Genomic DNA, 72,089 nt, shown 5'->3' with positions numbered 1-72,089 from the left:
TACTCGTATGCACCCGTATTCGTACTCGTACAATACACAGCTTTTAGATGTATGTACTATTGGTATATACACTCCAATGATCAGCTCTTGGAAGCCCATGTGAGTCACCTAACACATGTGGGAACCATCATTTGGCAACTAACATGAAATATCTCATAAAATTACAAAAACATTAGTAATCATTCATGACTTATTTACATGAAAACAAAATTACACATCCTTTATATCTAATCCATATACCAATGACTAAAAACACCTACAAACACTTTAATTCTTCAATTTTCTTTATCTAATTGATCTCTCTCAAGTTCTATCTTCAGGTTCTAAGTGTTCTTCATAAATTCTATAAGTTCTAGTTTCATAAAATCAAGAATACTTCCAAGTTTGCTAGCTTACTTCCAATCTTGTAAAGTGATCATCCAACCTCAAGAAATCTTTCTTATTTACAGTAATATATCTTTCTAATACAAGGTAATACTCATATTTAAACTTTGATTCAATTTCTATAACTATAACAATCTTATTTCGAGTGAAAATCTTACTTGAACTTGTTTTCGTGTCATGATTCTGCTTCAAGAACTTTCAAGCCATCCAAGGATCCTTTGAAGCTCAAGTTATTTTTTCATAATTTCCAGTAGGTTTACCTACTAAACTTTAGGTATTAATGATGTTCATAACATCATTCGATTCATATATATAAAGCTACCTTATTCGAAGGTTTAAACTTGAAATCACTAGAACATAGTTTAGTTAATTCTAAACTTGTTCGCAAACAAAAGTTAATCCTTCTAACTTGACTTTTAAAATCAACTAGACACATGTTCTATATCTATATGATATGCTAACTTAATGATTTAAAACCTGAAAACACGAAAAACACCGTAAAACTGGATATACGCCGTCGTAGTAATACCGCGGGCTGTTTTGGGTTAGTTAATTAAAAACTATGATAAACTTTGATTTAAAAGTTGTTCTTCTGGGAAAATGATTTTTCTTATGAACATGAAACTATATCCAAAAATCATGATTAAACTCAAAGTGAAAGTATGTTTTCCAAAATGGTCATCTAGACGTCGTTCTTTCGACTGAAATAACTACCTTTACAAAAACAACTTGTAACCTGTATTTCTGACTATAAACTTATACTTTTTATGTATAGATTCATAAACTTAAGTTCAATATGAAACCATAGCAATTGGATTCACTCAAAATGGATTTAAAACGAAGTAGTTATGGGTAAAACAAGATTGGATATTTTTACTTGTTGTAGCTACGTGAATATTGGTAACAAATCTATATTAATCATATCCTAGCTAACTTATATTGTATAATACATATATTCTAATATATTATGTAATCTTGGGATACCATAGACACGTATGTAAATGTTTTGACATATCATATCGACCCATCTATATATATTATTTGGAACAACCATAGACACTCTATATTCAGTAATGTTGGAGTTAGCTATATAGGGTTGAGGTTGATTCCAAAAATATATATACTTTGAGTTGTGATCTAGCTTGAGACGTGTATACACCGGGTCGTGGATTGGGTCAAGATAATATATATCAATTTATTTCTGTACATCTAACTATGGACAACTAGTTGTAGGTTACTAACGAGGACAGCTGACTTAATAAACTTAAAACATAAACGTATTAAAAATGTTGTAAATATATTTTGAACATACTTTGATATATATGTACATATTTGTTATAGGTTCGTGAATCGACCAGTGGCCAAGTCTTACTTCCCGACGAAGTAAAAATATGTGAAAGTGAGTTATAGTTCCACTTTTAAAATCTAATATTTTGGGATGAGAATATATGCAGTTTTATAAATGTTTTACGAAATAGACACAAGTAAATGAAACTACATTATATGGGTGAATGATCGAAGCCGAATATGCCCCTTTTTGCTTGGTAACCTAAGAATTAGTAAACCGATCTACTAATTGACGCGAATCCTAAAGATAGATCTATTGGGCCTAACGAACCCCATCCATGGTTGCGGATGCTTTAGTACTTCGATGTTGTTTTATCATGTCCGATGGATTTCCCGGAATGATAGGGGATATTCTTATATGCATCTTGTTAATGTCGGTTACCAGGTGTTCACCATATGAATGAATTTTATCTCTATGTATGGGATGTATATTGAAATATGAAATCTTGTGGTCTATTATTACAATTTGATAAATATATAGGTTAAACCTATAACTCACCAACATTTTTGTTGACGTTTAAAGCATGTTTATTCTCAGGTGATTATTAAGAGCTTTCGCTGTTGCATGCTAATATGTGGACAAGATTTGGTGTCAGCATGCTTGTATAATATTGTTTAAAATTGCATTCGAGATTTATTTTGTTGCATATTAATATTGTAAACCAATATGTATTGGTAGTGTGTAAGTGTGATATTTTTATATTATCATTTCTGGATAATCTAGGTGGTGTCCTTTTAACCTTGTCGATAAAATAAAGGTTATGGTTTGTTTTAAAAACGAATGCAGTCTTTGAAAAACGTCTCATATAGAGGTCAAAACCTCGCAACGAAATCAATTAATATGGAACGTTTATAATCGATATGAACGGAACACTTCAGTCACGGCCAATCTCCTATTCGTTTACTACCTTTGTGTCACTGCATTTGGCATATTTGTATACGTTTATCTGGTAAGAGTTTGCGAAAAGGCAAAAATTACATGATCACATGTTTAGAATACATTTGTTTGTATCAACGTAAATATTCAATACTAGTCTAGAAATCCATGTTGTCTAATTTTTGTGGTACCAAAATTGATATATTAACTAAAGGTGATAGGCATTCTAATTATGGTTTTCTTTGCTATTATACGGCAACGTATAATCCAAGTTGAACAAGAAAAACTTATAATTTAATGTCAATCCGACCACCTACAAGTGAAAGATGTTTTACGTATTTATTAGTAAATGAGTCAACTTTCAATATACTCTTATAGAAATAATACTATTTTGGTATTGGTACTCATAACTTTTGATACAAAGCGTGCCGGGTCAATCTAATATGAACCTTGCAACATTACTCGCTCGGACCTTTCACGCAACAATCCCATTTTACCATCTTTACTTTGTACATCCACATCAATCACCTTATTTTCCTCTTGTTCATTGCTATTGAATTTGATTTCCTTCGCAATCACTTTATTCATCGTTGTACCTTTTTGTTTTCTTTGACTTCCACTTCATCCTCGGGATCATCAAACAACCCTAGTTACTGATTATCAGATAATGCTTCCTCCCACTCACGTTAAAACCTTAAAAGATTTTCCTATGTTATTTCATCATCATGTCATCATCGTTATCAAATTATAAACCGTCGTTTTCTGGATCATCTTCTAACTGCTTAAATAGTAATTCAGATGCATTATTTTCAACATCTTCTTCCTTACTAACACTATTTTAAGGCAAGCCTTGGTGCAGAAACACAAGACAATTGATTTAAACAATCTATGAATGGGTCAATTTAGTTTATGATTTACCGGAAGCATGTCTAATTTTTAAAATGCTATGATCCTTTTACTATTAATACATGTGTATCACGTTACTGTTAGTTATGGGATTAGTTAGTCAATATAGGTTGTTAGGATAGGAGTCAATCAATTTCAGATCAGCTTGGTCATTTTTTTCTTTTCTTTGTAACACTTTTGTAGCTATATATGATTCGTATTCGATTTCAACTTCATTTCTCATTCTTTTCATTGAAAATACCATAAATTTAAAATTATTATGGAGATTCGATTATCAAATGTAATAATAATAATGGTTAGGGCACACATTAAATAATTCTAATAATTATTATTAATTTAATAAATTATTATGTCATATTTTGTTTAGATTTATTACGGGGTATATTATATTACTCAGTATATTATTTTTAAAAATTATTATTAAGATCAGGAGAATGCATTACAAGTGTCCAACGCACGCGTGTGAGAAAGGTTGTTGATTCAGATAAAACCTTTGTATCTACACGAATTAGTGCGCGCATTACGCACTTTTCTTTATTTGTGGATTAAGGATTAAACCAATTCTCATTTTACAATTGTACCCTCCATCTGAATATATATTTCACAAAATATTACTACTAATTTTTATTTATTTTTATTTTTTGTAAAAACAATAATAAGATTAACAACCCTAGAACACACAAAACACAAATCGGTAATCCGATAATCAAACAAACTTCAATTCACCCCCATTACAGTTTGTCGAATCCCACTGCTACACGTTTTTGAAAAAAGGTAACTAATTTCATTAATTTTGTTGTTTCAATTTTTCCCCAATTTGTTCAAGTAATGATCAATTTATTTATTTGTAATGATCTTTATTTATTGCGTGTTATTACGCACTGCATTTATTAATTTTTATCTAATTTCATTTTGGTAAATGAGCTAAAAAATTTGCAGAATTTTGTATGTTAATTTCATTTAAAGAAAATAATGTTGTTAGGATTAATTTTTTTTAACCTAATTTTCATTTTATTTTGTTAATATTATTGCTAATTGTTTTTAAAACTTTTAGATTACTATTCATGTAGTAGGGAATGAATTTTGAATTGATGCTAATCTGTCCGGAAAGAATTATAGTTTATGGTGATCCTTTAAAAAATAAAAGAATTATGGTTAGTTTTAAATTAATGCTCATTTTACATATTGTTTTTTTTTTTTTAACGGCGATTTTTTGGCATCAGTAGATCATTTATTTCAACGATCCTTATCATTTGCACGTAACACACACGTTCGGGCGGAAACCCGAACCCGATCGACGGTACCCGGGAACACATCCATTCGGGCAGTGTTATTACATTTTGTGTGTTGTCTATGCTAATTTATGTTAATGTTCATTATTTAGCATCCTGATTATGTTTGTAATCACTTGTTAATGATCTGTTATTACATTCAGATATATTATCTTTTATTATTTGGATTGTGCATTTAATGGGGAATATCTAAATATTGTAGGTGTGGCAGGTTTCGGGTAATTTGTTCATAACTTCTAACCTAGCATAATGTTCCAAAAGGGGAGCAAAGTGGAGGTTATGAACAAGACGGAGCTGCCTACATCATGGTGTGTAGCTGAAGTTGTTTCTGGGAATAGACATACGTATAATTTAAGGTACGATTGTTACCCAGGTGTTGAAAAGGTGTCTAGGGAGTTTATTAGGCCTTGTCCTCCTCGATCAAAAAATTTACGCAGTTGGGTCGCTGGTGATATTGTGGAAGTGTTTGATCATAATTCATGGAAAACTGCAACAGTTTGCAGTGTTTCTGATGGAGGTCACTTTTTAACCAGGCTTCATGGGTTCACACATGTGATAAATGTCTACGAATCAAATATCAGGACAAGACAGTCCTGGAATGATGGGCGATGGGTCCCAATTAAGGTATTTCCTTTTTTTTTTTTCTTTTGTCTTATTTTATTTACATTCATCTTTCTTTGTTGGTAATAAGAATAAGAATTTTGAGGATTTGGGCGTTGCTGGTTTCGGAAATGGATTTACCATTGTTGATGGGTTTGCTAAAACTAAAAAACTGCAAATTGCAATTATCACAATATATGTTTCATTTAGTTTTAAATCTGTTTATAAGATACTAGGACTTTCAGAATTCGTTACTGAAATCAGATATAGGCTGATGTCATTGAATGGTTTTTAAACTGCTTTTGCCAGTTAATTTCTTTCTATCATGGGTGTTCTTTTATTTGTTTTGTTTTTTAAAAGTTGGGTGCTTTTATAACGGTTTTGGAAAGATGGATGGTTTTCATCGCGGTTGGGCTTTGCCAAATTATCAAGAGTGCAACTTGTGTTGCTCTTTTTTGCAAGTTATCCCATATAAAATACCTTTTTGGTAAGATTATGGTTCTTATTCTTGTAGTTTAAGTTGTGTTTCTTCTAAGCATCTCACACCTCACCTAAATGCCAGCTACATATTTCATGGTGCTTTTCTTTATATTTTTGTTAATCTTATCTTATTATGTTTACTCTGAACTCTGAATTAATGTAAACCTATTTTAATGTGAAATGTGGGATTATACAACTATTTTTCTTTGATCCCGTTGCTATATGTTTACAAACGTCGGTCTTTTTCTATTTGATTTCATGATATATGTTTAAATGCATAATTGGTAAGTATTATGTTATACCATTGTATTTTATTTTATATATGTCTGACTGGCCCCACTGATTTTACTAAATTACTGTTATTTAAATGAAAAGATTTCAGGTAGCTATGAAAATGTGAACGTCAGCCAGATGGCGAAACCGAATGGTCGCGGAAAGTTAGGGTTGCGGATACCAATGCCTGATGCAGAATCCTTTCAAGAAAACGATGACGATGTAGTCATCTACATTGATACCGGAGTACAAGAGTCTCGTGTTCTATCTTCTAAAACACTAAAAAGAGCTTCCCCCTTTAGCTCATCTTATCTAGAAGCTTCTCCCGAAAGTGCTAAAATATCAAAACCGACCAAGAAAGAAAAGGTAGACGCTTTTGCTTCCTCGGAAGATAAAAACGTGAAAGCCTCGTTTTATAATAAAACAGTTAAAGTTAATGGTTTATACGAGAAAGAAAGAATATCAGAATTTAATGATTCTGATGATGACAATTGCTCTGTTGGTAGTTGTAGCATTTCAAGTGATGCAGAGTCTATACATACTTCCAGGGATGAGGGATATTACTCTTCTACCCCTGAAGAAGGGGTAGCAGAAAGCATTCACAGGTTAGAGTTGCATGCTTATCGATCCACTTTAGATGCATTATATGCTTCTGGACCGTTAAGTTGGGAAAAAGAAGCATTGTTGACTAATCTTCGCATAACACTTCATATATCAAATGATGAACATTTGACAGAGTTAAGGAACCTAATTTCTGTGGGAGCTGGTATACTCAATTAGCTGTGAATAAACTCATTTATTTTTTTTCTTTCTCCTTCAAAAATGATCACATTGTAAGAATTTATATACATTTGGTAGCTTCTTCTGTCTAGTCCCCACAATTGTGTAGACAGTTGGATTTTGTAATTAGTGACCTGATGTAACAAACTTCTACAAAGAAATTAATGTATGTATCCAGCTGCATCTTACTATTTACTGATATATAATTAATATATACTGTACTAGTTTGTTATTGAACAAATTGTTTTCATGCTTATGTAACTGATTGTGTATTTGCAGTTGTTATATTCGTATTTAAACGCATCCCATGCAGATCTTGGGACTTAATCATGTCTTGTTAAGTGGATGAACAAAAGGATATATGCAATGCAGGTACAATGTTTGTTGTTTCAATTATATATTGATTAATTGATGGCTCCTGTATGTTGTTAGGGCCACAATTGGTGCCATGGATATATCTCTTGCTTCCAAAGGCCAAAACAAGATCACAGGTTCAGCTGCAATTTTCTTGGATATCTCGATACAGATACAGCTGTATCTTGTAGTTTTGCACTTTGTTGGATATATGTTTATTGCGAAGCACTACAATATATGTAGCGTAATCTTTAGCCTGTTAACCGTCTCAAGTTAGTATATTTCATATACAGAGGATATGTTATAGTATTAACCTGTGCCTATAGAAGTATTATGAGCATACTGAAAGAGGTAAATTTGACAAATGATCAAAATTACTGTGTATAATGACAAATGATCAAAACTACTTGTCTCTAGTAATCATTAGACACTATAAAACAAAACGTTGTATAGAAGTTTATAACTTCATGATTCCTGAGGTCGACTAATAAGCATATTTCAGCGTGAGAGCAAAAATGATAGATCGGTTGGTTGGATTGATTGTTTACTCTTCGACAATTCTACTGAAGGGTACCTGAATTTGAATACTAGACAATTCTACTCAAGTGTACCTGAATTTGAATACTAGAAAGAGAAAATAGTAAAGAGATGTAAACAATCAATTACCATGTTAACTTAATACAAACAAAGTGGAAGTTTGAATTGTAATTTTAATTTTATTAGGCAAGCATAACTTTGTATTTTAATTTTAATTAATGATCACATTGACGACAGGCTAGTTGTTATGGTGTAGAACAGTAGAAGTCTTATATAATTGAATAACTGTCACCTTGAATTAAAGAACAGTAATTTAATATCTTCTAATGATATATTATTAATAATTAATATATATATACTCCGTATATGTGTTAAGTGCACTTCCGTTATGCACTATTAAGACATCCTAGGGTTGTTTTTTTAAAGCATTAAACAATAATTCATTAATATTCCATTATACAAAATATTCTTATAACAGTATAATTAATTGATTATGAAAAATATGTTTAAATAATTTCATACAAATAAATAATGTTATAAATTTGTCACACACTTAAATATTAATGATATATTAATTTTGAATAGAATTTATTATTATTACAACAACAACAACAACAACAACAAAACCCAATACCATAATGAGTGGTGTATGGGGGAGGTGAGATGTAGACAATCCTTCCCCTATCCGAGAATAAAAACAAGTCATTTCTCCACCCAGAGTGAAACACTCTCAAGAGTAGAGAAAGTCATCCCCCTCTTTATTCGACGGATAAAGAGATTGCTTCCGAGAGGACCTCCGGCCTTTAAGTAGGAAAATTTTTTTTTTTTTTTAAAGAAAAATTGCTAAAATAAAAATAATAATAAACGCCATGAAAATGGTAGAATCAAATTTTTATGGGTTTTCAATCCTGCGTGTAATTTAATTTAGGCACTAAGAGTCAGTAAAGTCGCCAATAAATCGACGATTGCTGTCGACTCAATAGAGCCGTGAATTTATTATTATTATTATTATTACTAATTTCTAAAAATTGTTAGATTTGTTTCAATTTATTTTTTAAATATAGTTCATAAATTATGCTTAATAAATTTAAGACCAACTGGTGACTATTCTATGTTATTTCTAAATAGATTATGTGGTAATCAGTAACCTTTTCATTGAATTGAATCGTTTTTCAGTAAAGAATGGAATCACAGTCATTAGGGGAATAGTTAATATTTTCAAATTTAAATTATAACCTCTGTTAGATTAATTATTAGTATGGTATATTATCGATACAAAACAAGCAAGATGTCACGGACTTATCTCGATAAGCTCACGTGCGGCACTTAATCTCTACTAAGTCAGCCTTACTCGGACCTTAAATGATTCAAGTAACCAAAAGAGAAAATATTATAGAACAAGTGGAATTGAAGAAAATACTTATATTGCTTGAGAATGCTTTACAAGAGAGAATGTTTAAGATTTGAGGTGTGGTGTGCCAAATGAGGCCACCCCTATTTATACTATTCTTACATCAAAATGGATGGTTATGATTAAACTAAATCAATGGCTATGATCTAAGTACTAGAAACTTCATGACCTAGAAATATCTATGGAGTTTCCATACCATTCCATGGAAAAATCAAGGAGAGAATTCTAGATATCTTCCATATGCTTCTTGGGCCTTCCATGATTTGGGTTATAATCTTAGTGGGTTGGGCCACAAAGTTGTTGGGTTGTGACATTTTCTTCCCCACCTAAGCTCGCGACGTCCTCGTCGTGTGATCCTCGTGATACTTCTTGATTTTGTCTGTGAACTGTCATAATAAGTCTTCGGCTTCCCAGCTTGCTTCACTATCGGGCAAGTTACGCCACTTAACTAGGTATTCTCTATAGCTCGGCACACCTCGTCTCCGTACAGTTCGATGCAACAAGATATCTTCCACCTCACGATCAAACGAAGTCGCAACTGCCATTGGTGCACGTTTGGAAACTTCTCGTTCTGGGTTTTCCTCGTCTCCATGATAAGGTTTTAGAAAACTTACGTGGAGGACTGGATGAATCTTTAATTTGGGCGGTAGTTGAACTCGATAAGATACATTCCCAACACGTCCAATTACCGGGAATGGGCCTTCATATCTCCGGATCAATCCTTTGTGCACCTTCCTAAATGTTTTGAATTGTTGAGGTAAAAGCTTCACCATCACTTGGTCCCCAACTTTGAACTCAACATGTCGTCTTTTCTCATCCGCCCATTTCTTCATTTTCTTGGCCGCCTTATCTAGTGATGCTCGCGCCAAGTCGGCTTGTTCGTGCCACTCCTTCATCGTTCTATAAGCGGCTGGGCTGCTTCCATCATATGAAGCGGCCAAAGCATTCGGGGTCAAAGGTTGGCGTCCTGTCACCAACTCAAAAGGACTCTTCCCCGTGGACCCACTCCTTTGCATGTTATAAGAGAACTGAGCAATATCAAGAAGCTTAGCCCAATCATGTTGATTTGCACTTACATAGTGTCGAAGATAGAGCTCCAATAGTGCATTCACCCTTTCCGTCTGTCCATCCGTTTGGGGATGAAAACTCGTGGAGAAATTCAAGTCTGTCCCCATGATCTTGAACAACTCCGTCCAAAAACGCCCCGTGAACCTCGGATCTCGATCACTTACTATCACATGCGGTATCCCCCAATACTTCACCACATTCTTGAAAAATAGTTTTGCGGTTTCATCCGCGGTAACTTCGGATGATGCGGCTATGAAGGTACCATACTTAGAAAACCGGTCTACCACGACTATAATACTCCCACACCCTTCCGACTTGGGTAAGCAAGTAATGAAGTCCATGGAAACACTCTCCCATGGTCCTTTCGGTGTAGGTAGCAGCTGTAATAGTCCTCCTGGTTTGCGTTGCTCTATCTTGTCTTGTTGGCATATTAGGCATGTCCGCACGTACGTCTCTACGTCGTCTTCCATCCTTGGCCAATAATAAGTGCCTTCTACTAATGCCAGGGTCCTCTTGATACCTGGATGACCAGCCCACTTTGAATCATGACACTCCTTCAAGATTGTCCGTCTAAGATCACCCCACTTAGGCACATATAACCGGTCTCCTTTGGTGAATAATAGATCACCTTTGAGCCAAAACCTTCGTGTTTTCCCATCTCGAGCCAATCCAACAGGTTTTTGGCTATAGGATCATGCTCTAATCCCTCCTTTATACGATCTTGAAGGAAGAATTGTGGTTTTGTGATCGCTGCAAACTCCGCCTTACGACTTAGGGCATCAGCTACCACATTGGCTTTCCCAGGCTTATACTCCAACACATAGTCAAATTCGGCTAAGAAGTCTTGCCAACGAGCTTGTTTGGGACTCAACTTCTTTTGGGTTTGAAAATAACTCGTTGCCACATTATCCGTCTTGATCACGAACCTTGATCCCAAAAGATAATGCCTCCATGTCCTCAAACAATGAATAATCGCTGTCATCTCTTTCTCTTGCACAGTGTACTTCCTTTCCGCCTCGTTAAGTTTTCGACTTTCGAACGCGATTGGGTGACCTTCTTGCATTAGAACTCCTCCAATAGCAAAGTCTGATGCGTCTGTGTGTAACTCGAATGGAATGGTCACATCCGGAAGTCTCAACACCGGTTCTTCCATGACAGCTCATTTCAACTCCTCGAATGTTGTTTGACATTTCTCATCCCACAACCAAGCTTTATTCTTCTTTAACAATTCTGTCAATGGAGCCGCTTTCGCCGAGTATCCCTTGATAAAACGACGATAGTAGTTTACTAAACCAAGGAAAGATCGTAAATCAGTCACCTTCGTTGGTGCCTCCCACTCTTGAATTGCCTTGACCTTAGCCCCATCCATGAGTAACTTCCCATTTTTAATTCTATGTCCAAGAAAATCCACCTCCTCTAATCCGAATGAACATTTCTCTAGCTTCACATAGAACTCGTTGTCCCTTAGTACTTGGAATACTTGCTTCAAGTGCCTCACATGATCTTCCATGGTGTCGCTATACACGACTATGTCATCCAAGTACACCACGACAAACTTGTCGAGGAACGGGTGGAATAATTTGTTCATCAAAGTACAAAATGTGGCAGGGGCATTGGTTAAACCAAAGGGCATGACTAGGAATTCATAAGCGCCATACCTCGTCACGCATGTGGTCTTAGCCTCATCTCCTTCGGCAATTCGGACTTGATAATATCCCGATCTCAAGTCTAACTTGGAGAAGTATCTCACATTCCCAAGTTGATCGAACAAATCAGCAATAAGTGGGATTGGGTATTTGTTCTTGATAGTTACCTTGTTGAGTGCCCGGTAATCTATACACATCCGCAAGGACCCATCCTTCTTTCTTTGAAATAGCACCGGAGCACCATATGGGGATTTTGACGGTCGGATGTATCCTGCATCCAGCAACTCCTTAAGTTGTCTTCGCAACTCCTCCAACTCGGGTGGTGGCATTCGGTATGGGGCTTTGGAAGGTGGTTTTGATCCCGGCTCCAACTCGATCACATGGTCAACCTCCCTCCTAGGTGGTAACTTCTTTGGTAACTCCTTGGGCATGACATCCTTGAACTCATCAAGGACCTTCTCAATTTCCTTGGGTACCTCTAGTTTTCCCTTATCTTCGACCATCTCTTGCTTTGCTATCGCTAAATAGCATGTCTCATTCTTGTTGTACCCCTTCTTAAATTGCATGGCCGAAAGTGACTTGGATGCACTCTTGCTTCCACGTTCGGTTGACACCATACAAGTCTTCTCACCATCCAAGATACACAGTGAGTTAGCGAATGGTATAGGGAAACCACGTACCTTATCTAGGAACTCCATCCCAAGTACTAACTTGAAGTCGTCTATAGGCACGGCCGATAGATCAATCGTTCCTTCCTATTCTCCAATCTTCACTTGCACATCTTTAGCCACTCCACTAATCGGTTTAGCATTCGCGTTCACCGTCTTCATCATTCCGCCCTCCTTTATCTCTTTAATCCCCAATCTCTTAGCTTCCTCGGTGGAGACAAAGTTATGAGTAGCTCCCGTATCTACCAAAGCTCGTACCCGGTTTCCTCGAACATAAACTTCCACGAATTGGAGTCCTTTAGCCATTACTTTGGGTACCTCCACCTTGGCCTTGATAGTGTTGAGTATTTGCATCGATCCCATGCACACATCCTCATCCTGACAACCCACCTTTTGAGCTTCCATAGCATGAAGGCTAGCTTTCTTCGGACAATCTCGGGCTCTATGCGGTCCATCACATATGAAACATCCATCATTCTTGTAAGAAGTTTTTATGCTCTTGTTATTCCCGGTTGGTGGCTTACGTGTATTATCATTCCTTGATTGGGCGGGCTTATCTCCCTCACCTTTCTCATGGCTCACCTTCTTACCTTTTGACTTGAACAAATCTTTCCTATTAGCATGGTCGACTAGTGCCTCCGCTTGAGCAATTGCGGTGGCAAGGTCTTGGACTCCTCGTCTCTCCAACTCCATTTTAGCCCAAGGTTGCAAACCAACGAGAAAATAGAAGAGAAGAATATCATCGGGAATATCTGGGACCTCCAGGCTAAGGTTCGTGAATTCTTTAATATACTCCCGAATCGTCCCGGAATGATGTAATTTACGTAGACGACTCATCGCATCCTTTTGAGCATTCTTGGGGTAGAATTGATTCTTAAGTTCGGTAAGGAAATCATCCCAAGTATCAATAGTAACCGTACCTTTCTCGATATCTCCATATCGACGACGCCACCATAACGCTGCGGTATCCTTCAGGTAACGGGTTGCCGTCTTGATCTTCATTGCATCATCCACTATGTTGACTCCCTCCAAGTATTGTTCCATCTCCCATATAAAATCATCAACCGCTCGGGCTTCCCGCTTCCCCACGAACGGTGACGGCTTGGGAACGTCCACCTTCAGAGCATTGCATCCAGTGTTGCCACCCACACTAGCCATGAATCTCAAACAAGAGTTCATGTTGGTTTGTAAATCCACGAGGCGTTGGTGAATAGTGGAGACCTCCCCCTCCATTTCGCCTCGCAACTTCGTAATCTCACCCATGAGCATACCCCTTAAGTCATGGATCTCACGTCGCATGTCAATGTCTAGCACGTTGATTGCACTCTTGCAATCATCTTTCAATTCGTCGAAGTCCCCATCCAAACCATCCAAACGTTGGTGGACGTCTTCGACCTTTGCTTTCACGTCGTCCATAGATGTCTCTACATCCATGATCCTCTTGTCCAAGTTTGCGACAAAGTCTTTGGACGTACCTCGGTTCTTCTTGGCTCCTTGGCGAGTCTCTACCCGACCACGAGTCTCATCACCCATCACACCACTTGTTGCGCTCACATTCTTCTCGGTCTCGGTTGCCATCTCCTTGAATCGACCTTGCTCTTGATACCAAATGTCACGGACTTATCTCGATAAGCTCACGTGCGGCACTTAGTCTCTACTAAGTCAGCCTTACTCGGACCTTAAATGATTCAAGTAACCAAAAGAGAAAATATTATAGAACAAGTGGAATTGAAGAAAATACTTATATTGCTTGAGAATGCTTTACAAGAGAGAATGTTTGAGATTTGAGGTGTGGTGTGCCAAATGAGGCCACCCCTATTTATACTACTCTTACATCAAAATGGATAGTTATGATTAAACTAAATCAATGGCTATGATCTAAGTACTAGAAACTTCATGACCTAGAAATATCTATGGAGTTTCTATACCATTCCATGGAAGAATCAAGGAGAGAATTCTAGATATCTTCTATATGCTTCTTGGGCCTTCCATGATTTGAGTTATAATCTTAGTGGGTTGGGTCACAAAGTTGTTGGGTTGTGACAAAGAGCTACTATTCATGAGAATTTTTTATTCCAAAAGACTGATTTAGTAGTTTTACACCATAGTATTTATTGTAATCAATTAAATAGTGCATGGTCAGTAGGGTTGTGCATGGTCCATATCCGGACCGAACCAGATAATACCCGGACTAGACCGAAACTCAAATTTTATGAAAATAAGTACCGAGGACCGGACAATTTATAAACGGTTCGGTTCGGTCCGACTGTAGTTTCGGTCCAAGCGGTCTGGGTAAATACCCGACCCATTTAAAATAACTCAATTTCTTACCATCTTATACATATTTACCTATTAAACTAGTTAACTTTAATTTCTTTTTACTGTGAGTAACAGAATGAGACATAATATACAATACATTATGTAATCTAGTTGTTTACAAAGACAAACGTATTCATGCATTCATAGCTAAGTATTTAATATATAACAACTTTAATATATAAAACATAGTTATCTTATAAATAAATAAATAAATAAATGTAATATGGTATTATAAATGTAATATGGTACGGAGTATCATATATTGTATGTAATATGGTATGTAGGAGTCATTTCATTAATAAATAAAATAGAACACGGTATTTATTCTCTTATGAATCTACCATATATATATCAAATCATCCGGTTCGGTCCAAAACTTCGGGTATTTCAGGTTTGACCAAGACCAGACCGATACCCGAAAAAATGGAAAAATATGGACCAAACACCGGACCAAATAATTTCGGATATTTTGGTTTTAATTTGAGTCAGTTCTATTTCGGTTCTCGATTTTTTTTATTCTACCATGCACACCCCTGATGGTGAGTAGTAAATTACGTATTAATACCTGGTTTCCTTATAGAATTATGTCAGATTAATGATTTATGAAATATTATACAGGAAAGTTGAAGGGTTAAAATGGTGACAAGATTATCAATATTATCAATGGTGACAAGATTATCAATATTATTAATGATTTATTCTAAAAAAGTAATTTTAGTAATAAAAAAAAAAAATTCGAAAAGCAATATATTATAACGAAAAGGGCACAAGATGGGGGCCCAAAATCCATTACATGGGATAGAAACGAAATATCAGCAAACTACGTTACATACATGAAACCAACTGCAGACTAAGCGGGATAACTACATACATGAAAACACGAAAACATTGAACAAGACCAACTGGAACATAGATAAAACAGGAGCATATGAAAGCCGAGATCCAGGCAGGAGAGCTGCTGAGAGAGCAACCAAACTTAAACCCGTATTCTAGCAAGACTCGAGCATGGGTCTGAAATCCAAATGAGCCAATCCAACTTACGATCCTTGATACGATTCGATATCCACTCAAACGACTTAAGTTGAATTTCCATCATCAAAACCGGGACACTCCAACAAGAATTAGTGAACACTTTTTGGTTACGATTTCTCCAAATAAAAGAAGCACACGTCCATTCAATTGCTTGCCACACCAACGATTCAAGATGGCTTAGATTACGGTTACATTTCCCACGAAAAGCTTCGCTTATACTAAGGTTAGTAACCGCATCTAAACCCCACCACTTATACACTTTATCCCATACATCCATTGAAACTCGACAGAAGAATAAAAGGTGATCTAAAGATTCCACGTCATCGTCACAAATAGGGCACCTAACGGAATCCAAGTCAATACCTCGCTTATCAAGTTCGATACGGACTGGGAGCCGTCTTTTGAGTACCCTCCATATGAAGATCTCTAATTTGTTTGGCACCAAATAATTTTTAAGAGTCTCGGAGTTTGTACGCGAATAGCCACTCAAGATTTTTTCATCAATTAAAGTAGATAACTTTTTTGTAGTGAAATTACCGTTAGAGGATAGGCTCCAATTCCACGAGTCCATGGCTTTGTCTTGCTTAGAATACGAGTTAAGAAGGTTAATTATTGAGTTTAGCTCTGAGGTAGCACGGCTTGAAAGTCCACGGTTCCATCTCCAGGATGTTTAGTAATTTTTACATTATAGTATTTATTGTAGTCAATTAAATAGTGCATGGTCAGTAGTGAATTACTTAATACTTGGTTTCCATATAGAAATATAATGTTTATGAAATATTATACAGGAAAGTTAAAGGGTTAAAATGGTGACTTTATCAATATCAATATTATCAATACAAAACAGGTCAGCTACTATTCATGGGAATTTTTTATATTAAAAAGGGTAATTTAGTAATTTACACCATAGTATTTATTGTAGTCAATTAAATAGTGCATGGTCACTTGGTCAGTAGTGAATTACGTATTAATACTTGGTTTCCTTGTAGAATTATGTCAGATTAATGTTTATGAAATATTATGCAGGAAAGTTGAAGGGTTAAAATGGTGACTAGACAAGACATAAAGGAGAGAGCTAAAACTTTTTAAACGTTTAAGGGAAGGAGAAAAAGTATGCGATAGAAATGGATGATCACAACATTGTGATACTATGTATATATATGCTGAACACAGACAAAATTTAACTTTTTTCCTCCACAAATTTAGGAGGGTTTTTATGAAAAATTAATATTGCAAAATATGACACTGTTGAAAGGATCCTGGGTAGGTGGTGGAAGATTAGGAGGAGGTGGTGGTAGTACGGGAATCGGAGATGATTCCGGTGACATTGATTCCATTTCGAGAGACGAACGTCTTTCTTCCGTTCACAGCATTCGTAGCGGCATACTCCCCTCCCTCGGTGCTCAATCGACTCGACATGTTAAGCTTCGCCCCTTCACAATCAACCCCTTACATCGACGTTACAGGTTTATATAGCGTCCTACGTAATTACCTCTAATTTTTAATCATCTATGCATGCAGTAGAGGATCCATGATTTTGTTTTTCGACCGGGCAAAACATTAAAAAAACTGAAAACAAACAATATAATAGCTTAAAACGTCGATTTTCTTTAACCAAACTCTGCATGCATGGGAATGAATATTAGATTTACATGTGAAATATGACGCCATATGTAGCGTCATGGCGTGTTAATGTAAAGGTTATGTTAATAGTGGTATGGGTCTTTAAAGTCAACCCTAATTTCACACACTCTCACACACACACACACACACAAAAAAGAGGGTTGATATCCTCGTAATAGGTCTCAGGTTTAAATCACACTATAAACATATTTTGGAGTGGCCAAATTCAGAAAGGGTCGAAAATGGTCACTGGATAACCTGAATAAGCCGCATACATACAATTGTAGTTATTTGACTGAAAATGTGTTTTCTAAAAGTAGAGTAATTATTGTGTACACATTTTTAAATTTGTAAAACTGAGTTAATTAGGTTTAATATTTGTGTAATGCAGAATTTGGCAAGGATATTTAGTAGTGCTTGTGTTTTATGTAGCATGGGTTTCTCCATTTGAGTTTGGATTTTTGGATGCACCCGATCGGCCTCTTGCGATTACTGATAATGTTGTCAATGGGTTTTTTGCAATTGACATCGTTTTAACCTTCTTCGTGGCGTACTTAGATAAGATTAGTTACCTACTTATTGATGATCGTCGATTAATTGCTTGGCGGTATTTAAAAACATGGTTTATATTTGATGTTATATCCACAATTCCTTCTGAACTTGGTCGGAAAATGTTGCCTGATTCACTCCAACCGTATGGCTACTTCAATATGCTTAGACTTTGGCGTCTTCGAAGAGTTGGTGACATGTTTGCAAGGTATAGTTTACAAACATTTTTTTATAATAGTTACTGTAAATTCAATAAAATTGATGTTAAGTACTAAATTTGTAGAGTTAATCAACAGATTGGAGAAAGATCGTAACTATAGCTATTTTTGGGTTCGACTGGCAAAGCTTCTCTCTGTAAGTATATGTATGTATTGTGCTTAGATGCCAAGATGGTCGAATTGCATTGACTTGAAATACTTTTCGTCTAAAACTTAAATTTTTTCGTGAATTATTCATTTTTGTAAATAAAATCGTTTTAGGAGGTTATATCCACAACCATCACTATATAGCTCAGTGGTTGGGGCCCTGAGTTCTTTGCAAGTGGTCTCGGGTTCGAATCCCCCTGAGACGAATATTTAGTTGTGGCTAGGGAAGGGTTGAAAACAGCCAGAGAGTGATCTTGCTGGGCTGCGTACATCAGAGTATAGGGTCGGATTACTCGCCCACCCGGGTAGCCCGAACAGGGAAACCTTCTACATTTTTAGGAGGTTATATCCACTAAAAATGTTAAAACTGAGTGCGTACATCAGAGTATGGGGTCGGATTACTTGCCAACCCAGGTAGCCCGAACAGGAAAAACCTTCTACATTTTTAGGAGGTTATATCCACTAAAAATGTTAAAACTGGGTGATGATCTGTACACTAGTATTTATACACCACTTAACATGCATTATAATGTTGTATTGTAAAACCCTCTAAAGCAGTTTTGGTGGTGTATGGATAAATTTAAGTGGTGTAGGGATCACTGCCCCTAAAAGTAGAATTTGAGCCAGTTTCAACCCATTTGACCCGTTTCCTTGTCAGCTTTTTTTTCCTTCCTTATATACAATGTTATAGTTTGATGCTTATTAATCACAAGTTGGCTGATGAAGCTCATGATGTGATTGTAGGTTACGCTATTCACCGTTCATTTATCTGCGTGCGTTCTGTATCTTATTGCGCACCGTTACAAGGATCAATCGCGTACATGGTTGGCACTTTCTGCTAACGATGAATATAATAAAAATCTAGCAGGAAGATATATAATAGCCGTGTATTTCAGTACAACAACACTAACTACGACTGGATATGGTGATCTGCATCCTGTTAATTGGAAGGAAATGGTATTCGACTCATGCTTCATGCTTTTTAACATGGGCTTGAGTGCTTATTTCATTGGAAACATGACAACCTTAATCGTTGAACGAACGGGTCGAACACGAAAGTTTGTAAGTCATTTCCCCTGTATGTAACTTATTTTTTTTAACTGATTTTTTATTTTTTTGAAGTTGGTTTGATTATTTATATTGTATTTGTAGAGAGAAACCATTCAAGCTGCATCAGGGTTTGCACAAAGGAACCATCTTCCACCCCGGTTGCAAGATCAAATGCTGGCTCACTTATGCTTAAAGTACCGAGCTGACTCAGAATGGTTACAGCAACAAGAAATTATTGATCTGCTCCCGAAGGCTATTCAATCGAGTATTTCGAATTTTCTTTTTTATGGCCTTGTTGATCAAGTATACTTGTTTAACGGGGTGTCAAACGACACACTGTTTCAACTGGTACGGACTAGTACTAACCATCCAAATCAAGTATATTTTTTAGCCACTTATTATGTGAGTTTATCGATTTTTTTTATTTTTATTTTTTACTTTTTCAGGTGTCGGAAATGAGAGCCGAATATTTCCCACCTAAGGAAGATGTGATATTGCAAAATGAAGCTCCAACAGACTTCTACATTTTAGTTTCTGGTGCTGTGGTATGATGTATACAATATTTTTTTTCACAGAACATAAACTGTATAAGTATATAATTTTTTGTATGTTGTATAATTTAAACGGTTTTATGATTGTAATTTTGACACAGGAGTTAATTTCTCGAAGAAGTGGCGTTGAACAGGTACTTTATGATTGAAATGTGTCATTTTTTAAATGTGAGATATGTTGTATATTCAAACAGTTTTATGATTGAAATTGAAGAAATTTATTTGTATTTTTAGGTTGTTAGAGAGTTAAAGACTGGAGACGTGTGTGGTGAAATAGGCGTACTTTGTTACCGGCCACAAGTATTTACTGTTCGCACAAGACGATTGAGCCAGCTGCTAAGATTAAATCGAACTCAATTTCGGAACATTATACAGTCAAATGTTGCAGATGGAACAATAATAATTAGCAATCTTCTTCAGGTATTAATCTTTTTATTTTCTTCTTTTTGGGTGCAAGAAATGATTATTGCAAGATATTCTGCATTATTACGGATGCTTATACGTGGGGCCGTATAATGCAGCATTTGAAAGAGAGATCAGATCCAATAATGGAAGCAGTATTGGTAGATACCGAAAATATGTTGTCTCAAGGTCGGATGGATGTGCCGTTAAGTTTATGTTTTGCGGTATTAAGAGGTGATGATGTATTGTTACATAAATTGCTTAGACGAGGTGGCCTCGATGCCAATGAGATGGACAGTAATGGGCGCACAGTTTTGGTATGCATTTCTTTCCCTTTTTTGAGGTTTCTCAGTACAAGTGGTAAAATAGGCGGGTCAGTCGTTAAGTCGGGGGGACATGTAACGCATTTAGTTCAAACCAAATATATATTACATTACAGTAATAGATATAATTATCAAAATTATATATTTTCAAACATAATCTGATTATTGAATTAGTGTAAGTTAAAATTTTAAGTACTAGAATACACTTTGGGTGACTTTTGACCCCTTTGACCCACTGTTTAGATTATCTGTTTGGCCCATGGGAGATATAACACAGCCAAAATTGACCCACTCATGAGGTAATGGGTCGAAATTGCATCCTATGATTTTGTTATTAAATTGTTTTTGGGTTTCAACAGAATATTGCAGCTGCCAAAGGAAGTTTAGAATGCGTACTCTTACTCTTGGATTATGGTGCAGATCCAAATAAAAAAGGTATCGAATGATCACATCTTTTCTTTGAGCTCGAGCTCGAGCTCGAACAATAACAAATGATCTAAACTCGAGCTCAAACAATAGTAAATGATTTGAACTCAACCTCTAACAATAACAAATGATCTGACCTCGAGCTCGAACATGATTTGAACTCAACCTCTAACAATAACAAATGATCTGACCTCGAGCTCGAACATAATTTTTAAAACTTTATTCGAGTTCAAGCGAGCTCGTACTGAGTAATTAGTAAATGAGTCGAGCTCGAGTATCCAGATAATCGACTCGGATCCGATCATTACATTGTAAAACAAAGCAATCATTATTAGTAGTTTTCTACTTTTGCAGATTCTGAAGGAAATGTTCCTCTGTGGAGTGCAATTATTGGACAAAACGAATCTATAATTAAATTGCTTAAAGACAACGGTGCAACTTTAAATACAGGCGATGTGGGTGAGTTTGCTTCATACGCTGTCGAACAAAACAGTATCGATTTGCTTAAAGACATAATCAAACACGGCGGAAATATTACAGTTCAAAACAGTATGGGAACTACAGCACTACACAAGGCCATATCCGAAGAGAAAACAGAACTCGTCGAGTTTTTAATTAATCATGGTGCTAATATCGACATGCCAGATGTACACGGGTGGACCCCACGGGATTTGGCATGTCATCAGGCACACGATGACATCATAGAACTGTTTCGAAATATGCCTGCTCCTAAAGAAAAACCTGTTAGTAAACCTAAGCTTGATGGTGCAACGTATATTAAGAAGTATAAAAGTGAGCCGAGAATGTCGCACATGACAGCTGAAATTTCGAGGGTCCCGTCTGGTGGCTTGCAAGATGTTAGGCGAAAGGCAGATGACTTCAGTAATTCGGTTTTCGGGATTGTGTCATCTGCTAGTAGGAGACAAAGTACGTGAAAGTGTTTTTTTACTGCATTGGCAACTAAATGCCGCCACTAGAATTGGACGGGCGGGCGGGTTGGGAGTGAAACGGGTCATTTCTATTTACATGTCAAATGGGCAAGGTTGCAAAAGTAAGTACTTGGGAGTACTTGGTTGGGAGTTTTTCAGGGTGTACTCGGTAACTCGGGGAGTATTCGGATGTTGATCAAATTTGACTTGACCAATTTTGACCAAGTTTGACTTTGACCTATTTTGACCAAGTTTGAATTTGACTGATTTTGACCAACCTTGACCGATTTTCCAAGTAATCCCGAGTTTTGACCAATTATCCGAGTGATCCTGAGTTTTGGCCGAGGTAGACCGAGTATTGGTCAAGTTTGACCTAGTTCTCACCGAGTACTCCCCGAGATGCAAAAACTGAGTACTCGCCGAGTAATTCCGAGTTTTGCAAGACTGCAAATGGGTCAGAATTTCCATCTGACGCATTGCATGTGAACATAAGCCTAACCGACCCATTAATACAGTATGGGTCAGAATTGCCACCTTTTAAAATATGTTTCCGAAGTGAATATATCATCTTCAAATAATTTTTATTTATTATCACTTTAATGTTTCTTATGTTATGCAGATGAAACAGGCTACATGCCATCACCACTACCTATGTTTGGTGCACCGGACCGAATGCATCATCAAATTGCTAGAATAACGATTAGTTGTCCAGAAGTAAACGACGAAGCAGGAAAACTTATACGTCTTCCCGAATCCTTCCAAGACCTACTAAACATCGGTGCCCAAAAATTTTCGATTTCTCCTACAAGAGTGTTGAGTAAAGAGGGAGCTTTAATCGAAGATATACACCTCGTTAGAGATGGAGATCATCTCATAATCGCTAGTGACAATTGGGTTAGAAGGTGAGCTTAATATGTTAACTAGCTTAACAAGTTTGAACAAACCAGGAACATCAACAAGCATGATGACCCGTTGTAAGAGCTACACATGACGAAGGCATTGCAGTTTTCGGTCGACATTATATGAGAATTATATGGGTCCCACATAGACAAGATCAAATGCTTCTTTCTGGATGATTACAATTAACACATTATTAAGATTTGGATTAGGGGAAGTTTTGTTGCTTAGGAGTAGTCTCTACTAGTGAGATGATGTATATTTTCCTGTATGATACAACAGCCGGTAAACATAGCGGATTCAAGGGCAAATTTAGAAAACTGAAAACGAGTCTAACGACATAGCAAATTCATTACAAAGTTCATTTGCTTTCTAGTTTCGATTAGTAATTAGTAAATGTTTACCACTTATCATGTTCATGCTAAAATGGTTTCGGCTTCCAACTCTGTTCTACCAAATCGATCGTTAAACCAAATAATCGTGAGTAGTCATTTATACATACGAATCAATAGTTGCTGCAAATTTTATCTTGTCTACGCTGGTGAATCGTTTCGTGGCTTAACCTGCAACAAACGTTGCAGTTGTGTTAGCATCCATAAAGCAACCAGCCTGACCCGCCCAATTTGCACCCTTAAATGTAGTTTGATATGACAAAGGAGAGTTACTAACATGTAATAGCCTATCGTTGAAACTCGATCTTAACTTCAACTCACTTCTACGGGTCATCTTTTCATCTGCGCTTACACGAAACAGATCACTGAAGCTCGATGTTACCTTCAGTTCTCTTCGAGTTGTCATTTCATCAAGTATCTCAGCATTAGAATGAAACTGTCGATCATTGAAGCTTTGTACCGTGAACTCGCCTCTGCGGGTTGTCATTTCATGGAGTAACTCTGCTGAATCAATTTCAAAATCATTCACCATGATTTCTTCATCAGATCTTTCCCTCTGTTCATACACAATTCCAACATCCATACCTTAAAAAACTCAGACAAAAATATAATATTGTAGCAAGGTTGCAAAAATCGCTACTCATGGAGTACTCGGTCAGGACTTATGGGGAACCCCGACTTTGACTTATTTTGATATGAGCATAAATTAATACGCTATTGGTTAGAAGAAATTGTTTACCATATGGTGCACTATTGGCATTGGGCTTGTTTAATTTGATCGGCTTTATTTCGGTGGTGAAATATTAGATGGGTTAACCCGTTTTCACTAGACTGGGGATAGCCTAACGGTTCCCCCATGTACTTTGTGTCATTAGATAGGGAGAGGTGTTCGATCTTTAGGGATGACATAATTTTCCTTAAACTAATTGAACACCAATAATGGTTTATAGGGATGTTTTACCGGATTCGGAGTTTCGGACCTCTACCCGGACCGCTACCCGAATGGATGTGTTCCCGGGTAACGTCGATCGGGTTCAGGTTTCCGCCTGAACGTGTGTGTTACGTTCATATGATGAGGGGCATTGAAATAAATGATCTACTGATGCCAAAAAATTGCCGTTCAAAAAAAAATAATTTGAGGAATGTGGTTTAATGCGGCAAAATTTTGATGGTTAGTCACTTAGTTGGTCCCACAATGTTATGGAACATTTGGCTCGCTAAGAAGAACGCTAAACGAATTCAATAAAAATTGTGAAGTAGATGCAGTGATGCCTAATTTTCAGATTTTGTTGTACGTCGTTATATTAGATGTCACGCCCCCTCATTTATTTTTCTATTGGGCCTTCTAATGTGTTAGTATAAAGATCTTGATACAGCCTTGTTTTGTAATTGGGCTAAGCCATCTATTTGTTGCCAACAAAAAAAAGAACTTCTCTGTGTGCTGTATCAATGGCTCCAAATTTCAAATTCACCATGATTTTTGCAGCAGTTATCTTCATAGCTACATTCCGTCAAGCCACCGCACTTCCGTCGGAAACACTAGCTAACGCCGCCGACACTCTCTCCAATTCCGGCTATGTCGCAATGTCCTTAACCCTAAATCTCGTCGCCGACGTCTTATTATCTCACCACAACGCCGCTACAATCTTCACACCACCGGATTCCTCCTTCGCCGACCAAGGCCAACCGTCTCTCAACTTACTTCAGCTCCACTTCTCTCCGATGGCGTTCTCTCTCTCCAGCATCCGTTCTCTTCCTTTCGGTACTAAAATTCCGACCGTCGATACCGCCACTTTCCTCACCGTCACTACTCCGTCATCCTCCGATGAAATCTCAATCAACGAAGTAAAAGTTATTGGATCGCCGATTTTCGATGACGGATCGTTGATCGTGTACGGTATCGAGACCTTTTTCGATCCAAATTTCACCGTTCCTGATTCATCGGTGCCGATTGCACGGTTAGATCACTGTACGGCGTCGTTTGGAGGTGATGCGAACAGTAATTTCTCGTTTCATGATGGAGCTAATGTGTTAATCTCTAGAGGCTACTCTGTAATTGCTTCATTTCTCAATTTACAATTGCTAGGATTTCAAAGTCACCCTGCGTTGACTATTTTTGCTCCTAGTGATGAAGTAATGGTTGATTACTCCGGTAGGTTTCCTGATTATCAGTCACTGTTTCATCGACATGTGTTGCCGTGTAAAGTTTCATGGAGAGATTTGATTAATGTGGATGACGGAACTACGTTTGACACGTATTTGAATGGATTCAAAGTCAAAATTAACAAATCTGGTGGTAGTTTTAATGTGAACGAAATTTCAGTTACTTTTCCGGATATGTTCTATAGCGATTGGATTGTGATTCATGGAATTAGTGATGTCATATCGGTGCCAATGCCTGCAGATGAAGTTAGTGATGATGAGGGAGATCCTGTTGATGAAACGCCTGATAAAACTTCATCTAGAATGCTAGTTACTATCGCTCCAGATCGTTCCGAGTTTTAATTCGGTTATGGCGGTACTGTTGTTCTTATTGATCTGTTGTAAGCTGCACTGTTCCGTTTCATGGATTATATGTCTATAATTGAGTCAAACAACACTTCCCTATTACTCATGTACTTAGTTTCTATTTGATTACTAGTTGCTCCTTGATGTTAATACGTATTAGTTCAATCATGATGTTATAGCTAACTTTGAGTTTATGGTAATGATAAATGAAATTTGTATGATCATATCTTGGAAGATTAATTGACTGTTAATTCGATTTCTGCGTATAAGTATTTGCTGGTAAAAAGTTGATTCACAGAAGTCATACTGAATTCAGTTGATAAATTCGTGATATTCTTTGAACAAACCAGGAACATGTTGACCCGTTGTAAGACCTACACATGACGAAGGCATTGCAGAATTTGCTATGATTAGGAGTAGTCACTTTTAGTAATATGCTGAGATGGTGTATATTTTCTTGTATAACACAACAGCTTAAAAACATAGCAAATTCAAGTGAAAAATTAAAAATCTGCAAACGATAGCAAATTCATTACAACGTTCATTTGCTTTCTAGTTTCGATTAGTAATTAGTAAATGTTCACCTAGTCTTCATGCTAAAATGGTTTCGACTTTTCAACTCTGTCAACCAGATCGACTTACATTAACTAACGAATTGTAAATAGTCATTTATACATATGAATCAATAATTTGCTGCAACTTTTCTCTTGTTTACGCTGGTGAATCATTTCGTGGCTTAACCTGTAACAAAAGTTGCACTTGTGTTAGTTATTATTGTAGCTATATATAGGTGGCAATTTTGATCCAATTAAAGCTACCAGCCCGACCCGCCCAATTTTGCACCCTTATATGTAGTTTCGTATGACAATTGAAAGTTACTAACATGTAGTAGTCTATCATTGAAGCTCGATCTTAACTTCAACTCGCCTCTACGGGTCATCATTTCATCTGCACTAACACGAAACCGATCATTGAAGCTCGATCTTAGCTTCAACTCGCCTCTTCGAGTTGTCATTTCATCGAGTATCTCAGCATTAGCATGAAACTGTCGATCGTTGAAGCTTCGTAACTTGAGCTCGCCTCTGCGGGTTGTCATTTCATCGAGTAACTCTGCTGAATCAATTTCAAAATCATTCACCATGATTTCGTCTTCAGATCCTTCCCTCTGTTCATACACATTTCAACATCCATCCATACTTTTAAATCTCAGGCAAAAATATAATATTGTACCAGGTTATTGCTACTCGGGCGGTACTCGGTTGGGACTTTTTAGGGAGTACTCGGCAACTCGGAGAGTACTCCGATGTTGACCAAGTTTGACTTTGATGTTGACAGACTTTTGACTGATTTTTCGAGTAATTCCAATTTTTACGGAATTTTGACTGATCTTCTGAGTAATTCCTAGTTTTGGAAGAGTTTGACCAAGTTCGACTTTGACTGATTTTGACATAGTTTTGACCGATTTCCCCGAGTAAATCCTATATTTTGCCGAATTTTGACTGATTTTCCGAGCAATTCCGAGTTTTGACAGAGTTTGACCAAATTTGACTTTGACTGATTTTGACATAATTTTGACCGATTTTCCGAATAATTCCGATTTGTTGCCGAATATAGACTGATCTTCCAAATAATTCCGAGTTTTGGCCGAGTTTGACCAAGTTTGACCAAGTTTGACTTTGACTGATATTGAAATACTTTTGACCGATTTTCCGAGTAATTCCGATTTGTTGCCAGATTTCCGAGTAATTCCGAGTTTTGACCAAGTTTGACCGAATAATCCCGGGTTGCAAAAACCGAGAACTCGACGAGTAATTCTGAGTTTTCTGCAACACTAAATGTAGTAAAATTAAATCAACTCTAAAATAACGTACCCGTGAAAGACTCATGCTTTGAACGGGGCGCCCGATGAATTCTTCGTACTCAGATGCATCAAGTTCCTGAAGATGTTCAGGTGGAAACACTTTCGGAAGAAAATGTTCTCTAATCGGTATGAGCAAGAAAAATGGCAGCGGAAACAAAATCCCGCCCGTTGGAATCCATGTAATTCCATAACAAATCAAGAAATACACCAGTTGAAACGCAGTAAACATCGTTATATATTTGAACGGTACCGATTCCACGTATGAAGCATGAAGTGATTCCAACACTCTGTCCCCAAAACAAACCATAATAACGTAAATTCAGATGAACTCGATCATATTATTAATAAGGATTTTGCTAATGACAACCCTAAGGGTTGTCGTTATCACACTTAAAACACTTGTAGCGGTTGGTTATTAACTTTATGGTGGTGGTTACCTACTAGTACAAGTGTTCTAAGTGTGTTAACTCGTTAGCGAAATCCTATTGATTTAATTATCAACAGTATAAGATTGTCTTACTTGAAACGTCGACCAGCAGGGATGAAAAATAGCAACAATCGCTCCCAAAATTGATTGCCGGGAAGACTATCGATCGACATGTAAGCAAAGTATCCCCATAGAACTGAGGTTGGTATCATTCTAATAGCAGGAATAGCGAAAACTGCAAATCCTACCATAATTGATTGCAGCAGATTAGTAACACGTTGCTCGTTGACTCGAACAGGCAAGTAAGCCTCGATATGCTTTTCGGGGTCAAATTTTCCCTTTGTATCTCCACCGTCATCACCATTCATTACAACTTCTTTTAAGTTCTCCAACTCCTTATCAACAACACTCTGCAGGCAAAGATTTACTTAACTAAATAATAATTTAAAATGATTAATAACATTATTTGAGTGTTATTAAAAAGAGCATACATTTGAATGTGGTTCCATTTCAACGAAAACGTCATGCATCCTGCAAAAGATTTCTGAGTTGCTTGCTTCTAGCTTTATGCCTTCCTTGGCACACTTAACCATCTTCTTTCGCATCATCTATCGTTTAAAAATAAAAATAAGAACCAACTTTAAATTAATTAAATTTATATATTTAAATATGTCAACAGAAGATAGCAACTTTATTATGCGTGTGTAACCTGTCTCTTGAGAACCGAAAGACTCCTTGTGTGCATAGGTGATTGTGGGAGAACGCCGTTTGAAGGTGGGACGCCAATTAAACCACACATCAAAGTCTGAATTAACAAAGGTGAAATGAGGAGATACGATATTAACAAAAAAAAAAAAGAATAACGGAAATATTTGTAAATGGAATGTAAATTTTAACAACCTACCATGAGGCCAAGCAAAAACACATCATAATGATAAGCAGACGGATTTTTAAGGTTGAATTCCTTCTGTTGTGCCATTTGTGCAGCTACACTATGATCAAAAAAGTACAAGGCTGCTATCATCATAGCTGGTATTACGGCACTAAAAACGTGAAGTGCTGGAACCTTTACCATATCCTGTAGTCAGATTACAGTTCAGTTTTATATCATTATCCAATCAAAATGTTCACGAAATACAATTTAATATGCGGAAGCTTATGCACAGTTGTAGGAAATGGGCAGGTTGGTCCAAATGGGTACTTCTGGTATTGTTTGAGTCAGTTTGTGTTGGCGAAAAACACTTTTTATCCAAAATGCCTATATTTTAAATACAACAGTATGGTATATGATTACAAAAAATTAATTATTTCATTAAATATGATTGTGGAGGACCCAAATCAACCCATTCAGTATTAAATGGGTTGAAATTGCCATGTGTAACTCAAAATGTGTCTTTCGCAATGTTATTTACAGAACAGTTTTATACCTTGATGACTGTCCAATGGGATAACGAACCAGCCTCCCAAGGTAGAGGACAAAAAAGTCTCCTAGGGACATCATGAGGAAGTTCGGATGGCTTGGCGTAAGATAACGCTGTCCAAACCAACACCATAAGTGGGACCCCATAATCCGCTATAAAACTTCGTAACCACCCTGTACCATAACGCCAAGACCTAGCACCTCGACTCTTCATAGAAGTAATAAGTACACCAAAAGAGAAGATAACTGCGAGTAGCCCGTTCGTATATAGCCACTGAAACTGGTACTGCTCTGCTGTATTGTTTTCTCCTTTTGGAACACGAAATTCACTAATTACTCCCTAAGTTTCAAACACAATTCAATTAGTAAAATGAAAGAAAAATGGAAAAGAAAAAAAAAACATGATAAACAATTTGCATATGAGTACCCGAACTGCCTCTTGCATAAAAAGCACTGAAATAAGCATGCCAAAAAGCTCCCCTGCAACCCTTGTAAATCGTGTGATGAGTGTGCAAGCGTTTAGTACAGCAAGAACACACAGCATTATCGCAGTCCAGAAACAGACCCTAGTACAAAGATAGTTTAGTAAATAAAGATGTTATTATAAAAACTCAATATTCATAAATAGGATTTTTCTAACGACAACACCGAGTGCTGTTAAAGTGCAACAAAAAAAAATGTACTTTTTAATAAACACCACGTAAAAGTCAGCATTAACAGCTTTGTACAACATACTAATGCACATTAACGACAGCTCTAAGGGCTGTAGTTAGAAAAATCCTTATCAATATTATAAATTTGTATATTAAATTAAATAAATATTATATTGAATGTAAAGTGTGCATACCATCCAACCCATGCTAGAAACAATTCTTTCCCTAATTCTGGCCTTCCTTTAGCAAAACCATACAAGTAATTGTACATAATCACAGTAGGTTCAGCAACTCCTAATATTAAAAGAGGCTGCCCACCGAAAATCGCATGTATAATTCCACAAATCGCAGTAGAAGTAAGCGTTTCGACCGAACTTAAAGTTCCATCTACCCACCAACAAAAAAAAAAAAAAATAATAACAATAATTAACATTCAGATTTCCACAAATTTGAATCCAGACCAAACCACACAATGGAAGATCATATCAAATAAAGCAAGAAACTTTTTTAACATACTGATTTAATTTTAATGAAAATGAAAAACATAATGATAGAGTTGTTACTACCTGTGTCCCTATTCAGCTGCTCACCAAATGCAATTACTGGCAGAGCAGAAGCAAAGAAGATATATGCTGTTGGAGCCAATATCCTTAAAAATTAAAATATATTAGCACAAGATCTAAAATAAACACTCAAATTATTATACTATACACTTGTTGTACCACAATGTAACTTAATATAAGTAAGTACCTAGCTCCAGAACATAGAGCACCAACCCAATCTTGTTTATAACATTGCAATCTTCCATGTATATCTTTTTTAATCCCACTAAAGGGTTTGTTGTGTTGATTCATTGAAAGTTTTCTGAAACAACTGCACCTTGCACCTCCTGCTTTATACTTTTTACTGAATTTAAAATGTGGAGTATTATAATGCTGAAATGTAAACACTATAAGTATACGAAGAATACAATGACAGGTGAAACTAGTAAAGGAAAAAGGGAAAATGGTTTTTTTTTTTCTTTGTAAGATTATTATTACAGGGTGTTAGCAAAAGGACAATAAATAAAAACAAAAGCCGCGTTTGGTGGCTCCATTCCATATACACGTCACAACATTATTCACTTTAAAATCTACACATTTTTCTAATTTGTTTTTTATATTTTTTATATTTAGAAATTATAAATTCAGAATTTTTTTTTCAACAGAAGGAATTTAAATTAAAATAGGTCCAACTACCTAATTAGTTACAAAATTAATCAAGCCATAATACGTGTGATGGATTACATCCAACTATCTATTTGAGCAAACCATTAATGTAAATCTGGGGCACAATCTCGCTATGTCCAAGAGCAGGTGTTCTAGATATGATCGGGTAAGTGGTTTTACATGTTTTGGACTCTCGTCAATGACTCTTAACATGTTTTTAAAAAATGTAAACCCTAACAACCTTGAACCATATACATCACACAAGCACCAATGAATAATTAAAAACAACAAAAACCATGTCTTCGCACAACACGAACCGAGTAATTCATTAGAAAGTATATCACTGACTTGCATTGATGGTGTGAACTTGTGACAATCCGATGAAAATGAAGATCATCTCAAAGCCCTCACGAAGCCCTAACATGGCTAAACAGATGGAGGGATGTATGAAATCTTCGAAACAAAAGGCAAACCCGTCGAGCAAGAGAATGCGGAAGCAAGTCCAAGTGTCGAATGAACTAAGAACACTACCAATGATTCATCCGGACCGAGTGGTGCTTCACCAAGATGTAGAAAGGAGGTCGGGAAAGGAATCCGATGAGAACAAACAACTCACCACGAAAAAACCTGAACGAAGAGAACACGATATTTAGTCCATAGAAACCAAACTGAAATATCTATGTTGTGATGGTTACACATATTTAAAGATATACTTGTTAACCACTAAAATTCATATATTATTCTATGTATCTCAAATCCACCTTAAAATTTAATGAGAACAATGTAAAACGATACGAATATTAATGTATGTTATAGGCTCTATGTAATACTAACATTCATTAGGGCAAGGCGTACTGATTTGATCACTTCCAGTAAAGACTTTCCTGACGAGTTTTAGATCTGACAGTTGATGAGTGGCTGAAACTAGTTTATTGGCCGTTAATCAGGTTTAATGTTATTTATTATTTTTTAAATATATAAGTATTTACGTTTGTTTTGCAAGTTATGTTAGCGTTACTTGTGAATTTCAAATCGGATTTAACATATATGAATAATAACATACCCATTTAGTCTACAAATTTTTGTAAATATAATTGAATTACAAAAATAATACATTACTCCCTTGTTTTTGTTTGAAATTTTTTTTATATTATTTCACACAATCAAGTCCCAACACAACATATGTCTTCGCTTACAGTTGATCCCACGTGTGTCACATGCTAAAGTGATATTGATTAGACAGTACTTGTGACAATCCGGAAATTTCCAACCAAATTTAAACTTTATCTTTATATTATTCCGACACGATAAGCAAAGTTTGTTAAGTTAAATCTCAAGAATTTTAAATTGTGTTCATACATTCATTATAACCTCGACCAAATTCCGACGATTCACGAACCGTTATATATAAATAAATATGTATATATATGTATATATATATATTATAACTTGAGAATATTAATAAAGTATTAAACGTATAATACTTTACATGAACGTATTTGTTCAATATGTTTATCGATTGAATTAGAAGATAATATCAAATGATTGATTTATCAGATACATTATGATATCATTACGGGTCTATGTTATGAGGTCCACTGTGACTTAAGAAATCTATTCTTTTTGACAACATTCGAAAAATAGTAAAGTGATTTATAAGTAAGAACGTGAAGTGTAAATAACTTAGATGTTGGATATCGACAAGTTAAGTAACTCGACATTTTTCATTAAGATGATTTCATACGTTTATTTAACCTTTGAACTTTATCTCATGCTTCACCAACAAACTGTAATTTAAAAACTTGAAACCTATTATGAATATATATGATTCTACTTTTCTAAAGCATTTTATGATATAACGATTTCCATTATTTTAACCTTTAAACAAAATGATTCTTAAAAATATATTTGGTTTTGGAAAACAAAATTATTATATTTATTTGATTTAGTTTCAAACGTACAAAAACGTTTTCAGTTTAAAAAGAACTTTATTATTAAAACGTATATAACTTTTATAAATATCTAGAACCACTTTTGACAACTCATTACTTAACCAGTATGATAAAGATAACGATATTTATATTTTATTTTATTAAATATATATAACAATTTAAATGGTTCTTGAAATGGATTACAATGGCCCATACCAACTCCCACCACCCATCAAGACCCTTGAAGGAGCAACTAACAACTTCCAGACTCATTTATCTCATTTATGACATTTGTAAATTAACTTTTTCACGTTTAATAAATATATTAAAATATTATCTATTTTAATTGTTAATAACATGTCTTTATATAAAGTGTTAATACCTAAAAAAATAGTTAAATTGTGTGTTTTTCATGCCTACTCCATGCCATATTATCTTACTTTTTATTTCCGAGTTTACTAAAGTAAACAAATTTGTTTCTGTAAAAAAGAAAGAAGGCAAGATGGGCGGGTCCAATTTGAAAGGGGTTGTTGGCTTAAAGCGGGAATCTTTTGGTTATCTTCCTTTGACAATTTGAGAAAATGACGTTAAAAAAGAAAACATATTGGACTAGGCAAGATGAATTTTTTATCTCTTTATGTAATACTTATATAAAATCGCATTATCATGATATTTTTAATGAATGTATAATATAATTAGGATTTAAACTTAATTTTTTTTTAACATTTATCTCTATCTCCGAATAAAATTATCTAGGATGTTGTATGCATGAGCACTAAATGTATACTTTAGACCATTTTTGTAAAAAAAAAAAAAAAAAAAAAAAAAAAAAGACCACCCAAATTGACCCATTTATGTTTTTTTTAAACAACCTAACAAATACTTTATAAAGTATACAACATTTGGATAATATATAACGCATGCTTAGACTTGCATTTATGGGTTGATTTGTTATCTTTTGCTCAACAACTATATAGCAATAATCTATGATTGTGTCCGTTGCTGAAAATCGCGTAAATAATATAATGTTTCACATTATGTACTTACTAACTAATACAGTACTTGCTTACTCCCATAAAGTAGCCCCGCGAATTCGCGGGCATTAAACTAGTAATAATAATAATAATAATAATAATAATAATAATAATAATAATAATAATAATAATTCGTTACTTTTATTCAGATTTTTAAACGATACTCTTTAGCGTGCGTAAATAATATGCACATAGCACTTACATTTGATTTTTATGTGTTATTAATTTACAATTTTTTTCATGCTAACAATTCTAAAAGGTTGTCGTTATTAAAAAAAATTAACGGCTTATTGAATCCGTTAATTTTATAGTGAAAAGTGTGATGTCCAATAAACGATCTGAGAAAAAATTATATTATTTAAAACTATGCCCTTAAATTTTTTTTTATTATTATTAATTTTATTTATTACTTATTATTATTATTGAAGTAGTAGTAGTAGTAGTGGTGGTAGTGGTGGTAGTGGTGGCGGTGGCGGCAGCGGCGGCGGTGGCAGCGGCAGCGGCAGCGGCAGTAGTAGTAGTAGTAAGATTCTTAGAAAACAATAAGCGTTTTAAATGTTAAAATGGGTGGATCCAAAAGAATCCGTTCCAAAATTTTCAAAATAGACAATTGAAAGGGACAGACGAAGGAGGAAATGAAAAAAAATATAGAATCATTGAAATGAGAATAGATATGAGGGAAAATTAGACTAACGGTATGTTTGACCTATTTTATGAGCTTATAGGAGTTTATAATTTTTAAGAGCTTATAGTTTTTAAGTTTTATTTGATAATATAAAAAATGTAGAGTTAATGAATAAATAGAGTTTAAAAAATAAGCTTCTTCCATCAAGTTTAAAAAAATAAACCTCTGACTTATATTAAATTACATAACTATCATTTGAATAATAATTTAATATATATTGAGTATTATGCTGTTCTTTTTGTCAATTTAAAACTATAAACTCAAACTCTAGCTGCTGCCAATGGGGCTTTGCCTCATTGGTCACCATGTTAACATGGTGTTAACATGTTATTGGTCGGAGGTCCATTCGGAAACAATCTCTTTATCCATAGAACATTAAGAGGAAAGACTTTCTCTACTCTTGGGTGTTTCACTCTAGGTGGAGAAATGACTTATCTTTATTTTATGATATAAGAAAGATTATCTACATCTTACCTCCTCATACTTCACTTTTGTGGAATTGAGTTTTATTGTTGTTGTATTAATGTAATGAATAACAACAAAAATTATTATCTATAAAAATCAAAATAATATATAAGTAGCATCGTTAGGCAAAACACAATAATGCAAATACACATGCAAGTACTCGTAGTCATAGAAAAAACAACTACAGTTGACGACAAGGAATATAATTCAATGCCAAAGTTAGAAATACTACACGAAAAAAAATAAGTTTTTATATAAATTTAAGAGTTCGAGGATGGTGGATGAAACTTTACTCATAGAAAAGATGAAACTGTTGGAGCCAATCGGTTCCCACATCGGAAAATGAAAGAAACGAATGTGCATATATAAGCCTTATGAGACCTCCTCTCTATCAACAATTGATTTTAGAGAAATGTGGAACTCATTATGTAACAACCCTGGATTTTTCCAACTTTTAATTATTGTAGTAATATTTACTATTAATGTTTGCGTTTTAATAAATGTATTTTTATACATTTACTTGTTACCGTATTTGACTTTACATGTCCCGACTTGTCTTTGTGACACACGTACTTTTCACGAATAATATTTTGAGTATTATTTACGTTCATGATTAGTTATTATTAATCATTTTTAATTAACTAATGCAAGTAGTTAATTGCTTGAACTTTTATTTATTTAATTGTTACATACTTGGACTTGGGCTTGTATTAATGGACTTGGAAGCCCACCCTACTTTTCTTAATGGACTACTAGTTAGCCCGACATTAAGCTAGTGGATTATTAAGGCTTAAACTTAGATTAATTAAGTTAATGAGGAGACAAAGTTGTCACAAGCATGCTAGTAACTCTTTCCCATACATTTAACTTTAATCCATTCTAAGCTTACACCATCTCCCCATGCATGAAAGTGAGCATTTGACCTTCCTCTTTGAGCCTCCAAACCGTCGACATCCTTGTGCTTGGAGGGAGTTCAAGTTTCTTTTTTTTTTTTGTTACTTATTTGCTAGCCTTTCACTCCATTTTACACACTCACACTTACACCACTTTTTCTCTCATCTTTTCTCTCTACATTGTAAGTAATATGAACTATTTTCTTCTTCTTTTTTTCCCTTTGAAAACCGAAACATATCATCATCATTTACTAGTTTGATTGTTTGTTGTTGTTAAAGATCAAGTTATCTAGCTTGAATCTTCATGTAATCTTGGTTACTTCCATCTTTTATTTGATGAAGAACCAAGAACAAGAATATAAACTTGTTACTTTATCGTTCTACACTTAAATGTTTTAAAGATCTAAAAGTTCATAAGCTTTATAATCATACTTGTGTTCATATTTTGTAGACTTGAAGTTTATTTCCTTAAGATCCAAACTTCGATTTGAATCTTCTCAAGTATGAAACAAACATGAACATAATACTTGTAACTTTAGTTTATTTCTTTCTTTTGTAAGTACTTTAAAGTTGTGATATTGTTAATTTGGTCAAGTATTACTAGTTAAACTTGATCTCATATTTCTTGAAACTAAAGTTAACTTTATAAGTTCAAGAACATGGAAGTATAACTTTCTAGTTATAACTTCATACACTTGTGTTGGATCTAAGTTTCTATAGCTTATAGTCTTCCAAATTTGTTGTAAATAAGAGCTTATAAGCTTACATACATTCTACAAGATAAAAATCTAAGTTTCATAACTTATGTTTTCATTAAAGTGAAGATCCAAGTTCTATAACTTAGGATCTAACTTAAGAACACTAGATCTAGACTTTCTAGTCTAGGATCTTTAAGATCTAACTAAGATCTAAGTTCTACAACTTAAGATCTTGTTTACTTAGTTTACTTTCAAGTTTGTAACTTAATATTACTATTAGAACTCATGTATGTGTCGGATCTAAGATCTTGATGTAACTTTGGTTCATCAAACTACTTACAACCCTTAATTGAGTTGTGCTACATATCTTAGACTTACACTAGTGTTATGATGGTCAAAACTTGGTTAAGATGATGCAAACACATCAACGAGTTGTACACTTGAAGCTATAAGCATCAAGGATGAGAACCGTGATGAGCATCAAGCACCAAGAACCCACCGGAGCACCTTACCTACTATTTTCCGGGTCTGATCAATAACATGGGCTACTGGGAAAGTTGATTTCCAGCTAGTTCGATTCAAGTAGATGATTTTCTGTTTAGGCATCGTCTTAATCCGAGTTACGGTTTAGGATTTATGGCCTTCCGAAAGTCACTACACCCTTTTAACGTTGTGCTGAAATTTCTGACCTACTCGCACTTAAACCGTCGCCACTGTCAAACGAAGAGGAGTTTGGTTCTGGAAATTGGTAAGCCTCTAGGGGACTCATATACGGAGCCATGGCCACTAGTCTCACCTCATTTCAGTTTTATAGAGGTCGTGGCGACTCAACGAAGTCAGCCTTTATTTCAAACTCTATTCTTGATTGAAACTTACTTTACACTTTTTGATTAATGATGAATGATGATGATACTTAAGACCTAATTTACATACTTTTAAATCTTTGGAAACGATTTACTAACTTAGTAACTTTTGACTTAGGTTGAGTACCTTTTGGACAAACTACTTGCTTACTTTCCTGAATCAACTTTACTACTTTTCACTGTGAGTTATAGCATCTCTTTTTACTTTAACTATTTTGGGACTGAGAATACATGGGCGTTTTACATTTTACATACTAGGCACGAGTACTTAAACTTTATATATGTGTGGGTTATACAACAGCATAAACTTTCCCCTTAGATCGGTAACGTTTAGTCATTGGTCTTTGAACCGGTGAATGCGAATCTTAGATATGGATCCATAGGGTTTGACATCCCCACTCGGGCTAGTAGAGCTAGCATTTAACGGGTGTTTAATACTTCGTAAACTTACGCACTCTGTGACGATCGCTCCAAATCCATATGGACGAACACGTCATTCATCGATTTCATTGCGAGGTATTTGACCTCTATATGATACGTTTTGTAAACATTGCATTCTTTTGAAAAGGCACACCATAAATGAATATTTAAATCAAAGGTTTTTGACATCTGATGATTTCTACATATAGACAATCATCGTAAATAATAGTTTACAATAATACTTCTGTTGACAATGCAGCCAAAATAAGACACATGGTGATGATTTGGTGAATGCAAGGTTTCCTTGAAAAATATGTCATGTAAGACTCCATGCACATAGCTTGTCTAACATATAAGCAAACAGCGGAAGACTTCTAGGAAACCTGAGAATAAACATACTAACAAGTGTCAACACAAAGGTTGGTGAGTTCATAGTTTTAGTGTTGCGCATAATCTGTATATAAAGGTGGATCACAAGATTTCAGTTGTTTCATCCAGAAACGTTTATCAAAATATTCTACAAGATTGAGCACCCTGGTAACTAAACTTTAACGTTTTAATAAGTACCCCTGTTTTAACATACATGCAACCAACATGTACAATACACGCAAACTAACGTGTACTAACCTCAAATAGCATACGTCTGTTTTATAGTTCAGGCTAGGGTTTCTATACCTGGGACAGACGGGGATGTCAAGCCCTATGGATCCATATACTACTACTCGCACCCACCAGTTCTTATTAATGGCAGTTACTAGTTACCAAAGCTAAGGGATTTTTGGTTCAAACTCGGTGTAGAATTTAGTATGTACTTGTATCCATTGCGTTTAAAATAAAGTGCATGTATTCTCAGCCCAAAAATATAGATTGCAAAAGCAATTAAAAAGGGAGCAATGAAACTCACCTTAGCAGCATATAAAGTCGTTCACCAAAATGTGACTGAAACTCGGATTACCAAATAACCGTAGATCTCAACCTAGAGAACATATGTTGGTCAATAAATGTCTATGAAGCTAGGTCAGGTCATAGTGTAACAACCCTGATTTTTCGTTACTTCCGTTAACCTTCCGTTAGTTTATTTAACGGCAATTATTTAACTTTTATGCGTTTACGTGTATTAAATGCGTACTTGATCTTCAGAGGGTTTCAATAATTAATATGGGTTGATATTAATTCAAATAAATATTTCGGATAATGAAATACGATAAAAACGATACGATTTTGATAATAGCTTTTTGAGCAACGAAACGCTCGATTTATTTTAATAATTAATTTTATTAATTATTAACTTTTTAAAATATTTAATTTATTGGGTTTTTAATAAATTAAGCGATTGGTTGCGTTTAACCATCGGGTTAGCGTTCCGGGCCTTCGGTACGACTAAACGACACTTTAAACCGACCACGAGTACAAGCTTTTGCGAAACACGAGCCCGGGACACCATGGTGGGTCCCATTCGGCCAAAACCCCACCTCCTCCCCTTTTATTTTCAATTTTTGCAATTTGAGGGGCTTATATGCTAAATTAGTGGAACTAGGGCTTAATATAAATACTAAGTAATACACTAATTACCCAAAACCCTTCCCCATTATATTTTTTTAGTCGACATCTACTTCTTCTTCCTCCCTCTCTGCTGCTCGTCGACCATCAACCCTAGCACCATTAAAAATTCGATTTTTGCTCAAGCCTTGAACATTAAACTTGCAATTCTCGTTGTCCTCTACGCGTGTGTATCATTAATTTTGTGATCAAAGGTTGCATTACTCGGCTATAAACCGTACAAGCTAATTGTTCACTTTTCAATCCGAGCTTTATTCAAAGGTGAGTCTACAGTCCCGCTTTTTACATGTTTTCAGGGATGAGAATACACGCTGTTATATTTACATTTTCAACTACTTTGTATTGACATGAGTACTACACATATGCATATTGAGTTTGTTCAAAAGCCTCTAGCTTGAATACTTTTAATACCATCGGTGTAAGCACAATTTAGATGGACAGATCCGTTAGGTTGACAACCTCACCCGCTATAAAAACTGTGGTGCATTTACTTTGAACATTAAATACATTTGAACAAGTGTATAACATTTTACGAGGTAAGGCGGGTATAGTGGCTTCTATACTCGGGTCATTGCTAGTATTCAGGTGCTCGGTTTATGCAACGATAGAATCTCGTGGTCAAGGAAACTAAACTATTTTTCTGATAACCGTTTTTCAGATACTATGATACGTTACTTGAAACTTGTGAAGACCCGTCCTAATCCATCCGGACAAAGTCCATATTGATTATAAACGATTCATAACAGTTGATTACACCGCGAGGACCTTGACCTCTAAATGATACATTTACAAACATTGCACTCGTTTTTGAAAAGACAATCTTTCATTACATCGAAAGTTGACAGGTATGCATACCATTTCATAATATCCAACTATAAATGACCTAATCAGTCATTTACTTAATAATCTCTATTGAACTTCAATGACTCGAATGCAACGTCTTTTAAAATATGCCATTAATGACTCCAAGTAATGTCTCTAATATGAGCTAATGCACAACGGAAGATTTCTTTCATACCTGAGAATAAACATGCTTTAAAGTGTTAACCAAAAGGTTGGTGAGTTCAGTAGTTTAACATAAATAATCATTTCATAATTTTAATAGACCACAAGATTTTCATTTCTCATAAATATACGTCCCATGCATAGAGACAAAAATATCATTCATATGAATTGAACACCTGGTAACCGACATTCATAATATACATATAAGAATATCCCCATCATTTCGGGATCCTCCTTCGGACATGATATAAATTTCGAAGTACTAAAGCATCCGGTACTTTGGATGGGGCTTGTTGGGCCCGATAGATCTATCTTTAGAGTTCGCGTCAATTAGGGTGTCTGTTCCATAATTCTTAGATTACCAGACTTAATAAAAAGGGGCATATTCGATTTCGATAATTCAACCATATAATGTAGTTTCGATTACTTATGTCTATTTCGTAAAACATTTATAAAAATTGAGCATGTATTATCAGCCCAAAAATATAAAGGGTAAAAAGGCAAATGAAACTCACCTTATGTATTTTGTAGTAAAAATACATAGAACGACATTGAACAAGTATAGGGTTGGCCTTGGATTCACGAACCTATATTATTCATATATATATTAAAACACATAATTGAAATCGAATAAATTTATATATATATATATATATATATATATATATATATATATATATATATATATATATATATATAAATTTGTTAATTATATCATTTTTATATTAATAACATATATACTTCATATATTCATCTTTATATATAAAATTTTGTTTTGTTATAAGTATTGGATATATTTTTTTTTATATTATTGTTTGTTAAGATAATAATAATAATAATATCAATAAATGTAAGAATGATAATAATTAGTTTACTTAATATTACTAATAATAATTTTTAATGATTCTTTTAATGATAGCAAAAATGATAGTTTTAATAATAAAGGCAATATTCTTAAGAATGATAATTTTTTTAATACTTTTAATAATAAGAGTGATAATAGTAATAATCGTAATAATAATAATAACCATAATACCTAGGGTCATAATACTTTTACTAATAATACTAATAATAATAATGATATTAATCAGAATAATACTTATAATAATATTAATATTTATATCTACGTTATTAATAATACTAATGTTTATAAAATGATACTAATATTAATATTAATGAAAATAATACTAACTTCGAATCATTTTCATAATAATAATAATAATACTCCGGTTATTAATAATAATACCTATATTAGTAATAATAACAGCAATAACTAATATTCGTAATACTTAATAATAATAGTTTTCATTCTTAATGATAATAATAATAATATCCTAATCATAATAATATTTATATCAATATTACTACTTCTAATAATAATATCCCTAGTAATTTTTAATGATGTTACTTGGTAACAAATTGATAATAATATTAATGTTATTTATAATTGTGATTATATTCATAATAATAGTAACTAATAATAACTAATAATAACAATAACAAGAATAATAATAATAATAATAATAATAATAATAATAATAATAATAATAATAATAATAATAATAATAATAATAAATAATTAAATGGGAAGTGGAACTACCTTTAAAGGCTAAAAAAAAATAAGTAAACTGCCCATGCCGGGACTCGAACCCATGACCTCTCGTAGACTCGTTCAAACCATTTAGCCATTTATAGATTTCTGATATTATCTACACTTTTATAAATATAAACCCTATTTCCTGTGTCTCTTTCTTCTTCGCTGAACAACCAATCGACCAGGGACCAGGCTAACAAGGAGTTTAACAATTGAATTGGGATGTGTAATTGAAACAAAAAACAATTCCATGAGGTTGATTTAAATTAACAGAAGAGTGAATTTATTTAAATAGCAGTTGCAGCAATCAAGAACACTCGAAAGAAAACTCAAACATCAATCGTGATTTCTAGACTGTTTTAGATTAAAAATTCAACATGAAAGAGATTCTAAATCATTGTTAGAAACTTTCTGAATACTTAATTGATACTAAAACATCAAATCGAATTTAAATTTTGTGATGAACCAATTCATTGACTTTTGTTTCGACAACTTTGACTCCAAAAATTCATACTTAATATAAGAAACTGGAACTTCAAACTTTACGGAAAGATTGCGTAATAGATTCCTAACAAAACCTCATTTGTTGTTTTCGAAAATTAATTCGAAATCGAGCTGTTTGATTTTAAAGAACACGAACAGAGTGAAAACTGGTTTTTCATCTTCAATTTTAATTAATTTGATAAATTCAAGGCTGTAAAGGAGAAAGGTCGTGGTTGATGGATAATGTAGTTCGATTCATATCATTTTACACTGAAATTGGTCAAGTCTTAAAGTAATTCACATGTCGACATGGGTTTTTGGCAGTGAACGGAATAAATAAAAAAAATATATAAAGTTCGATGGTTTTTCAACAAATCGTACATTTGATTGGGATATATAACAAATTAAGGATAGAAACAAAACATTATATAAAGTGTGATAGTGAAGTGAAACTAAATTTGGATTTTTGATTTGTATGCACTAGCTCATATATTCTTTGTTATTAGTTAATTATTATAAATATATTAATAATAATGTAAATACAAATAATAATGATAATAAGAATAATAAGTCACTAAATTAAGAATTTTAATGGAATTTATAATAATAATACTGTTAATGATAATAATACTAACTATATTAGTATTAATAATAATATTAGTAATAATAAAATTTATATGTAAATTTTGTATTTTATATATGTATTTATATATATTTATATCTGTATCTGCATCATAATATATCTCTATATTTATGTATGTTTGTTTATTAATTATATAAACATTAGTATTTAATATTAACTTTATTAATAATACTGAAACTAATAATATTAATAACAATAATAATAATAATATTAATAATAATAATAATAATAATAATAATAATAATAATAATAATAATAATAATAATAATGATAATAATAATAATAATAGTAATAATACTTATGCATATCAAATCTTATATATATCTATCTCACATTAGAATTAATAACATTAATAATACTACATTAATATTAATAGTAATAATAAACGTATTTATAATATTACTATAACAATTATATTTCTAACTTGTACTTAATATATTAATATTACATATTATTATTAATTATGAGTAATTTATTAATTATATATATATATATATATATATATATATATATATATATATATATATATATATATATATATATATATATATAACATGTAATAGTTAAACTTTTTATATATATTCCAGTACACATATCATAATATTTATTTATAGAACTCATTTACATTATATATGTAGTTTTATTTTAAAAGTCTCTTTATTACCTTGTATATTATTTTACATGTTCAATTATATCATATTATTTCAATTTATTATATATACTTTTGTTTATATATTTATATACATATTATAATATACACATTATGTACAATAATCATATATACATATTATTTACAAACAATTGTTCGTGAATCGTCGGGCATAGTTGAAGGTCAAGTGTATACATGCACACAATTCAAAGTTTTTGATATTTCAATATTACAGGCTTTGTTTGTCGTGTCGAACTTATATGAAGATTAAAGTTTAAATTTGGTCGAAAATTTCCGGGTCACTACAGTACCTACCCGTTAAAGAAATTTTGTCCCGAAATTTGAGTGAGGTGGTCATGGCTAACAATAAAAATGTTTTCATGACGAATATGAGCTGATAAATAGAGTTTTATCATTATTGATTAATATAGATAAAACAATTCGAGTATGCGGAGCGTACGAGTGAAGTTATCACAAAATAGTGAAATGAGGAAAACATGTTTCATCATAACTTTTGACTATTCAAGGTTGAATTTAGAAAATAAGGTGCGTCTTAACTTTTGACGTAGAGAGTTGAATTTCGCAATTCAAGGGATTAAAAGAAAATCTTCGAAATCTAAAAGATTTGATTCTTCGGCAAATCAGGAATTTAGGATCTCTCTAATTAAATGCAGAGATTTGCCTTGATTTCTCTACCAGATATATCATTATAAAATAACTTCTTCCGTTCCGTTACTTTTACCATTCCTATACTCAATTCCCAAATTCAAAAGATCGTAAAGAATGCTTAACCCAGTCCTGATCCTTGTCCTTATCCTTACTATCACAACAATCATCCTCCTTTTCCAACTCCCACCAGAGGAATCTGTTTTCTTCTACCTCGCCCTTGGGGTTACAGTGTTTTTAATTCTCCCGTGTCTTTATGTTACGATAAACATTGATATACACGGTTTGTAGTTTATGTGTTATTATCGGGCTTTATATCTTCCCTTATACTTCGAAATCCTTGCTTCTGCTTTCTATAATCATTGTCATCCCCAGTTAATACTCCCCCCTATTTGCTGCGATTTATACTCAAATTTCTATTTCAGAGCTTTGTCCCTTCGTTTCTTCTTCCCGCAATTGGGCATCTCTTGTAATGGTCCAGAATTCGTAGACATAAGTTCAGAATGAACATTGTTAATGTCCTAAGAAAGAAACGGTAATAGCACAATTGGTCTTGTCAAATTACCAGAGTTTAAGGAAAGATAGGACTATCAAGAAAATATGTTCTTGATATGTTTATAGATTAGACAGAACGTAGGAGTCGTGTATCATGGCACATGATGACGTTATGATCTGTGAATCATCACATTCCATTTAGAAACTCAGCATGACTTACTGTAATATAATCACGTTGATCAAGTGTCATTATATTATACTAACTCATGCATCAGTCCCCAACATTACTTCAATAACATTCATATTTTAAGCTCAAAAATTTACAGAATATAGAAACTAACAGTTTCTATATGATGTAACACTGATAGCATGAAGAAATTAATGATTTCAGATAAGAATAGTTATGAAAATATCTTCAGAAATATGAAGGATATTTATAATGAAAGATAGATAATATCTTTGAATATCTAAGATCAGAGGATGATAGAAACTATTGTCTGCAAGGGTTTTGAGTAAGGAGCAAGATATTCACTAAAGACTTTAGCAGACATTGAATCATATGGATTCTTTGAAGTCAAACTTATTCTTTGTGATTTGTCCACGACTTTCTTCATAGTTTCGCATAATCTGCTTTTCGGTATTAAATTTTCTATTGAATGTTTCTAATATAATGATACACAGGAAGCACAAAGAGGTATATAATTTTGGACGAGAATATTTATGAAAATATCCTCAGAAATATCGAGGATATTGATGATGATATTTTGGAATTTCTAAGTTCGATGGTTGATGGAGAAAGATTTTTCGCAAGATTTTAACATGACTTTGGAGCAAGATATTCTCTAAAGATTTCAACGGATCCAGAATTACCTGAATCCTTTGAATATAGGGTTTGGTCCTTGTATTTGTCCTTGGTCTCCTTCATGGGTAGCTCAATCTGTTTTTCAATGCCCAATTTTCTATCGAGCGTTCCTAACACTCCTTTCTTTATCATCAAACTTTTGGCCGTTTAGACCACCTATCATTTTTCTGTTTCCTCTGCATTTAATGCTATGATTTTTGAATCATCGGTTATTAATCCGAGTTGGTTTCAGGAGAATTGTGTTTTTAGATAATTAAACGCCGATGGTAACATGGTGGAATATGAAAGGTTCTCTGGTGACAATAAAAGAGAACACATATATATCAATGTTATAATAAGGTTGTTTCGTACGAAAAGTTAAAGTTGTCTTGCTGGAACTGTGACAAAATTGGCTATTTTGAAGAAGAACTGCAAAGTTATTTTGGGTGATAATAACACTAAAGAAATTAGCACAGCTATGTGTTAAACGTTTACTCATTTTTCGAGAGTTTTTCAAGTGCATAACTATATGCATCAATCTTTTCTTCCGTAGATGAAGTGCGGTTGGTTCATCCTATCGATTGAAGTGTTTTCAAGAATCATGAAAGGTTTGAACACAGATTGTAATCGTCAAGATACAAATGAGGTTTAAGGTGAAATCAAGTGGCAAACTTGAAGAATTGTTTAGTTTCATATATTATAGTCAATATTTTAATGCATTTTAATTGTCCAATGTTATTAGTCTACAGTCGATAGTCCACAGTTGACAGTCCAATAATTCATTTTCATATATAATTTAATATATAATATTCGAATTAATTAATACGTATCGTGACCCGTGTACATGTCTCAGACTCGGTCATAACTTAAAGTATATATATTATTATAGAATCAACCTCAACCCTGTATAGAGAACTCGATCATTACTGCATATAGAGTGTCTATGGTGATTCCAAATAATATATATAGATGTGTCGATATGATATGTCAAAACCTTATATACGTGTCCCGATATTTAAAGTGCGTAAAATAAATAACAGAAATTAAATGACGATAAATTAAATGCGTAAAGTAAATAACAAAAAAATTAAATGACGATAAATAAAATTACGAGAATATAAATTGCGATAAATAAATTGCGATAAATAAATTGCGATAAAAAATTGTAATACGGAATTAACAGTTAGCTAGGAACAGTTAGCTAGGATTTCGTTAGCGTGGATTCTTAACAAAATTTCTCATAGTTAATTTGTTTGTTTCTAACAAATTTTATTTTGTCCAATGTTTTCTTTATTATGCCACTTGTTGGATTCTGATAGGTCAAAATCCAAATATGAAATTGAATGAAAAATGGTTATTTTGTGATGAACAGATTCGTATATCGATGAATGTAAGTAGGATAGCAAATAACAGTTGAATCAGATTCGTAGAATGTACAGTGTAACTTATTAATGCGAAATCTAAATATTCCTCGGGTATTACCTACCCGTTAAAATATTTTCACCATTAACAGTTTGTACAATAAAAATTTTAATTACAATCTTTATGGAAACATATATACATATATATTTTCTTCAGACGTAATCATGGATTTAATGAGTCAATGTGATATTTAAACTCATCTGATTTATGGCTAGAACTAGAGTACATAATCTCTAAAACATTAGAGATCACATAATCATCACGAAGGACGAAGATAGTTTATGTAGAACAATTCGTAGAACAATGATTATGCTTGAGGTATAGATTGCGAGGTTGAGACGTGTGATGATGTTGTTGTTGTTGGTACTGGTTATGCTCCTGGTGCTGCTGATGGTGGTACTGTTACTGTCGGTGCTACAAGTGTTGTTGGTGCTGAGGTTGGTGATGATGTTGGTGTAGTAAGTATAGCTTGTAGATCACGCACCATTCTTGTCAGGGTTTCTATCCTACTTTCTATCATTTCTATCCATCCACTCATCTGATTCGATAGATCTTGGTTATCAATTCGAAGTTCCCTAACTTCTTCTAATATTCCCCTTCGATTGGTATTCGGAAGTAGAGGTTGAATATTTTCTGAGACTGCAATAATGCGACCTTCAAGGCGGAATATTTTAGCAAGAAGGGTGAATACAGTGTTGCGCATAGGTTCACCGGTGAGTACATCGTTTTCTCCGATGTTAGGAGGTAAGTTTGGTTCACGATAGGGCTCGTCTTCTTCATTTCTCCATCGAGTGAGTAAGTCTCGGACCCACCCCCATTTCCTCCAGAAAGAAAAATAACTAAATTGTTGAGGCACTTCTGGTTCATTGACTTCAGTGTCTGCTTCAATATACATCTCGAAATCGCTTCCAGAACTAATGGAATCCAAGCTAGGTGTAGGATCCATCTCTCACGATCAGTTAAGGGATTTTAATATGAATTGATTTTCGAATATCGAATGATATTCTAATTATATATAGAATATCTATACATACTTCCAAAGATCCCGTGAATTACGGAAAAAAATAAGAAAACGTGTCAGATAAAGTCTACAGTGACAGATACGCTAAGATATGAATTTTTTTGTCTATACACTATTCATGCAATCATTGCAGTATGATGTGTCTAGACTGAGAATGATAAGCAGATGAGTTCCGACGAAAATGATAAGCAAAACTTCTGACATGCAGACACGGTCGAAGTCCAGACTCACTAATGCATCCTCACGACTACTAGTTAGACACACTAATGCAAGACCTGGTTCGCTAAGACCACCGCTCTGATACCAACTGTGAAGACCCGTCCTAATCCATCCGGACAAAGTCCATATTGATTATAAACGATTCATAACAGTTGATTACACCGTGAGGTACTTGACCTCTAAATGATACATTTACAAACATTACATTCGTTTTTGAAAAGACAATCTTTCATTACATCGAAAGTTGACAGGTATGCATACCATTTCATAATATCCAACTATAAATGACCTAATCAGTCATTTACTTAATAATCTCTATTGAACTTCAATGACTCGAATGCAACGTCTTTTAAAATATGCCATGAATGACTCCAAGTAATGTCTCTAATATGAGCTAATGCACAGCGAAAGATTTCTTTCATACCTGAGAATAAACATGCTTTAAAGTGTCAACTAAAAGGTTGGTGAGTTCATTAGTTTAACATAAATAATCATTTCATAATTTTAATAGACCACAAGATTTTCATTTCTCATAAATATACGTCCCATGCATAGAGACAAAAATATCATTCATATGGATTGAACACCTGGTAACCGACATTCACAATATACATATAAGAATATCCCCATCATTCCGGGATCCTCCTTCGGACATGATATAAATTTCGAAGTACTAAAGCATCCGGTACTTTGGATGGGGCTTGTTGGGCCCGATAGATCTATCTTTAGAGTTCGCGTCAATTAGGGTGTCTGTTCTCTAATTCTTAGATTACCAGACTTAATAAAAAGGGGCATATTCAATTTCGATAATTCAACCATATAATGTAGTTTCGATTACTTGTGTCTATTTCGTAAAACATTTATAAAAATTACGCATGTATTTTCAGCCCAAAAATATAAAGGGTAAAAAGGCAAATGAAACTCACCTTATGTATTTTGTAGTAAAAATACATAGAACGACATTGAACAAGTATAGGGTTGGCCTCGGATTCACGAACCTATATTATTCATATATATATTAAAACACATAATTGAAATCGAATAAATTTATATATATATATATATATATATATATATATATATATATATAAATTTGTTAATTATATCATTTTTATATTAATAACATATATACTTCATATATTCATCTTTATATATAAAATTTTGTTTTGTTATAAGTATTGGATATTTTTTTTTTTATATATTATTGTTTGTTAAGATAATTATAATAATAATATCAATAAATGTAAGAATGATAATAATTAGTTTACTTAATATTACTAATAATAATTTTTAATGATTCTTTTAATGATAGCAAAAATGATAGTTTTAATAATAAAGGCAATATTCTTAAGAATGATAATTTTTTTAATACTTTTAATAATAAGAGTGATAATAGTAATAATCGTAATAATAATAATAACCATAATACCTAGGGTCATAATACTTTTACTAATAATACTAATAATAATAATGATGTTAATCAGAATAATACTTATAATAATATTAATATTTATATCTACGTTATTAATAATACTAATGTTTATAAAATGATACTAATATTAATATTAATGAAAATAATACTAACTTCGAATCATTTTCATAATAATAATAATACTACTCCTGTTATTAATAATAATACCTATATTAGTAATAATAACAGTAATAACTAATATTCGTAATACTTAATAATAATAGTTTTTATTCTTAATGATAATAATAATAATATCCTAATCATAATAATATTTATATCAATATTACTACTTCTAATAATAATATCCCTAGTAATTTTTAATGATGTTACTTGGTAACAAATTGATAATAATATTAATGTTATTTATAATTGTGATTATATTCATAATAATAGTAACTAATAATAACTAATAATAACAATAACAAGAATAATAATAATAATAATAATAATAATAATAATAATAATAATAATAATAATAATAATAATAATAATAAATAATTAAATGGGAAGTGGAACTACCTTTAAAGGCTCAAAAAAAATAAGTAAACTGCCCATGCCGGGACTCGAACCCATGACCTCTCGTATACCCGAGACTCCTTCAAACCATTCAGCCATTTATAGCTTTCTGATATTATCTACACTTTTATAAATATAAACCCTATTTCCTGTGTCTCTTTCTTCTTCGCTGAACAACCAATCGACCAGGGACCAGGCTAACAAGGAGTTTAACAATTGAATTGGGATGTGTAATTGAAACACAAAACAATTCCATGAGGTCGATTTAAATTAACAGAAGAGAGAATTTATTTAAATAACAGTTGCAGCAATTAAGAACACTCGAAAGAAAACTCAAACATCAATCGTGATTTCTAGACTGTTTTAGATTAAAAATTCAACATGAAAGAGATTCTAAATCATTGTTAGAAACTTTCTGAATACTTAATTGATGCTAAAACATCAAATCGAATTTAAATTTCGTGATGAACCAATTCGTTGACTTTTGTTTCGACAACTTTGACTCCAAAAATTCATACTTAATATAAGAAATTGGAACTTCAAACTTTACGGAAAGATTGCGTAATAGATTCCTAACAAAACCTCATTTGTTGTTTTTGAAAATTAATTCGAAATCGAGCTGTTTGATTTCAAAGAACATGAACAGAGTGAAAACTGGGTTTTTCATCTTCAATTTTAATTAATTTGATAAATTCAAGGCTGTAAAGGAGAAAGGTCGTGGTTGATGGATAATGTAGTTCGATTCATATCATTTTACACTGAAATTGGTCAAGTCTTAAAGTAATTCACATGTCGACATGGGTTTTTGGCAGTGAACGAAATAAATAAAAAAATATATAAAGTTCGATGGTTTTTCAACAAATCGTACGTTTGATTGGGATATATAACAAATTAAGGATAGAAACAAAACATTATATAAAGTGTGATAGTGAAGTGAAACTGAATTTGGATTTTTGATTTGTATGCACCAGCTCATATAATCTTTGTTATTAGTTAATTATTATAAATATATTGATAATAATGTAAATACAAATAATAATGATAATAAGAATAATAAGTCACTAAATTAAGAATTTTAATGGAATTTATAATAATAATACTGTTAATGATAATAATACTAACTATATTAGTATTAATAATAATATTAGTAATAATAAAATTTATATGTAAATTTTGTATTTTATATATGTATATGTATTTATATATATTTATATCTGTATCTGCATCATAATATATCGCTATGTTAATGTATGTTTGTTTATTAATTATATAAACATTAGTATTTAATATTAACTTTATTAATAATACTGAAACTAATAATATTAATAACAATAATAATAATAATAATAATAATAATAATAATAATAATAATAATAATAATAATAATAATAATGATAATAATAATAGTAATAATACTTGTGCATATCAAATCTTATATATATCTATCTCACATTAGAATTAATAACATTAATAATACTACATTAATATTAATAGTAATAATAAACGTATTTATAATATTACTATAACAATTATATTTCTAACTTGTACTTAATATATTAATATTACATATTATTATTAATTATGAGTAATTTATTAATTATATATATATATATATATAACATGTAAAAGTTAAACTTTTTATATATATTCCAGTACACATATCATAATATTTATTTATAGAACTCATTTACATTATATATGTAGTTTTATTTTAAAAGTCTCTTTATTACCTTGTATATTATTATACATGTTCAATTATATCATATTATTTCAATTTATTATATATACTTTTGTTTATATATTTATATACATATTATAATATACACATTATGTACAATAATCATATATACATATTATTTACAAACAATTGTTCGTGAATCGTCGGGCATAGTTGTAGGTCAAGTGTATACATGCACACAATTCAAAGTTTTTGATATTTCAATATTGCAGACTTTGCTTGTCGTGTCGAACTTATATGAAGATTAAAGTTTAAATTTGGTCGGAAATTTCCGGGTCACTACAAAACTGTGGTTTACAAACATTTAAAACTAGACATGGTAATGTCTACAAGTATATGAAACGAAACTATTTTGGTGTTACACATTTGGAACTTGATATTACTGATTACGAACAGTTAACACTTGACATTGCTGTATGCAAACTTTTGATATAAAACTTTGGTGGTCTTCCACTATTAAACGTTTTTTTCGAAAAAATATTATTTCTTAAACATACTGTATTGTTTAACTAAAACCTGTAGATTCACTCAACATTATTGCTGATTCGTTTTGCGTGTTTTATTCTCAGGTATTAATTGCTTCCGCTGTAGAATATTTCCGTTACGTAGAAGTCAAGCCAAGCACTGGGACCAGAGTTAACATTCCGTTAAAGGGAATTTTGACGGGGTGTTACATTTGGTATCAGAGCTGTGGCTATAGGGAACTAGGATACATTAGTGTGTCTAACTGTAGGGCGCATTAGTGAAGTCTAGTCTATAGCCGTGTGTCTTGGACAACTTTTATACACCATACCTGCACTATTTGCTTCACAATGCTACATGTAGGGCTACACATTACACCACATACATATACGCCTTATACCATGCAACATGGACTTGGAATAAATATACTATATCCCGAAACACATACGTACACCCGGAGCCATATTTAACTAAATTAAGTTGACTACGCCATCTTGAACTTATGGAGTGATGTCGAATGGAAATGTGAGATAGCGTAATGTAGTGACCGGGATTACATTACGGTAACTCATATAGAAGTTCCAACATCGCGAAATAAGGAATTAGGGCCTAGTCAAGTAGGTCACCTGGATAGACAACGTTCAGAACCCAAACCGTATAACCCGAATGTGAGAAGAAACTTACCATGTGCAAATTAATTGTTAATATAGCTTGTAAGTGACTTGTGATCTTGACCCAACTCATCACTGCTCGACATTGTCTGTCACCACCAATCACTACTTGTTACTACTAAGACACTACTTGAACACACTCGCCATCTCATACCACTACTCAGTACTGTTTATCACTGATAACTACTACTCAACGCCGCCTCTCTCTGCTAGTCACGACTGATCACTGCTTCTCACTGCTTGTCATTACTAAATACTACTCACTACTACCCCTTGCTACTTGCTACTACACAATACTACTCATTACTGCTTACCACTACTAAGTAATACTCGACACTGCCAGCACCTCCGCGTTTACTACTCGCTAATGTGCATCACAACTCATTTATGATACGCCTTTAGAGGAGGAATTTCTGATAACTGCCCGCACAATACGTAGTAGATATTGTCCACTCGATTACCAACTTACCTATCATTCAGCCATCCGCCGTCCATGATTTTGTTTTCCAACACGAGCCTACCGACTGAAGACCATTATGCCTTATTGGGTGCATTAGAGTACATGTGCATATACTTATGATGTGAGCATGCTATCTAACAACTTATATTATCACTGCTTATCACAACCCATCGCTACTTGTCGTTAACGCCACCACTCATTGCTACTAGTAATACTACCCGTTACCATATCCCTCATCATTTTTCCAACATACTATTCTTAAGCGACAATCATTTTCATTATACCCACAAACATTACTAACCAACTTTGAACACATCGACACGAACTACACTTCATCTGTTCCTGCGAGACACACCCGTCTGGGAGTTTGTACCAACCCTTTTCGATTAAATATCAGATTTTGTTTGAGTTGCCATTACACCTTGTTCATTTTCGTTTTCCATGAAAATCATCACGTTCTTGCTCATCAACCATAATGTTTATATATGCTGTCAACACCGGTGCTGAGAGAAGCTTTAACGCTAGATAAATTGGTCACGACATTTATAAACCTGTACCTTCCTTAAACAACGTGTACTCTATAAAACTATTAAACTGGGAAGTTTTAACTTAGTGGTTGAAACAAACTGGTTATTTGATGATACGACCGAGGCAGCTACGACCAGAAGACTATTCGAATTTCTTTCACCGACGATAATAGTGTACGAAGAATATATCAGTACACCGTCATGTTACACTAATTACTCGAAGGTCCAGAAGTACAGGAGATGAGAATGTATTGCAATTCTGGCACATGTGAGTAAAGATGAGCCGACATTTAAGAGACCTGAATATTTCCCAACTATTAGGGATTGTCCTGAGGTTACACGTCCACCCCACCGTGGAGTCGAATTTTGGATTGATTTGGTGCCAGCAGCTGCACCCGTTACGTGTACAATATACGCATTTGCACCTTTAGAACTACAAGAGCTTCCCATAGTGAAGAACATGAGGGTTGTAATGCCCTAAATTGTGACATGTACTAGAAGGTGTGACACATAACCACGAATTCCCAAGTTGGAGCTCCAGTCTTGTTGTTAAGAAGAAGGATGGGTCGATGAGATTGTGTATCGACTACAGAGAATTGAACAAGTTGACAATCAAGAATCGGTATCCGCTACCGAGGATTGATGACTTATTTGATCAACTACGGGGATCTAGTTGTCATTCAAAGATTGATTTGAGATTCGGGTATCACCAATTGAGAGTCAAGGAAGCTGATGTCCCGAAGACGGCGTTCAGAACACGTTATGGACATTATGAGTTTACAGTGATGCTGTTTGATTTGACGAACGCATTAGCAGTGTTCATGGACCTCATGAACCGTGTGTGTAAGCCACTAGATAAATTCATCATTGTGTTTAATGATGATATATTGGTGTACTCCAAGAACAGAGAAGATCACGAGCAGCAACTACGTTCGATATTGACTATGCTTAGAGAAGAGCAGTTGTATGCAAAGTTCTCTAAGTGTGACTTTTGGTTACCAGAAGTAGAATTTCTTGGCCATGTTGTAGGGGCCAATGGAATGCAGGTCGACCCAGCAAAGATTGAATCGGTTAAAAATTGGGAAACTCCAAAGACGCTAACGCAGATTAGGCAATTTTTGGGTCTAGCTGGTTACTACCGGAGATTCATTGAAGGATTCTCTATGACCGCCCAACCATTGACCGCGTTGACTCATAAGGGCAAGAATTATGAGTGGTTAAAACCGCAAGGGTCCACATTTCAGTTGTTGAAAAAGAAGTTAACAACTGTACCAGTATTGTCTCTACCCGAGGGAAGTGAAGATTTTGTTGTTTATTATGATGCCTCACGTCAAGGAATGGGTTGCGTGCTTATGCAACGAAATAAGGTTATTGCTTATAGATCGCGTCAGTTAAAGATTCACGAGCAGAACTACACTACGCACGACCTTGAACTAGGAGTTGTTGTCTTTGCACTTAAAATGTGGGGACACTACCTGTATGGAACCAAGTTCACTATCTTCACTGACCATAAGAGTTACAGCACATATTCGATCAGAAACAGCTCAACATGAGACAACGACGTTGGATGGAGCTACTTAACGATTATAACTGCGAACTTCAATACCATCCGGGCAAGGCGAATATTGTGGCGGATGCCTTAAGCAGAAAGGAGCGAGAGAGACCTCTTAGGGTTAAAGCGCTTAACCTAGTTGTCCGTACAAATCTCACATCACAAATCCGCGAAGCACAACAAGAAGCCTTGAAATAAGAAAATGTCGATGTTGAATTTATCAGAGGAATGGATAAGAAGTTTGACATCAAAGAGGATGGAACATGAAAGGACCCGTTCATATACATTATAAACGATTCATAATAGTTGATTACATCGCGAGGTATTTGACCTCTATATGATACGTTTTACAAACATTGCATTCGTTTTTAAAAGACAAACTTTCTTTACATAAAAAATTGACGGCATGCATACCATTTCATATTACATGCAACTATAATTGACTTAATATTAATCTTGATGAACTCAACGACTCGAATGCAATGTCTTTCAAAGTATGTCATGAATGACTCCAGGTAATATCCTTAAAATGATCTAATGCACAGCGAAAGATTTCTTTAATACCTGAGAATAAACATGCTTAAAAGTGTCAACCAAAAGGTTGGTGAGTTCATAGGTTTATCATATCAATCATTTCAATATATTAATAGACCACAAGATTTCCGTTTATAAATATATGTACACTCGCAAGTGTATAAAAGTATTCTATAAGTTGTAGGCACCCGGTAACAAGCCTTAACGTTCATGTTTTACCCTCTGAAGTACACCAGATCAGGTGTGTTTAAAATAACCTCGAAGTACTAAAGCATCCCATAGTCAGGATGGGGTTTGTCAGGCCCAATAGATCTATCTTTAGGATTCGCGCCTACCGTACATAGACAAGTAGTTTAATGTTACCAAGCTAAGGGTATATTTCTGGTTTAAACCCACATAGAATTAGTTTTAGTACTTGTGCCTACTTCGTAAAACATTTATAAAACAGCGCATGTATTCTCAGCCCAAAAATATATATTGCAAAAGCAATTAAAAGGGAGCAAATGAAACTCACAATACTGTATTTCGTAGCAATTATGTATATGACGGCACTGAACAAGTGCAGGGTTTGTCTCGGATTCACGAACCTATATTAAGTATATATATTTAAATGTTGGTCAATATCTGTCTAACAATTTAGGTCAAGTCGTAGTGTATCACAATCCTAATGCTCGAGACCGACATGCAAAAGTCAACAAAAGTCAACTTGACCCAAAATGACTTTCAAAATCTATACATGTTTATTATATAACTTATATATAGTAGTTTTATATATTTAAATATGTTTATCAGATCTTATTATACTAAATAATACAAGTCATTTATTAATAAATAAAAATTTATATTAAAATTCATATATGATAAAAATATACTTTTATATATCTCAAGTAATAAAATTTATAAAATTCACTTAATATCATAAAAATATAGTGGTATGTATTATTAATGTAATTACATTACGTGTGGTAAAAATATCTTTGTACGTATATTTATTTGATAAAATAATATTGATAATAATAATAATGATAAAAATAATAAAATGATAGTTTCAATAAAAATATTAATTTTTAGTAATAAAGATAATTTTAGTAATAACATCAACTGATAACAGTTATAATAATCGTTTTAATAATAATATTAAAATTAATGATAATTCAGTTGACCATATCTTTTAATCCGTTCATCGAAACCACACGATTTCTAAATGAAAAGTTATTAATTTTTTTCTTCAGCTTTTCAACGACATGCATATCATATAACTTATCTCAGTAGCATATGTATCAAATTCGAAATTTATCATAAACTATTTAACGACGAAACTAAGCATACAAACATGCATAATCATATATACTCGAGCACTAGTCAGGGATACACTATTAATATATAAAAGATAAGATATGAATGCTCACGTATCAATATTGTGATTCAATATTGCAGGAAAGCACGTAGACGCAACGAAAATGATAAACGTTAGGTTGACCTCACGAGCAATACCCTCGATCAATACCCATAACCTTCATAGCTATAACCCATAATTTCCTTATCTATATCCTATTTGAAAACTTATTTTGAAATCGGTTGAATATAACTCCGTCGTAGTATTTTATGTATACTAATAATATCTTGAAATAGTACTAAGTAAATATATATATATATGTAATTCGATTGAGAGAGTTTAGAGAAATATATTTTCAAGTTTCTATGAAATAATGAAACCTATTGAATTCTATTTATAATAGATTTTTGAATTATTAAAGTGAATTATTAAAGTATGAATTATTAAAGTATGAATTATTAAAGTATGAATTATTAAAGTGAATTATTAAAGTATGAATTATTAAAGTGAATTATTAAAGTATGAATTATTAAAGTGAATTATTAAAGTATGAATTATTAAAGTGAATTATTAAAGTATGAATTATTAAAGTTAAAGTAAAGTAAAAGTAAAGTAAAGATATAGTTAAAGTATAGTAAAAGTATAAAACTATGTACGTATAATACGCGTATAAAAATATATAATATTAATTTAAATCGTTATATATATTTAATAAAATAAAATATAAATATCGTTATCTTTATCATACTGGTTAAGTAATGAGTTGTCAAAAAGAATAGATTTCTTAAATCACAGTGGACCTCATAACATTGGCCCGTAATCATATCATAATGTATCTGATAATTCTATCATTTGATATTATCTCTTAATTCTGTCGATAAATATATCGAAATAAATACGTTCATGTAAAGTATCATATATATCAAATACTTTGTTAATGTTTTCAGTTATTATATATTATATATACATATCTATATACACATAATTGTTCGTGAATCGTCGAACACGGTCAAAGGGTAATGTAGTTCCAAACTTTTTGAGATTCAACATTACAAATTCTGCTTATCGTGTCGGAAACATATAAAGGTTAGGTTTAAATTTGGTCAGAAATTTTCGGGTCGTCACAGTACCTACCCGTTAAAGAAATTTCGTCCCGAAATTTGATCGAGGTCGTCATGGCTAACTTTAAAAATGTTTTCATGACGAATATGAGTTGATAAATAGAGTTTTATCATCATTGAGTAATATAGATAAAACAATTTGATTACGCGAAGAGTATAAGTGAAGCTATCGCAAGAGAGTGAAATGAGTAAACGTATATTCGTTTTAACCGATGACGTAGTTATGATTGATTTCCGGAATTCATGGAATTTAAAGAAAATCTTTGCAATAAGATTTGGTTCTTTAGCGATTAAGAAAATCAGGATCTTATTTGATTAAATGCGATAATCTGTCTCGATTTCTCTGTCTGATATTTTACTATAAATCCACCCCTTCGTTTCTTTATTTCCACAGCTCACACCTTCTAGTCTTTCTCCCCAATTCATACTTTAAAGCATTCGTTAATATGCTTCATCCAGTATTGATTCTTGATATACTCTTAACTTTCATATCTGTCATTCTTCTTTTTCATCTACCACCGGAGGAAGTTATTTTCTTCTACCATTACCTTGGGGTTATTGTGTTTTTCATTCTCCCGTGTCTTTATATTGCTATACGCATTGATATACAAGGTTTGTAATTTCGGGGTTGTTATCGGGCTTTATATTCTCCATTATATTTCGGAGCTTCATGCTTTCGTTTTCTCTTCCCGACCTTAAGTCAAGCGGATAATGGTCCAGAATTTGTAGATATGAATTTTTGGATGAACATAGTTAATGTTCCAAGAAGAAAATCGTAATGGCACGATCTTGATTTGGCAAATTACCAGAATATCTGAAAATATAGAGCTATCAAGATGATATGTTCTTAATATGTTTGGAAATTGGGTAGAATGTAAGAGTCGTGTAAACAGTACATGATGACGGTATGTTCTGTGAATCATCACGTTCCATTAGAAACTCAGCATGACTTACTGTAATATAATCACGTTGATCAAGTGTCATTATATTATACTAACTCATGCTTCAGTTCCCAACACTACTTCAAAAACATTCCTATTTTAAATTCAATTTTTTTTTTTTTAGAATTTAGAAACTAACACAGTTTCTTTTTATGTTGTAACGCAGATATTGCGAAGAGATAAAAGATTTCAGATAAGAATAGTTGTGAAAATATCTTCAGGAATATCGAAGATATTATAATAAAAGATACGATAATATGAATGATGAAGAAGATTTGTCTGTGAAGGTTTAGAATAAGAAGTAAGTTGTTTGCTAACGATTTCAGTAGACACTGAATCATTTGGATCATTTGAAGGCAGGTTTAGTCTTTGTGATTTGTCCACAGCCTCCTTCATGGTCTGCTCAATCCATTTTCCAGTTTCAAACCTTCTCTTTTTCTCAGCTTTACCACCATACTATTCTTTATCATCAAACTTTTGACTGTTAAAGTCGTTTACAGTTTTTGCTGCTTCATCAGCATTTTTCCAATTTCGGAGAACTAGTTCATGGTTTGGGATGTTTTTCAGAAAATTCACATTCGAAGTATGTAAGTCTAGGAGATAGACGTTATATGTATAACTTTTGACGTACAATTGTCGCGAAATTCAAAATACTAATTGCTAATTCCCAGTAGTTGGTGTGACAATTATTGTTACAGGATGTAGGTGAGTACATGATGGGGTTTTAATGAATAAGTATAGTGGCTTTTCGGAGAGGCTTAAGTCGAAGGTTAATGAAGTTATTGATAAGTTTACTGCTAATGTGGCGAGATATGAAAGGTTCCCCGGTAACAATGATGAAGGGGTAATTGTTATAATAAGGTTTATTCGTATAAACAAATGAAGGTGATTTGCTGGAGCTGTGACAAAACTGTCTATTTTGGAAAGAGATTGAAAAATTATATTTGGTAATAAATATCAAAGGATCTGACATGGATACGTGTTAAACTATAACTTTGGTTTCGAGAGCTTTTCAGATGCATGACAGTGGGTAATATGTGGTTGGATCATCATCTCGCATGTCTTTAGGAATTTCGAAGTGTTTGAACACATATTGTAATTGTTAATATACATATGATGTTCTAAGATTTTGAATGATACAAATATTTTTGTGAGTTCCATGAATAGAAATGAGGTTCTAGGACAGTTTTGAAGTCAAAGTATAGTTTTGAAAGATGTAGGAATCTAAGAGTGACGATTTCGGTTATATCTTGAATCGAATTCTGAGATTTCAAAATCAGAATATGTAATTAGATTTTGAATGAGTATGGTTGTTTTGATTTTTATAAAAGAATGTATATTGTTGTGAAAGTAGGGAGCATAATGGATGATTTGCTGAATCAGATTCGAAGAATGTAACATATTAATTGTGAATTTATATATCTCTCGGGTATTACCTACCCGTTAAAAAAAAATTCAAAATTAATATTTTGTACAAAAGAATTTTATTACAGTCTTTATGGAAATATATATGTGTATATTTCTTCAGATGTAATATTGATTTAATGAGTGAATATTAAATTAAACTCATTTGATTTATGGTTAAGGCGAGGATAGATAATTTCTAAACTTTAGAAATTACATAATCGCCGTAGAATGTTTCCCCAATGAAGTTATGAATCAATACTTCATCGTTGTGGTATTCCTTGGTATCTACATGGCGTATGACGTCGATGCTCGTGGGACAGATTGTGAAGTTGAGGTTTGCGATGCGGTTGTTGTTGGTGGTGGTAATGGTACTGTTGATGTTGTTGATGGTGGTACTGGTTATGCTGTTGGTGCTGCTGCTGGTGTTTGTAACCTTTGCATCATATTCTCCAAAGCCACTACCCGAGCGCGAAGCTCGTTGACTTCTTCTAATACACCAGGGTAATTGTCGGTTCGGACGAGCGGAAAAATAAGATCTAGAATTTGGTGTAGTATACAATCATGACGAGATACTCTGGAAATGAGAGAGAAAATGGTGTTTCGGACAGGTTCGCCGGTAAGTGCTTCAGGTTCATTGCCAAGAGGGCAATGTGGTGGATGAAAGGGATCGCCTTCTTCTTGTCTCCAATGGTTAAGTAGATTACGAACCCATCCCCAATTCATCCAGAATAGATGATGGCTAATTGGTTGATTCATTCCGGTCACGCTGCTTTCGGAGCTCATGTGGAAATCCATATCGGCATAGCTGTCGGAATCCGAGGAACTCGAACTGGTTGAGGGATCCATCTTGTATGATCAGGGAAAGAATTTTTTTAGTCTGAAATAGATTGTAGAATTTAGATTTGGTATTCTTCAATACATAATTTACATATGTATATATAATACGAAAATCCCATAAATTACGGAGGAATCTTTGAAAGATGTCAGTCAAAGTTCACAGTAACAGATATGCTAAGATAAGAATTCGTCTATACACTATTATGCAATAAATGTAGGAAAATGCGTCTAGACTTAAGAATGATAAGCAGGTAATTTCCTAAGGATGGTAAGTAGATGATTTCCGACTAAAAATGATAAGCAAAAATTTTGACATGCAGACACGGTCGAAGTCCAGACTCACTAATGCATCTTAACAACTATCAGTTAGACACACTAATGCAAGACCTGGTTCGCTAAGACCACCGCTCTGATACCAACTGAAAGTTGGGGACGCATCCCACTCAGTGCCTTCCCAGCTAACCGCCTGGTGACCACTGAGCGTACCTCAGACACTGATTTTACGGCCCGCCTCTCGGCAACGTACAGCCAACCCTAATAGGGACCGCGAGGAGTAAGAGCCAATGCTTCGTCACAGGTAACACTGTGAGAACCCCCTCTACGATTAACCCGCTAATAAACGGCATTAAACCAGCTCTGATACCAACTGAAAGGACCCGTTCATATACATTATAAACGATTCACAATAGTTGATTACATCGCGAGGTATTTGACCTCTATATGATACGTTTTACAAACATTGCATTCGTTTTTAAAAGACAAACTTTCTTTACATCAAAAATTGACGGCATGCATACCATTTCATATTACATGCAACTATAATTGACTTAATATTAATCTTGATGAACTCAACGACTCGAATGCAACGTCTTTCAAAGTATGTCATGAATGACTCCAGGTAATATCCTTAAAATGATCTAATACATAGCGGAAGATTTCTTTAATACCTGAGAATAAACATGCTTAAAAGTGTCAACCAAAAGGTTGGTGAGTTCATAGGTTTATCATATCAATCATTTCAATATATTAATAGACCACAAGATTTCTGTTTATAAATATATGTACACTCGCAAGTGTATAAAAGTATTCTATAAGTTGTAGGCACCCGGTAACAAGCCTTAACGTTCATGTTTTACCCTCTGAAGTACACCAGATCAGGTGTGTTTAAAATAACCTCGAAGTACTAAAGCATCCCATAGTCAGGATGGGGTTTGTCAGGCCCAATAGATCTATCTTTAGGATTCGCGCCTACCGTACATAGACAAGTAGTTTAATGTTACCAAGCTAAGGGTATATTTCTGGTTTAAACCCACATAGAATTAGTTTTAGTACTTGTGCCTACTTCGTAAAACATTTATAAAACAGCGCATGTATTCTCAGCCCAAAAATATATATTGCAAAAGCAATTAAAAGGGAGCAAATGAAACTCACAATACTGTATTTCGTAGCAATTATGTATATGACGGCACTGAACAAGTGCAGGGTTTGTCTCGGATTCACGAACCTATATTAAGTATATATATTTAAATGTTGGTCAATATCTGTCTAACAATTTAGGTCAAGTCGTAGTGTATCACAATCCTAATGCTCGAGACCGACATGCAAAAGTCAACAAAAGTCAACTTGACCCAAAATGACTTTCAAAATCTATACATGTTTGTTATATAACTTATATATAGTAGTTTTATATATTTAAATATGTTTATCAGATCTTATTATACTAAATAATACAAGTCATTTATTAATAAATAAAAATTTATATTAAAATTCATATATGATAAAAATATACTTTTATATATCTCAAGTAATAAAATTTATAAAATTCACTTAATATCATAAAAATATAGTGGTATGTATTATTAATGTAATTACATTACGTGTGGTAAAAATATCTTTGTACGCATATTTATTTGATAAAATAATATTGATAATAATAATAATGATAAAAATAATAAAATGATAGTTTCAATAAAAATATTAATTTTTAGTAATAAAGATAATTTTAGTAATAACATCAACTGATAACAGTTATAATAATCGTTTTAATAATAATATTAAAATTAATGATAATTTAGTTGACCATATCTTTTAATCCGTTCATCGAAACCACACGATTTCTAAATGAAAAGTTATTAATTTTTTTCTTCAGCTTTTCAACGACATGCATATCATATAACTTATCTCAGTAGCATATGTATCAAATTCGAAATTTATCATAAACTATTTAAAGACGAAACTAAGCATACAAACATGCATAATCATATATACTCGAGCACTAGTCAGGGATACACTATTAATATATAAAAGATAAGATATGAATGCTCACGTATCAATATTGTGATTCAATATTGCAGGAAAGCACGTAGACGCAACGAAAATGATAAACGTTAGGTTGACCTCATGAGCAATACCCTCGATCAATACCCATAACCTTCATAGCTATAACCCATAATTTCCTTATCTATATCCCATTTGAAAACTTATTTTGAAATCGTTTGAATATAACTCCGTCGTAGTATTTTATGTATACTAATAATATCTTGAAATAGTACTAAGTAAATATATATATATATATATGTAATTCGATTGAGAGAGTTTAGAGAAATATATTTTCAAGTTTCTATGAAATAATGAAACTTATTGAATTCTATTTATAATAGATTTTTGAATTATTAAAGTGAATTATTAAATTATGAATTATTAAAGTATGAATTATTAAAGTGAATTATTAAAGTATGAATTATTAAAGTGAATTATTAAAGTATGAATTATTAAAGTGAATTATTAAAGTATGAATTATTAAAGTGAATTATTAAAGTATGAATTATTAAAGTTAAAGTAAAATAAAAGTAAAGTAAAGGTATAGTTAAAGTATAGTAAAAGTATAAAACAATGTACGTATAATACGCGTATAAAAATATATAATATTAATTTAAATCGTTATATATATTTAATAAAATAAAATATAAATATCGTTATCTTTATCATACTGGTTAAGTAATGAGTTGTCAAAAAGAATAGATTTCTTAAATCACAGTGGACCTCATAACATTGGCCCGTAATCATATCATAATGTATCTGATAATTCTATCATTTGATATTATCTCTTAATTCTGTCGATAAATATATCGAAATAAATACGTTCATGTAAAGTATCATATATATCAAATACTTTGTTAATGTTTTCAGTTATTATATATTATATATACATATCTATATACACATAATTGTTCGTGAATCGTCGAACACGGTCAAAGGGTAATGTAGTTCCAAACTTTTTGAGATTCAACATTACAAATTCTGCTTATCGTGTCGGAAACATATAAAGGTTAGGTTTAAATTTGGTCAGAAATTTTCGGGTCGTCACAGAACACGGTACTTTGCTAACCGAATTTGGGTACCAAAGTTTGGTGGGTTGAGAGAACTAGTGTTGGACGAAGCACACAAGACGAGATACTCAATTCATCCGGGATCATATAAAATGTACCAAGATTTGAAGGCGTTATATTGATGGCCAAATTTGAAAGCTGACATTGCTGCCTATGTCGAGAAGTGCTTGACTTGCGCTAAAGTCAAAGCTGAACATCAGAAGCCATCAGGATTACTAACTCAACCAGAGATTCCCCAGTGAAAGTGGGAAGGTATTTCCATGGACTTCATCACGAAACTGCCGAGAACGGCAGGAGGTCACGATACTATTTGGGTTATCGTGGATCGTCTCACTAAGTCTGCACACTTTCTACCGATAAGAGAAACTGATAAAATGGAGAAGTTGGCTCAGATCTATATTAAGGAAGTCGTCTCTAGGAATGGAGTGCTTATATCTATTATATCCGATCGCGACAGCAGATTTACTTCCAGGTTTTGGCAATCATTACAGAAAGCAATGGGGACCCGTCTAGATATGAGTACCGCATATCACCCCCAGACGGATGGCCAGAGCGAACGAACTATTCAGACTTTTGAGGACATGTTGAGGGCATGTTTCATTGATTTCGAAAACGGATGGGATAAGTATTTACCACTAGCTGAGTTCTGATACAATAACAGCTACCATGCGAGCATTAAGGCTACACCTTTCGAGGCATAGTTTGGAAGGAAGTGTAGATCTCCAGTTTGTTGGAGCGAGTTGGGAGATAGTCAGTTGACAGGTCCTGAGATTATTCAGGAGACAACTGAGAAAGTCCTACAGATTCAGGAACGACTGAGGACGGCTCGAAGTTGTCAAAAGAGTTATGTCGATGTTAGACGGAAGGACATAGAGTTCCAAGTTGGTGATAAGGTTATGCTTAAGGTATCACCTTGAAAGGGTATTGTACGATTTGAGAAACGAGGTAAACTGAGTCCTAGATATGTTGGACCATTTGAGATAACTAAAAGAGTTGGACCAGTAGCTTACAGATTGGAACTGCCACAAGCACTCAGCGGTATTCATGACATTTTTCATGTATCCAATCTAAAGAAGTGCCTAGCCGATGATAATTTGATTATTCCTTTAGAGGAACTACGTATCGATGACAAACTTCATCTCATTGAGGAACCTGTTGAAATCTTGGGTCGTGAAGTCAAACAGTTGAAGCAAAGCAGAATTCCTATCGTTAAAGTTCGGTGGAACGCGAGAAGAGGACCAGAGTTCACGTGGGAGCGTGAAGACCAGATGAGGCTGAAATATCCGCAACTGTTTCCCGAGGAAACTACTTCAGAGGAAGATCACTAAAATTTCGGGACGAAATTTTCATTAACAGGTGGGTAATGTAACAACCCTGATTTTTTCGTTACTTCCGTTAACCTTCCGTTAGTTTATTTAACGGCAATTATTTAACTTTTATGCGTTTACGTGTATTAAATGCGTACTTGATCTTCAGAGGGTTTCAATAATTAATACGGGTTGATATTAATTCAAATAAATATTTCGGATAATGAAATACGATAAAAATGATACGATTTTGATAATAGTTTTTTGAGCAACGAAACGCTCGGGTTTATTTTAATAATTAATTTTATTAATTATTAACTTTTTAAAATATTTAATTTATTGGGTTTTTAATAAATTAAGCGATTGGTTGCGTTTAACGATTGGGTTAGCGTTCCGGGCCTTCGGTACGACTAAACGGCACTTTAAACGGACCACGAGTACAAGCTTTTGCGAAACACGAGCCCGGGACACCATGGTGGGTCCCATTCGGCCAAAACCCCACCTCCTACCCTTTTATTTTTAATTTTTGCAATTTGAGGGGCTTATGTGCTAAATTAGTGAAACTAGGGCTTAATATAAATACTAAGTAATACCCTAATTACCCCAAAACCCTTCCCCATTATATTTTTTTAGTCGATATCTGCTTCTTCTTCCTCCCTCTCTGCTGCTCGTCGACCATCAACCCTAGCACCATCAAAAATTAGATTTTTGCTCAAGCCTTGAACATTAAACTTGCAATTCTCGTTGTCCTCTACGCGTGCGTATCATTAATTTTGTGATCAAAGGTTGCATTACTCGGCTATAAACTGTACAAGCTAATTGTTCACTTTTCAATCCGAGCTTTATTCAAAGGTGAGTCTACAGTCCCGCTTTTTACATGTTTTCAGGGATGAGAATACACTCTGTTATATTTACATTTTCAACTACTTTGTATTGACATGAGTACTACACATATGCATATTGAGTTTGTTCAAAAAGCCTCTAGCTTGAATACTTTTAATACCATTGGTGTAAGCACAATTTAGATGGACGGATCTGTTATGTTGACAACCTCACCCGCTGTAAAAACTGTGGTGCATTTACTTTGAACATTAAATACATTTGAACAAGTGTATAACATTTTACGAGGTAAGGCGGGTATAGTGGCTTCTATACTCGGGTCATTGCTAGTATTCAGGTGCTCGGTTTATGCAACGATAGAATCTCATGGTCAAGGACACTAAACTATTTTTCTGATAACCGTTTTTCAGATACTATGATACGTTACTTGAAATTGTGGTTTACAAACATTTAAAACTAGACATGGTAATGTCTACAAGTATATGAAACGAAACTATTTTGGTGTTACACATTTGGAACTTGATATTACTGATTACGAACAGTTAACACTTGACATTGCTGTATGCAAACTTTTGATATAAAACTTTAGTGGTCTTCCACTATTAAACATTTTTTTCGGAAATATATTATTTCTTAAACATACTGTATTGTTTAACTAAAACCTGTAGATTCACTCAACATTATTGTTGATTCGTTTTGCGTGTTTTATTCTCAGGTATTAATTGCTTCCACTGTAGAATATTGCCGTTACATAGAAGTCAAGCCAAGCACTGGGACCAGAGTTAACATTTCGTTAAAGGGAATTTTGACGGGGTGTTACACATAGTGTATCACAATCCTAATGCTCGAGATCAATATACAAAAGTTTATCAAAATTCATTTCAAAAAGTCAATCTGACTTAATACTATAGTTGAATGATCATGGCAATCGAAACATTTTAACATTTCACATAGTTTCCCAATTCTTATAAAATTAGACTATAGTTTTTATAAGGCTTTAAAACATGATAAAACAGTCAATTTTGACAATTATTCAATAAAACGAGACGTGCCTTATATAAGGATTCATTTACTCGGCTGGTAATATTCAAAAATCTAATTTATCAATCTTACAAACAAGTTGTTTAAATATCAATTGCAGATTCAAGAGCAATTTCAATTAATGTCAATCATAATTCAGTTGATCATATCTTTTAATTCGTTCACCGAAATTACGCGATTTCTAAATGAAAAGTTATTGATTTTTCGCCAGCTTTCCAAAAACATGCATATCATTCACCTTTTATCAGTAATATATGTATTTAATTCGTGATTTATTATACACTGTTTAACGACGAAATTTAGCATACAAGCATGCATAAACATATATACTCGAGTACTAGACATGTATACACTATTAATATATAAAAGATAAGATATGAATGCTCACGTATCAATATTGTGATTCAATATTGCAGGAAAGTACGTAGACGCAACAGAGATGATAAACACTAGGTTTGACTTGCGAATAATACCCATAACCTCCAAAGCTATAACCCATAATTTTCCTTAGCTCTATCCCTCTCATAAAATACGTTTTGAAAATCACCCGAGCTTAACTCCGTCGTAGTATTTTTTATATACTACAAATACTTAATTTGAATATTGCACTAGAATTATTACGGAATAAAAATATATGAAATAAATATATATATGTACATATATGTGTGTGTGTTTCTGCAATCGATCGATCGATCGATATATATAGTTAGAAAATAATATTATAATAATAAAAGGAATCAAACGCGTTTAGTTATAATAATATAATAATATAATAAAGTAATAAAATAATAATATAATAATAAAAGGAATCGTACGTTTATAATTATAATAATATAATAATATAATAAAGTAATAATATAATAATAGAATAATAATATAATAATATAATAAAGTAGAATATAATAATATAATAATAAAATCGAATCGATTAAGATTTTAAAAGTCGTATTTTTAAAATACTTCAGGGGTATTTTATGTAACTTATAATTAATAATTTCAATCATGTCGCTTTCATGTGAATAGTGAATTAATTAATTTCCTTTCATTTACTATTCATATAAATAGTAAATGAATTAATTTCGATTCAACTATTTAAGCTACACGTTGTTGTACGTTGTGCTTTACAAATTGTACATTTTTAATTTAACTTCGTTTCTTAAAAAAAATTACAAAAATTATATCATAAAAATAAAATGACTTAATACGTAAAATTTTTAATTTGAAAAGCATCGTTTAATAGTAAATTTTTATCATTTCATATATAAATATTATTCGCATGATTCCGTATATATTGAAAACTTTTATGTTTATATAATACATGTTATGACGTTCGTGTATCATCGGACAAATAGGGTAATTGAATAGTTCAAGAAGTTTGAGATTCAGTTTTATAGACTTTGCTTATCGTGTCGGAAACGTTAAAGATTAAGTTTAAATTTGGTCTGAAATTTCCGGGTCATCACAGTACCTACCCGTTAAAGAAATTTCGTCCCGAAATTTGAGTGAGGTCGTCATGGCTAACAATAAAAATGTTTTCATGATGAATATGAGTTGATAAATAGAGTTTTATCACAATTGAATAATATGAATAAAACAATCCAATTACTCGATGCGTATGAGAGAAGTTATCGTAATAGAGTGAAATGAAGAATAGAGATTCGTCTTAACTCTTGACGTAGTATCGATTGATTTTCAAAATTTAAGGAATAGAAAATCTTCATAATCTAAATAGGATTTGATTCTTTGGAAATTGCAGAAATTAGGATTTTCTTTGATTAAATGTGTAATCTGCCTCTATTGCTGTGTCCGATATTTCGCTATAAATTGACCACTTCTGTTTTATTATTTTCATCACTCCTACATCTTCTTCCTCATTTCATACTTTCAAAGATTGTGAAACGCTTCATCCAGTTCTGATTCTTGATATACTCCTAACTTTCATATCTGTCATTCTTCTTTTTCATCTACCACCAGAGGAAGTTATTTTCTTCTACCACTACCTTGGGGTTATAGTAATTTTCATTCTTCCGTGTCTTTATATTGCTATACACATTGATATACACGGTTTGTAATATATGTGTTGTTGTCAGGCTTTATATTTTTTCTTATATTTAGGAGCTCCATGCTTTCGTTTTTCCTTCCCGACTTCAAGTCAAGCGAATAATGGTCCAGAATTCGTAGGTATGGAGTTTCGAATGATCATAATATACAAAGTAGAAAGGAAAGGTAATAGCACGATTTGATTTGTCAAATTACCAGAATATCTAAAAAAGACCGAATCATCAAGATAAATATTTTCTTGATATGTTTAGAGATTAAATAGAATGAAAGAGTTATGTAACATGGTTCATGATAAGGGTGGGATCTGTGAACCATTATCACGTTTCATTAGAAACTCAGCATGACTTACTGTAGCATAATCACGTTGATCAAGTGTCATTATATTATACTAACTCATGCTTCAATTCCCAATTACTTCAAAACATCCATTTTTCAAATTTTTCAGATTTTAAAAACTAAAATAGTTTCTTTTATGATGTAACACAGATAGCACGAAGAGATGAATGATTTCAGATAAGAATAGTTATGAAAATATCTTCAGAAATATGGAGGATATTTATAATGGAAGATACGATGATATCTTAGAATATTTAAGATAAGATGATGATGAAGAATATTGTCCGCAAAGGTTTTAGAGTAAGGAGCAAGGTATTTGTTAAGGATTTCAGCAGACACTGAATCGTTTGGATTCTTTGAAGGCAGGCTTAGTCTTTGTGATTTGTCCATAGCCTTC

At 33.4% G+C, this 72,089-nt stretch overlaps 5 protein-coding genes across 6 annotated transcripts; 3 read left to right on the top strand and 2 right to left on the bottom strand.

Annotated features, from left to right (window-relative positions):
- The first annotated feature begins 4,157 nt into the window (after positions 1-4,157).
- LOC139858495 (uncharacterized) lies at positions 4,158-7,398 on the top strand. Of its 2 annotated transcripts, XM_071847340.1 has the most exons (4): positions 4,158-4,288; positions 5,009-5,430; positions 6,262-6,525; positions 6,666-6,765. In XM_071847340.1, exons 2-4 carry the CDS (start codon positions 5,056-5,058, stop codon positions 6,669-6,671), a joined length of 645 nt encoding a protein of 214 aa, XP_071703441.1. In that variant the 5' UTR covers positions 4,158-4,288; positions 5,009-5,055; the 3' UTR covers positions 6,672-6,765. The 2 variants fall into 2 exon arrangements, with proteins under 2 accessions (XP_071703441.1, XP_071703440.1); XM_071847339.1 differs by having other exon boundaries at positions 6,262-7,398.
- Positions 7,399-15,918: 8,520 nt separating this feature from the next.
- LOC139859173 (uncharacterized) lies at positions 15,919-16,545 on the bottom strand. The gene has a single exon (XM_071847971.1). The coding sequence runs from the start codon at positions 16,543-16,545 to the stop codon at positions 15,919-15,921; it is 627 nt and encodes a 208-aa protein (XP_071704072.1).
- Positions 16,546-17,213: 668 nt separating this feature from the next.
- On the top strand, positions 17,214-23,098 carry LOC139859172 (potassium channel AKT1-like). The gene is made up of 12 exons (XM_071847970.1): positions 17,214-17,440; positions 17,989-18,354; positions 18,443-18,500; positions 19,256-19,573; positions 19,664-19,909; positions 20,008-20,106; positions 20,214-20,246; positions 20,347-20,532; positions 20,634-20,831; positions 21,197-21,272; positions 21,618-22,190; positions 22,812-23,098. The coding sequence occupies exons 1-12, from the start codon at positions 17,214-17,216 to the stop codon at positions 23,096-23,098; spliced, it is 2,667 nt and encodes an 888-aa protein (XP_071704071.1).
- A 1,832-nt stretch (positions 23,099-24,930) lies between these two features.
- LOC139859171 (putative fasciclin-like arabinogalactan protein 20) lies at positions 24,931-25,986 on the top strand. The gene has a single exon (XM_071847969.1). It carries the CDS (start codon positions 24,931-24,933, stop codon positions 25,984-25,986), a length of 1,056 nt encoding a protein of 351 aa, XP_071704070.1.
- A 554-nt stretch (positions 25,987-26,540) lies between these two features.
- Positions 26,541-31,262, bottom strand: LOC139856798 (probable boron transporter 6). The gene is made up of 12 exons (XM_071845503.1): positions 31,101-31,262; positions 30,917-30,999; positions 30,545-30,737; positions 30,125-30,263; positions 29,705-30,037; positions 29,182-29,355; positions 28,987-29,082; positions 28,769-28,885; positions 28,371-28,687; positions 27,861-28,137; positions 26,873-27,154; positions 26,541-26,730 (listed from the first exon to the last, which is right to left on the bottom strand). The coding sequence occupies exons 1-12, from the start codon at positions 31,202-31,204 to the stop codon at positions 26,701-26,703; spliced, it is 2,145 nt and encodes a 714-aa protein (XP_071701604.1). The 5' UTR covers positions 31,205-31,262; the 3' UTR covers positions 26,541-26,700.
- Between the last annotated feature and the right edge of the window lie 40,827 nt (positions 31,263-72,089).

Source organism: Rutidosis leptorrhynchoides, chromosome 7 (assembly GCF_046630445.1).
Source record: "Rutidosis leptorrhynchoides isolate AG116_Rl617_1_P2 chromosome 7, CSIRO_AGI_Rlap_v1, whole genome shotgun sequence".
NCBI lineage: Eukaryota > Viridiplantae > Streptophyta > Magnoliopsida > Asterales > Asteraceae > Rutidosis > Rutidosis leptorrhynchoides.
The sequence above is the reverse complement of the archived record's forward strand: the minus strand, read 5'-3'. Positions and strand labels throughout refer to the sequence as shown.

What these genes read in the sequence shown, in the direction of transcription:
- LOC139858495 (XM_071847339.1), top strand. Translation starts at nt 5,056, where the DNA reads ATGTTCCAAAAGGGGAGCAAAGTGGAGGTTATGAACAAGACGGAGCTG. An exon ending in GGCGATGGGTCCCAATTAAG is followed by an intron (nt 5,431 to 6,261) that starts GTATTTCCTTTT and finishes TTAAATGAAAAG; the next exon opens with ATTTCAGGTAGCTATGAAAA.
- LOC139859173 (XM_071847971.1), bottom strand. Translation starts at nt 16,545, where the DNA reads ATGGACTCGTGGAATTGGAGCCTATCCTCTAACGGTAATTTCACTACA.
- LOC139859172 (XM_071847970.1), top strand. Translation starts at nt 17,214, where the DNA reads ATGACACTGTTGAAAGGATCCTGGGTAGGTGGTGGAAGATTAGGAGGA. An exon ending in TGCAGATCCAAATAAAAAAG is followed by an intron (nt 21,273 to 21,617) that starts GTATCGAATGAT and finishes CTACTTTTGCAG; the next exon opens with ATTCTGAAGGAAATGTTCCT. An exon ending in ATCTGCTAGTAGGAGACAAA is followed by an intron (nt 22,191 to 22,811) that starts GTACGTGAAAGT and finishes TATGTTATGCAG; the next exon opens with ATGAAACAGGCTACATGCCA.
- LOC139859171 (XM_071847969.1), top strand. Translation starts at nt 24,931, where the DNA reads ATGGCTCCAAATTTCAAATTCACCATGATTTTTGCAGCAGTTATCTTC.
- LOC139856798 (XM_071845503.1), bottom strand. Translation starts at nt 31,204, where the DNA reads ATGAATCAACACAACAAACCCTTTAGTGGGATTAAAAAAGATATACAT. An exon ending in CCCATTGGACAGTCATCAAG is followed by an intron (nt 29,356 to 29,704) that starts GTATAAAACTGT and finishes ATCTGACTACAG; the next exon opens with GATATGGTAAAGGTTCCAGC. An exon ending in CCTGCTGGTCGACGTTTCAA is followed by an intron (nt 28,138 to 28,370) that starts GTAAGACAATCT and finishes TTTTGGGGACAG; the next exon opens with AGTGTTGGAATCACTTCATG.